General features: G+C 36.0%; 1 protein-coding gene across 1 annotated transcript; it reads left to right on the forward strand.

Annotated features, from left to right (window-relative positions):
• Positions 1 to 24,185: 24,185 nt before the first annotated feature.
• SLC16A7 (solute carrier family 16 member 7) lies at positions 24,186 to 53,437 on the forward strand (the record flags this gene model as incomplete). Its single annotated transcript, XM_082014406.1, has 4 exons — positions 24,186 to 24,399; positions 47,892 to 48,035; positions 49,682 to 50,494; positions 53,166 to 53,437. The coding sequence occupies 4 exons, from the start codon at positions 24,186 to 24,188 to the stop codon at positions 53,435 to 53,437; spliced, it is 1,443 nt and encodes a 480-aa protein (XP_081870532.1).
• Positions 53,438 to 72,089: the final 18,652 nt, after the last annotated feature.

The following is a 72,089-nucleotide window of genomic DNA, read 5'->3' on the forward strand; positions in this document are numbered from 1 at the left end:
TCATACCGTAAGGCTGATGATTTGCTGGGTACTGTAGAGTTGAAATAGAAGTCTTGAAGAGAAATTACAGAAGGAAATCCTTCACAAATAGAAGTATTATACATATTGCAATGAAATATATCAGTGACAGAAATGCAGCGTTATTAGTTATTGCAACTGTTCTATCAGCTGAGCCACCAAATTGCTTCTAAAGACTGGTAACTGTTGATATCTATTCTCAAGAAGCATTTAATTTCTAACAGAAGGGTATCTGAAAGGTAATTTAACCTTAAGTTCATAGGAAAGTAGGTATGCATTAGTTTCCTTATGTAAGCAGGGAAATGTAGGTCTTTAGTTAAATATAAATACCTCATCTCTCCTTTGCTGCTAACCATAATAGTGAAGAAGGTGAAACTGTTTTTCCTTGTCTGCTGATACTCAATGAAGAAAAATTAATTTTCTTCTCTCTCAGGTATCACTATGCATCTTTCTCTCCCTCGCTCTTTCTTGCACATTTTGTTTCTCTCTCACCTTTCTTTCTCTTCCTTTGTCTAAATACACACATTCACGTTGTCCTTATCCGACCAAGATACTACTAAAGCTGTTTTTCCAGATGCCACACAGCCCAGTGTGTGGGTACCTGGTAGTAGAAGTCAGTGTCATGAAGAGATAGGTGTATTGGCTTTTTAGATGAGACATGAAATGTCCACATAAACTACAGACTATCCTGATGTCTGCATACTGATGGCCACATATACAGGGCATCAGACAAAAAAATCATTGCTGATGAGTCTGGGGGTAATTTTAACTGGTGAGCTAGATCTTAGCCTCTGAGGTATCTCAATGTGGTATCTCAAAACGGCAGGTAAGAGATGTACTTTCACGCGAAGGCTTATTTCCACTGTTTCCTCATTTCTTACATGGACATTGTCTGAACTTGCTTTCAGAGCATTGCTTGTTTATTTATTCATAGTGAGTACTACAATTTCTGAAATATGTTGGATCTGTAATGAACCGGAAGGAGGATTTTTCTGAACCTGTAACATGAGTCAGAAGTGCCTAGCTCCTGACATTCAGCCACTTCTTGATCTTCTCTTTTGTTGCACAGTGTGAACAGTACAAACATGATTCCGCCTACTCAGAACTGAAAAGGTTTATCCAACATTAGAAGTGCCAGATTTCCAGATAGACAGTATTTCTGGGAGGGAAAAATCTGACACCATTACAAGTTATAAAAATTACTTTGCATTACTTTAATGTTGCCTCAAAGTTAGAGACTATATCAGCACATTTCCTCTACATTTTTTATGCTGAATTTCATCTTTTAAACTCCTGTTTTTTTTTTTTTTTATTTTCACCTTGAGTTCTCTTTCTTCCATCAAATTCACAGATCTATGTATTAATAACCGGATGATATAACAATCAAATATCAATACGTTCTTCTAGCCTAATGTCTGCTTTACAAAATTCTCATTTCAGTATCTAATATCATGTGCATACCTGTAATACTAATAAAAAATATTTCATTGCAGAATTAGTGTAATGTACAGACTAAAAAACAGTCATGGAAATACTTGAAAGAATAGCAGTAGGCCTAGCTTCAGGGAAGCAAGTATTTACTGTGACTTTCCTTTCAACTTTTGTCACGTGTGATTTTCACAAGGTTTCTTTTATTCCTCTGTGCAGTTGCCATAATAACAGCATGTCTGTTGTTGGAAACCTCGGGCTGTATTTGTCACAAGCATACCACGCAAGTAGGAAAATTGTACTTAAGCCTTGACATAGTATGGCATGACTTGGTTCATTTATCTGGATTCAGCCAGCTGAGGGTGGTTCAGTATGTTATTCTATTAGTATAAAATTTACTTCCTTGTCATTTTTGATGGATCATTAATTATCTCTGTCGGGTAGTAGCAAAAGGTTTGTAGTTTAAGTCCTGCAACGAGTTTTGTAAAATGTAGGGTTATTTCTGAAGTGCAGTTTGTGGAATAAAGCTAAAATAAGACTGGTTTAGGTTTGCTTTTATTCCTTTTGACATAATTTCTAATGTTTGTTACTGTGCTTTATTTGCCTTGTAGCTCACATTTCATAAAATACTACATATCATATGTGAAATGCTTAAATTGGTTTTGCTACATATAAATCAGTGTCTTGGGTATGAAATACTCTGATTCTATTCTTCATCTGCATTATCAAGGTGAAATGTCATATATTTCCATAGAAAGATAGTTTTAGTTTTGAAATTGGAAAGTGAAGTGGACAGCACTGCTGCTTGATGAATTCTCAATTAACAGGTAATTTCTAAATAAACTTATTTTGTCTTTTCATAAAAAGAAACCATAAGGAATTTAAACAGGTATAAGTGCAAAAATAATTATTTCTAAATGCTATTTATTTTTTTTATGACAAAGTGATGAAGAAAAGATTAATGATGGAAAATGGGATTGCCAAAAGCAAGTTAAAACACAGATGATATGAAATGCACAAATATTATCCAAACTATTGTAATAGACAGAAGAAGGGCTCATCTATATATTTCGTTGCAATTGGGTTGTGGCTTAGTTCATTCAGATTATCCAGAAATCTCAGCTATGTCTGTTGTGGATGCACAGTGGTCTCCTGCACCTCAGTACCTGAGACTCACTGCTGCTTTGTCCTATAAAACAGATCCTCATATTTCTACCTGGAAAATCTCAGGCAGAAATATGCTATGCATTAATCTGAAATCTGGATATTCAATCCGTAAACACTCAAAAGTCTTCTTTAGTCTAAAGCTCCTGTAATGTTTGGGATCAGATGATGGTGGGAGCTATACAGATGCAGATGTGTTTGCTTTCAAAATACATTGAATTTTGTTAGTTTCTGTGTAAGAAACTTGGTCAGTGCCTTGCATACACGGAACCAGGTTCTTATTGCCTTATACCCTAGCTGTACTGTGTTACTTCACACAGTGTAAATTTCCTACGGGTTCTGAAAATGAGTCTTTTTTTTTTTTTTTGGTCATGACATAAGCTGATTACTCAGAAATTGAGATTCATTAAATAAGTGGTCAATTTTAAAAATCATCATTTCTGAGTCCTCCTTTAAAGCTTAACTGTTGAGAGCAATTCTTTTTTCTAGAGCAGCTTTTTTTATTTGCATGTACAGGTGAAACAGACGTTCTTCAAATAGAACATGAGTGTGGAGAATTGATTCCTAGGGTTTTAGAATCATACTGATTTTGTTTGTTTACCTGTTTCAATCAATACATTTTTCTTCAACTACTTCGGCTTCAACATTAACATTCCATATGACTTTTGTCTCAGAGACATGTTGGGGGAAAACCAAACCTGAAGCCCCAGTTTCATATAGATTTAATTGTTGGAAACTGCTGTTAAAGGAATATGAAAAGTTTCACATAATTTTGTTCCCCCTCCTATGTATAAGACCTCTGAAATTGATGATCTTGAAGGTCCTTTCCAACCTAGAGATTCTGTGATTCTGTGATTCTGTGATTCCTATCCTGTGAGCCTAGTTATAAACTAGTCTGTCCTTTCCCTCTAATTTGACTCTAATTTGATTCAGGATCTGATCGTTCTAAGATAGAAAACAATTCTGCTGCTGTGTTTTCTTCATTGTAGCTGATCTTTGCTGCGCTCAAACTACTCTGTTGGCCAGCAGTATTTTGGAAAAGGGGATCAAGCCCATGCAACTCCGTGTATGCTGGATGCCAGGAAACAAGATAAAGAGTAAGAAAATGGTTACAGAGAATAGAATTTATTTTATATTTGCTCTTAAAACTAGAGTTTAATCAGACCACTTGATGAAGAAGGTATAAACTGTTAAATTTCTGTGAAATTCTGTGTTGATGAATTCTATCAAATAAAACCCAGCAGTTTGGCCCAGATCTACATTGTTTCCTAAATCTGTTGAATGATTTCACAGTTGAAAGCTGTCTGGCATGGCAGTTCTTCTCCAGAAATGCTGTGGCATTCTGCGCTGGTCAGCTGAGGTGAGAATGGCTATCGGAAAAAGTGCTGTAGGGTAACAGCAAGCTACAAATAGTTTTTTAAAATACCTGTGACTGATCTATACTGTACAAAAGAAAGTTACTTTAATTATGTGTGTGAAAGCACAGAAATTTTCTCTGCCTTGACTAGAAAAGAACAGAAGGGAAGAGGCAACTGAAGACCACGAAGAGAAGCAAACCCTGAGAGCACAGAGCCGGGTGCCTCTTAGGAAAGAGGTGCATATGGCTATACACGTTACTGAGCCAGCCCACATTTTCTTGCGTAATCCTTCCCACCTCCTTACATGACTTAACTCAGAACATAGTACAGGCAGGGTCAACGAGGGTGAATCAAAACCTCTAGTCATGAGTCTAAAAGGTGACCTTGTTCTGCTGTGATGCCAAACATTTCATCTGAAATCTCAGCTGAGTACTCCTCCGATACCCTGAGTGTGAGCACAGATATTAAAATATTGGAAAAATAAAAGATAAAAAAAATAAAAACAGTATAAATAAGAGAAATATGATGATACAGAAGGCAGAACAAATGACAAATACAACCGAGGCATCAAAAAATATTATGCATGCCATGCTAATCCCCCAGAATGCTTTCCTGTTTTGTTTACCGCAACTTTTTCTTTTTTATGAGTTAATTCTACTTTGGCACAGAAACTGTACTAATCTGCTCCTTTTTCTGTGTCTTTTAACAAGCACTTGCTCATGCTGCAAAATACAGACAATTGCTGGCTAGTGCTGAATGTGTGGACATTGCATATATGATTTCAGCTAAGTGATGTGTAACACCAAAGCCAGCATTGATTTTAATTTTTCCAGTAAATCCTTGTATTTCAGGATGAATACTGGGTCTTTTATAGATTGATTCTTTCATTTGCAACAAGTAAAAGGAAGAGGTTATTGCTACATCATGATTTCAGATTTTCTAAATCAAGTTGTCATTTTTTTCCAGTAAAAGAAGTTGGACATTGTGGCCAACTGAAGATGGAATCTGTTTAATTCAGAATAATCAAAAGGATAAATTTATTTTCCTAGACAGTAATAATGTGAGATGAACTGCAGAGAGACTGTTGCTATCATATAATCAACAAATTAGCACTGTTACTAGGCTCCATTCACTCTCAGTTAAAAATGTGATTGACATTGAAATTGCCAAGTTTATACTGAAGACAAAGGGGAATATTTCTGCAAAGTCTGAAACATTGAATTTAATGTTTTATGGTTTCTCATATAACTAAAAATTCTCCTCATCTGAAATACGGGCTTTTTCTCTTTTAAATTTTTGTTATTGTTTGCTCTGCAAAATATATGCATCTGTAAGTCTTGAATGAGTGTGCTAGACCAAATAAGAAATTTGCATTTAAAAATCTGTTTTTTGTGTTTGGTTTTTTTTTTCTTTTTGAGAGAGTGAGAAAGAATGTTTCAGAAATAACACTTTTTTCCTTTGAGTTCAGGATATTTGTATAAATAAATCTTTGATGCTTTTTTGAATATGGGAAAATAAGTCAATACATAAATTAAAAAACAAGAAGAAAATTATTTTGAAATTTGGGATTCCCCACTACCACTCTCATTTTGGAAAGCTTTGTGCAGAGACTAATTTTTTTCTGTCTCCCTCGATTGTTCCAGAAAAACTTCATGGTATCACAGCACTCACAACACATAGATTCCACTGTCTACCTGCAGGTAGCCTGCCTGTTGTTTTTTAATCTTTGTACACCACGGTGAGGGCAGTGCCACAGCGAAAAACACTTAAAAATGCAGATAGATTAAATACGTTTTGACATTGGCTTGTGCAAAAGTCAGTTTTAAAGGGCAACAACAATACAGTGGTAAAGACCTTGCCATTGAGAAGCATGCATACTCTCTCACACTGAAGACTGAAAGAGGAAAGAGACCGACGACAGATAGTATATTCTGCAACAGTTCCATTCATCACTGAATTCCCTTAACAGACAATATAAACATAACAAAACTGATCATATAGAGGCACTTAAATGGAGAGCTTTTCATGGCTGGAGAAAACGGCCTTGATTGCTGTTTGCATCAGAGACATGTATTTTGCCAGTTCTCATCATCCCTCAATTCACTACAGTAAAGTTTGGTACTGAAAGGAGTGTAAGCTTCATGTGTATTCTTGATATATAAGCTTTATACATACATGATAATAACTATAAGCTTATATATAAATGTCAGTAATAAAAACCTCAAAGAGCTGCTGCATGATAGTGAAGGCCCTTAAATTTCTTTTCCTAATTGAGTCAGAGTGCTAACGTTCTGTTTCTTAGCGTGGTCAGAAATGCCCCCGTCTTCATTGTGCTGGATATCTTGCTCTCGTTAGGGTCTATTGAGTAAACAACATGAGGTCAATTGATAGGTCTGGACTGTTCTACATTTTTAGAGGTTACCTGGTCGATAGGGTGTCACACTGTTGGTTGTGTTCGGTGACACCGGCACTTCCTTTTTAGGCACTTGCTCAATGATCAGAACATTACCTAACATTCAGGTCTGGTTTCCATTCAAGAAAATTCTAGCTAACATCTTTTCCATTTCAGGAGAGTACTTCAGTTGTGAGACTATTCTGGAGGATGTTGTCAGTCCATCTTGATAAAATTGTTTTATTTTGGAGGCAATAGTCTCATATTCCTTGGCCGCTGAAAATGGAAGTACTAACAAAATTTAGCCTCAGCATGAGAAATTGCTGCTTTGGAGGTGGATCTCGAATGCTATGTTCAGTTTTGGGCCCCACACTACAAAAAGGACATTGAGTTGCTGGAGCGTGTCCAGAGAAGGGCAACGAAGCTGGTGAGGAGTCTGGAGCACAAGTCTTATGAGGAGCGGCTGAGGGAACTGGGGTTGTTTAGTCTGGAGAAGAGGAGGCTGAGGGGAGACCTTATCGCTCTCTACAACTACCTGAAAGGGGGTTGTGGTGAGGTGAGTGTTGGTCTCTTCTCCCAACTAACTAGTGATAGAAGGAGAGCAAATGGCCTCAAGTTGCACCAGGGAGGTTTAGACCAGATATTAGGAAAAAATTCTTTACTGAGAGAGTGGTCAAGCATTGGAACAGGCTGCCCAGGGAGGTGATGGAGTCACCATCACTAAAGTGTTCAGAAAATGTGTGGACGTGGCACTTGGGGACAGGGTTTAGTGGGCATGGTGGTGTTGGGCTGATGGTTGGACCTGATGATCTTAAAGGTCTTTTCCAACCTTAATGATTCTGTCATTCTGTGATATGTAGACTGTAGGTTTTCCTGTAGTGACTGTCTGTCTGCTACAGGCGTGTTAGACACCTGTAACCAACAACCAATTTGCAAAGCTCTTGAGCCTAAAAGTTTTGTTTGAAATAAAAATGAATGTATGTGCGTTCTTAAGCTCTTTGTTGAACAGAGACATGAAAGGCTTGCCTAAAATTACAAGAAAAGTTTGATGCAGTATGAGAGAATGGGTCCAGGTCACCTGAAGCCTAAGTCATTGCCTTCACTGGAAGACTTATGCTTCCGTGTCAGTCATGGAGTTAAAAGTAGTCAGGTGTATACTTAATATTATTGGTACACTCATATGATAAATATAGATCATGAAAAATTCATCATTAGGATGAAAGAGTAAGTACAGTGGAATCTACTAAAACCAAGAAACTGCAAAAATGGAGGGATTAAATGTGTCAATCAACTTGACACATACCAATCAACTCATACTGGAGTGGAAGTATGCTCCAGGATGAAAGAGCTAATGTACACCTTGAAAGACTTAATACATCTCTCTGCTTCATGTTTCCTGTCCTGGGTACATCAACCTATTTGTAAAATAAACACCATACTTCCGAAATGGTGCATATTTTTCACATTCAGCTACTCAGCATTGATATCCAGAAGAAACAAAGGTCTATAACCAGGTATTATATTTAAATTTAACTGTATGTTGCATTCTTCTGTGAATTGTAATATCCTAGAATGCACATAATAATACTATTTTAGGTAGTGGTTTATTAATAAAATATATCTTTCTTTGTAGTTTATAAGGATAAAGACTCTGTCTTGGATTGTATAGTAGCCATTTTATGTCAGTCCCATGATGCAAACATGCCTTAGAGCCATCTTTGCTTTGCTTAAATAAGCACTTTATTTCAAGTGCTTTATTGGCAATTAACAATGGTTTTGTAGTTACTTGGCAGCAAATGGTGGAGTAATATTACATTATTTCACATCAGAGCAGGTATGTATGGTATATTAGAGCAAATAAATGAGCACTTTGCTCTGTTAACATATAAAGGAAATCATTTTCCTAAAGTATGGTATAGCTATGCATATCTTCTTCATAAAGACTTGTAGATATATGGTGTATGTAAAATATGTAGCTGTAAGTTATTTTTTCCTTATGTAATTATGGAAGAGGCATAAGTACAACTTATTGTCTAGCTCATGTCAACATCATTACTATTTCTAAGTAATTTTCACAATTTTGAATTATTTTTTGGCATTATATAATCATTGTTCACAAAGGATATTGTCCTCTTTCACTTCCTTAGGTTTTTAGAGATAGATACTGTCTGTAAAGTTTTTCTTTCAAAACGTGTTAACTTGTAAATAATTATGCTTTTGTTATAATTTTTTTAAAAAAACCTAAATAATTCTAGAGTAGTTGTATTAAAGTATTTGTCTAATGAACCTTGGAGATGTTCTTCATGCAGAAGCCAAAATACAGAGAATTTCAGTGAGTGACATAAAAGCTTTGAAGAGGGTGAACATGGGTGGTTCAAGGCTCAGGTAACGGTCAGAGTGGCCTTGTACAACACTTAACTTAGGAGCAACCCATAGCCATAAAATATGCAGATAGATACAATATAGTCTTCACGAGGGTTTTTTCTTGATCATTTAAGAAATCAGGATAAACAGGAGCATTTATAAATGTACAATTAATATTAGGGAATCCAGCCACTGGTCTGAGATACATGTGCTCTGCATTAAGTAACGAGTAATCACTCAGTCTTATCCTTGAGTCTAACAAAGTATTGCTTTAGTATCTGTTTTACATGTAATTCTATCCTACATACCACAAAGGAGTTGAGTGCTTTGGTTTGTATATTTTTTTGTGGATCATAGAACACCTGCAACTTTATATGATAAGAGTGCTGCTTTATTTGTTGATTTATTTATGTTTTCTTTTCTAACAGTGCTTCTGGTCACAATTTTGGTCAAATTCTCTTATTAAGAACTATATTGTATCTTTATGTTTGGCTGCTCTAATAGTACAAATTCGGTATAACCGAACAAGTATTCTGAGTGCAGAGCTTCAATTTGTTTATTTTATACCTAAGAACAATTGAAGAATTACAGTACCTGTTCTCTTTAAAAGAGGTTTAATGTTTTATTTTTGTGGGCCTGATCTTTTGTGCCAGCCTTCTAGCTCAGAATTAATTGTCAAATCCAAATGAAATTTGAGGGAGCTTTTTTTTTTTTTTTTTTACTTCAGTGAGCACCCATTCTTAAATTTGCAGGAGATAGATGCATAAAGATCCACGTGTTAAAAACCACCACTTGCACGTTCAAATGTGTGGTGTAAGAAGTGTCAAAAGTACATAAAAGTTGCTATCATTCAAAATAAGACTTTCGCATTCTATTCTATTGCTTTTCTGCTTTTTTACTGAATTGGCAGACTGTAATGTACAGAGTCCCCTCTCTGTCTCTTCCAGAAATATGACTGAAGGAGTGTACATTAGAAAATATTTTATTCATTTATGTACAGAATTTGTACATTATCTTTGAATTACTATGTTGTTTTCATATAAATAATTGTAAAAAACCTATGAACCAGCATGTGAAAAACTCCTATAATATTCTTATTTAGGGATGGTGCTAGAGAAGATCAAGATTTTCCTTTGATTGATGGAAAATTAAACAGTACATTGTGTTAATTTACCGTTTAAAATATGCACAGCTATCTTAAGTAAAAATAATAGCTGTTTTATAATATATGTGTACTGCAAAGGTAGGCATGGCTTTATAGAATGCATCTTACCCTACAAGGCAGGTTTAGGTCTTATGCATAACAGACAGAAGCTATAACCGATTGAAAAACTCATAAATAGCCAGAGCTAGACAACATCTCATGCACTCCTCCTCAAAGTCTTATTTTGTTTTGCAAAGAAGATGAGTCATAGCTTTACTCACATTTTAGACATGAAAACAACACTGTTTGCTTCATCCTTTTGCGTTCTGTTATTTGCTCAGAAAACCTGCACAGGTACGTTCTGTTATTGTCCTTTTTCATGTCCTAAAAATCCAAGATTTATCAGTGCTGCATCTCTTAACATAAGACAGCTTTATTCTTCAGGGGCCAATCACGCATTTGTCCACAAAGGGCAAACAAAAAATTCTATGCATTCAAATTTCATTTCGTTGGTACTACCACCTACATAGGTTGTATTATTTTATGGGGTGCACAGGCACAAAAATGCAACTTACATAAGTTTTTCCATCATATGCTTCTTTTATCATGTAAATGGTGCAATAAATGTATGCGGCATTTTACAGACATAGTTTCTGAATCAGTAAATTACACTAAGGAAAAGAGAAAGAAACTACCCGTGCTCCTTCTACACATGAAATCCGTACAGATTTATTTGGAGTTAAGGCAGAGTTCATTTTACCCTTTTGTCTCTTAGTATAAACATTTTGTTGACTGAAGAGATGAATCTCACCCTACATAACTTACAGAGGGAAGAAACAAAAGAACAAACCTCAAATTCCATGTTTCATATACAAAATGCAAAATATCATGTAAAGGGAATAATAATACTAAGGTTGAACAGCACACAGATTTTGTGCTTCAATCAGATTAAAACAAGTACAACCTCCCCTCGGGAACACCTGGCAGTACATCCAGCAATATTTTGAGAGATAAGTGAAATATTGAAAAGCGTGTTTGAAGAAGAATCTGTAAAGAAAAGAAATTGCTTACTTAAGTCCAGTCATCCCAGAAGGTGGTTGTTTTCTCATCTGCAGCTATTGACTGAGAAAGGATCTAGCTAAATGACAATTAGAAATACGGATTTGTAGTTCAAATCCATTTAAGCCCTTTTGAAGACAGTTGGGCTGTATGTGGAAGTAAAAGTCTATGTATGAGAAGTCTATGCATAGTCCACGCATACCCAGACATAGCTAAGATAATAGTTTAAGACTTCATTAGAAATGAGTAAAAGAGATGTCTTTAAAGGTTTTAGAAAAACATATAGACTCCAGAATTGGGTGTTTTGTACACAAAGAAAAGTAGTATTGTCTTGAAGACTGAGTAATCTTCAGTGGACTGTAACGCTCTTAGGCCGTGAATCCTATTGTATTGCTGTCTCAAGGAAAAACCTTGAGATTTAGAAAATTCAACTGTCACTTCCTTGTCTTGTCATCAAGACAAAATGAATAGATACGTGGAGTGTGCTGTACATGTGTTTACACATTACAAATAATTTTACATGTAGAAAGTTTGGCTACACTCCTGGGTTTATGTGTAAGTTGGCTTTATCATATGATAACAACCAAATGTGTGTACGCATCTGCTTTTCATGAGGAAAAGCACTACTCAGGACTACTCAGTTCAGCTTCTGAACTGTTGAAACTTCTGTCCTGAAAGGGACAACAGAGTCGTTGCTTAGATTAATGCGCTCATTGCCCTACATTCGACATTTGATATGGCTTGTGCTTGATTTATTAAGCTTCCAGGTAAATACGATTTAACTAGTTTCTTCTGTGAATATTTTTACTGTGCCCTTTTTCTAATTGGAAGCATGCAAATACCACAGAGATCTTTATATTTCTTGTCTCATTTGATATATATTTATGCAGACTGTACTGCTGGTTCTATTGCAGCTATTAATGTGAAATTGTGAGGATTTTAATTATTTTGATCTAAATTCTCAATAATGGGTATAATGAATGTTATGTTATCTCATTTCACAGAAGAACAATCTGAAGCTTTACTTGTGGTGATACAGAAATGTAGAAGCTAATGCTTGTGAATCTGTTTACTTTGGTGTGGTTACGTAGAGCAAAGCACTTTAGTACATGGGAGAAGTTTTATGGTTAGAGTCCAGCATATATCAACAAAAGTGCATCTTGTTGTGGATTTATCAAGTTGGTTTTGAGTAATGAAGCAATGCTACCCCACATTCTCGGTCAAAAATGTGTAATTTACCAGCTAAACCAGAACTATTACAATAGAAAATTCGTATCTCCTAATTAGCAGGCTGTTACACTTCAGGACTTCAGTTTTCAGGTCTGCAACTCAGACAGTGGCCTGTTTGGAACATCCATTTGTAGTAAGAAAAGGAGTTCCTCTTGTCTTGATGTTTGAAAGGAGCACTTTTGTAACAGGCTAAGGTAGCTGGTAAGTTCTGGTCAAAAGGCTTATGTTCCAGAAGGCTTATGTTCCCAACTGTAAGCTAGGGAAATGATTGTTATATAAGATAAATGCATAGTGCTGTATTAAATGGAAACTCTATGATGGGAGAACTAAATATGGAAAACATGAAAACATATGGAAAAAAATACGGATTTCTAGATTTCTTCAGAAATTCCTGATGTCAGCATGAGAGGGGAGGGGTTTCACAACTGTATCACTTCCCTTGCATCCTTCAGTGGCTGGTCATCCCTTCATCTTTTTGAGTGTATTGACAAGCACTAAAAAAATTTTCAGTGCCGCTGTGCCAGAGTAGAACCAACAGGCTTCATGCATATATTCTGTACATTCTATGAAGATTTAATAAATGGCAGAATAAAAAAGTTGCAAATGATATATGAATGAATGTTCACAAAAATGAACAATATGAATTATATTAAACTCTTGATGAATTCTAGAGCTTGTTGCAAATTAGTCGATGATTTTTTTATCTGTAGCATTGTAAAACTACCCTCTGAGATGTACAGTAGCATGTTGTACTTCTTGGGTGTTGGGTACTGTGTTAGAAAAAAGTGTCCTCCATAACAGACAAGAGAGGTTTTTTGATCTCCCCATGTCCAATTTCTCACAATGGGTGGAGGAGTACAGAATTTGATTCAACCGTCTTGGTCTTTAAAGTTGTTTTGTATACATACCAGCAGGTCAGCTCATTAACACTTGGACAAAGTACATAGTAAGTTTGTAATTAAACATCCTCTTCCTTCCCATGGAAATCAAATACAATCATAACTTCTTCCTTCCCTGTATTTGTTTATGTTAAAACATTGCCATTGCCTTAATTATATTAGTTTTGGTACATACTTCAAATGAATTTTTTATCGTCATGTTCCAGACTGGACAAATAATCATCATACATGTACTTATTTTATGTAGCACGACACCCGAGTAGAGCTAAGTTGCCGGGGTAGTGAGCTAACATAGCTAGTCTCTTCCTACTAGCCTTGTTTAGCCCTCAAGAGATAGCATGAGTATCTGAGTAGTACTACACTGTTCCATGTAAATATATATCTCTCCATTTGTTTAGCTGTCTGCTTAAAGCTATGCGCTATCAAATACAAACAGAACTCCATTTACAACCTTTTAGCAGCATAAATATCAGCATAAGAAAGGCTGAAAGTTGAGTGCGCTCAACATAGCTGTCAACTTTAATGCTAGGTGGTTAGAGATGTTACCTTCCCCTGCACAGTCCTCAAGGTGCTATTAAAATCTGATTTCTGTACTCAAGAAATCACAAGTGCATCTTCAAGGATGGCCCCTGCGTGGCCTCAACATGAACACTGTGTTAACATATCTGCATGATTATCTGTCTGCTTGGAACTGGAGGCAGTTGGAGTGAGGAGCGTACCTTGCTGTCATGTTTTGCTTTTTCAGAGCCGTGGGTATCATGACCAGTGGTCATGAGATTACTAAAGTGAAAATTAATGTCTCCAGCTTGAGAAAACTCTCAGGTAGACTATGTCTGTGAGAAAAATGTTGACCTTTTTAGAATTATTTCACTTTGTTTTGTGAAGCCACACTGATTCAGTTCTAAAAATGTTTTTTATGATTCTATAAAAAGTTTTCATCTCTGCTAAATTCTGTTAAGGTAGATGAAGTTGGTTCCTTAATCTATTTCTCTTTCTCTCTTTCTCTCTTTCTCTCTTTCTCGCTCTCTTTCTCTCTCTCTCTCTTTCTTTCTCTCTCTCTCTTTGTCTCTCTCCTTCTCCTTCCTTCCTTCCTTCCTTCCTTCCTTCCTTCCTTCCTTCCTTCCTTCCTTCTTTCCTTCTTTCCTTCTTTCCTTCTTTCTTTCCTTCCTTCTTTCCTTCCTTCTTTCCTTCCTTCTTTCCTTCTTTCCTTCCTTCTTTCCTTCCTTCTTTCCTTCCTTCTTTCCTTCCTTCTTTCTTTCCTTCCTTCTTTCTTTCCTTCCTTCTTTCTTTCTTTCTTTCCTTCTTTCCTTCTTTCCTTCTTTCCTTCTTTCCTTCTTTCCTTCTTTCCTTCTTTCCTTCTTTCTTTCCTTCTTTCCTTCTTTTCTTCTTTCTTTCCTTCCTTCTTTCTTTTCTTCCTTCTTTCCTTCTTTCTTTCTTTCTTTCCTTCTTTCTTTCTTTCCTTCTTTCCTTCTTTCTTTCCTTCCTTCTTTCCTTCCTTCTTTCCTTCCTTCTTTCCTTCTTTCCTTCCTTCTTTCCTTCCTTCTTTCCTTCCTTCTTTCCTTCCTTCTTTCTTTCCTTCCTTCTTTCTTTCCTTCCTTCTTTCTTTCTTTCTTTCCTTCTTTCTTTCTTTCCTTCTTTCCTTCTTTCCTTCTTTCCTTCTTTCCTTCTTTCTTTCCTTCTTTCCTTCTTTTCTTCTTTCTTTCCTTCCTTCTTTCTTTTCTTCCTTCTTTCCTTCTTTCTTTCTTTCTTTCCTTCTTTCTTTCTTTCCTTCTTTCCTTCTTTCTTTCCTTCTTTCTTTCCTTCTTTCTTTCCTTCTTTCTTTCCTTCTTCTTTCCTTCTTTCCCTCTTTCTTTCCCTTTCTTTCCCTCTTTCCCTTTCTTTCCTTCTTTCTTTCCTTCTTTCCTTCTTTCCTTCCTTCTTTCCTTCTTTCTTTCCTTCTTTCTTTCATTCTTTCCTTCCTTCTTTCCTTCCTTCCTTCTTTCCTTCCTTCCTTCCTTCCTTCTTTCTTTCCTCTTTCTTTCCCTCTTTCTTTCTCTCTCTCTTTCTTCCTCCCTCCCTCTCTCCCCCCCCTTCCTCCCTCCCTTCCTCTCTTTCTCTCTCTCTTTCTCTGTTTATCTCTTGCACGCTCTCTCCCCCCCTTCTCTCTCTCTCCCCCCTTCCTCTCTTCCTTTCTCTCTTTCTTTCTCTCTTTCTCTCTGTCTTTCGACGTAATATATTTTAGTAATTCTGTAAGGACCCGTGGCTTAATTTGTTTTTTGTCTATGCTGTGCTTAGGATCAGTGGCTCACATTTTTACTTTCGCTGGCAGAAGGAGCTCACACATCAAGCCTTTACGGGCACAGCTGTATCTATTGTATTTTTCAGTTTGAATTATCTGTATGTTTTTAATTTTTTTTTCATATAAACAGATGGCTTGCTTTCTCTACTCTTACACAGCTTTTAAAATCTACATTAACCGAATACCTTCTTACTTATGACTTAAATCCTGGGGATTTTTTTAGACTGGATACCTACAACTGCAGAAACTATTCTGAGTTTTCCAAGATACAACGGTTCCCGAGTAATTTCTTTTAAAAGCTATTTTCCTCATTGTAAGTTTTGATGGTTCTGCCCATTTTCTTTTTGCCTTATTTATATATTTTTTTATATAGTACATAAGTTAACTGTAGCTTTGCTAACAGATAATTCATAATACATGAGATTTCCCAGTTCACATTCCTGAAAGTCTCTATGTCATCAGAAGTCTTCCTAACTTTTTCCATTTTATTAATAATATCAAAAATATTTCTTAAACTAGTCACAAGTTCCAAACTGGCAGGAATAAATGAAATGTGAACCCTGTATAAGCTTTTGCAGTCTGGAATTATTTTCCAGCCTTGGCCAGTTGTGTGTTTCCAGTCATATGCTCTTAGGAACAGAATCCAGATCATTTTACTTCCTATTACATAATCTAAGTAGTTGTCACTGAGACTTAAGCATTAGTAACTATTTCCACCCACGAGAATTATGTCCTGCACGAGAATGTAAGAAAAATATTTTCCCAATATGCGTGAGATGATGCTTCCAGGACAGGATTTAGGCGAATGGTAGGACATATACAAAAAGTACAGCGGGCCATAATTTTGGAGTAGAGAAGACAGCCAGGGGCTAGATTTTAATCTCAAGAGCACAGAGTAACTTTGATAAAGTTTACAGAAATGAATGTCAACAGAATTTGAATTGGAGTCTATTGCATCTTCATAACATCGAATATTAATCTGAAAGATGGATCTGAATGTTATCTTCAGCAATAAATGAATTAAATATTGCCACTTCCAAATCATACGTTTATGTAAAAAGAGACGAATTTTGATTTTGAAAACCTTAACTAATAGCACAGCCTAAGTATAGACTAGCTTTTCCCATCATTGATTTTTTTTTTCTGCAGCTTAGTATTGAATGATACTAAAATGAATATCTGTTATTATTGATAATGAAAAATCTGCTGCTTTAGAAAGATTGTGCTATTTATTTTTCAAGCAATGTGCAGCAGCTGTGCAGACAACTCTATTAACACTGACTTGAAACCTTAGTTCTTCCATTTATAAAATATTACAAATAAGTGAAAATAGAACTCTCCATCTTCCAAACATCAGAACTCTTAAAAATACGTATCAAACATACAGCTCCAGATTACATGACTTCCGTTATTCTGGGTATTCTTTTTTATAACGTTCACTGAAAGAGAATTTTAAAGAAGATGAGTGTGCTCATGTACTGAAAAGGCTTATATTACAAAAAATCATTCAAAATTGGTCTATACAGAGTTAAAATAGTAAGTTTATACAGCAGGATGTAAAGCTGCTAAGTACTATAGTTAAATATGAGGGAGTAGGACTAGAATTTAAAAGATGGTACGAGTGGTTAGAAACAAATTAATAAGTGAATCAATATTCTTGCAGTGCAGGGAGCCAACACTCTGAGTTATAAAGGACCAGTTTAGCTGGTCTGTTAGTTCTTTAATGGCACAACGAAGCTTTGGTTTGGGTTTTTTGAAAGGTTGATTAGTTTGATGGTTTTTTTTTTCCCCAGGTATGCAGAATTTTTCATCAACCTCAATCAACTTATTGTTAAAACTGATCAATTCTTCAGACTGGATCACTGGCATTTTCAATTTAGCCATCAACATTTCATTTCAGTGCACTTCAATTTGGATGGAGTGCCAACCTCTTCAGGCTAGATATTCTATTGACTGCTTTTCTGAAGTAATTAAAACAAAATTGCAATCACTTTGGTTAGAATTCATTTCACTTAACTGTAGTCATCTAGGCATTTAGTCATCCAGAGTAAGCCAGTCATTTAGGCTTCCCTTAAAGTCAATGAAAAAAGGTAATAACAAAGGATGTGATGAATGGAAGTCCAAGCCATGACTGTGATTGTGAATACAGATTATGGTTTCGCAGGAGAATGTGGCAGCACAACATACGAGGTTAAAAAAAACCAAAAAAAACCCAACAGACCCCCAGCAAAACTCCAATGGATTGTTACTGCTGCACTAATATTAGTTTTGACAAACTATATTAGTCATCTCACTACTGATTCAGCTGTGCTCAAAATCAGTAGTGTAACAATCATGTAACAATTCCAATATAGTTTCAATATATATGATTTTTTCAGATGGGGGTTCCAGTAAAATCCTGACTTTAGTGACTAACTTAGTAATAGCTTTTGGCCTCAGCCTCTGTTTAAACTGTGATGAAATAGGGCCTTAGTGCAAATGGGATCTTAATTACACTCTCACAGCGTAATTTATACGTTTTTGCTTTTTATAGGGCAATATCTTACAGGGCGCACTTCTGTCTCAGTAATCCTATTTTGAGTCCTCAAACAGGAAGAAGGAATTACAAGACGTGCCTTTATTCCAGTCTTCTTGGTAAAACTGAATTAGATCTTTCATTATTCCCACAGCAATTGGGAACTCACGTCTGTAATCATCCTTGTTTAACGCGGCAAACTGTTTTTGCTTTTACATCCAATTATCTGCTCAGCTGATGCTGTTACTAAGAGTCAACCCATTACAATGCCAGACCCTAAGAAGAAAAAAAGTTACTGGGATTGTTCATTTATTTTTATCTTACAACATGTGCCCTTCCCTCCCTTCTGCTTCCCTCCACAGAGCCTGCCTTTGCCAACGTCCTAGGCATTTGGAAGAATGTTATTAATATGCCTGCTTTGGATGTGTGAGAGGCTATTACTTTCCCACACTGTCTTCAAGCACATACTTGTCTTGTTACTGCTTCAGTGGGATGACAAGTATAATACAACATTGATTCTTAGCTGTAAATTATGGATGGGCTGAGTAACTCCCTGTTTGTTTCATAGATATGAATATTTAGAACTAGTTCCTTCATCTCCTCTTCAAGAAAAAAAAAATGTTCTCAATAAGATATAGCTTTATACTTAAAATACCTCTAGTAATATATTTTAATATTGTTGGATATTGTGCTATTAAAGACTGAAGTTAAATAGGCTTTAAAATTAAGTAAGTCTGGTGATTTTTGTGGGTTTTTTCAAGGATTTGCTTAGACCTTTAGGAGAAACAGCAAATCCTAACATAAGCCTCATAAATACAATTTAATATAATAAACTACATATATAATTTATTTTATTGTCACATAAAAGTCTGGAAAACATTCACAGACATGGCCCTTTGATTCAAGCCTGTTGGAAAAACTTTACAAAAACAAGCAGCTTTTGAAAATGCTAGATAGCCTGGGCATATTTTAGCAGTTTTGGTCTCACACAGGGTATATTTGTTCTGCAGGTTAGACCCTCATGGGAAAAAGGCAGTAAGGTCAGATTCTGAGTGTATCTTTCATCTACATGGGTTTAATTTATTGCATACCCCTCAGTCTCTGAATACAAACATTCAGACAAAATGGAGACTTATTTTCCTCTTTCAGGATGATTAGCCAGTTCTTTAAGGCTGTGTACCAGAGCTCATTAGGAGCTATGTTGCCTCCAGAACCGAGTAGTTAGAACTAAGAGCAGAGAACAAGTTCTCTTGATACCTTCAGTCAGAGTCTTTCCACATCCTCCCTTTCTCCACAAAAAAATCCCAAGTCAGAGCAAAACCCTCTCTGGGGTTTGCAAAACCCAAAACTAACAAGATTTTTTTTTTTTCTTCAAATACTGAATATTGCTGACAGGATAATGATAATAGCTTGTAAAAGTTGGTGAGGCAATGCCATTTGATGAGATGATACATGCTATCCTGCCATCCTGCTTGGAACTCGTTAAAGAGCTGTTAATAAAAATAAGAAAATTGAAAGTTTTGCAGCTTTTAAGCAAGGATCTTTTATAAGAGTATAATTCCTGTATAGCTCATTATTTTCCTAATGCTACCACTAAGTCATTTATTTCAAATAAGGCAATGTAATTAACATTCGCTAGGGGTAAGTTAGACCAGCAGATTATTCAAACCTATAAAGCAAACATTGTACCCCACCTGTGCTCCTAATTCAAGTATTAAGCAGAACAATTAATCTGCATCTGCTACTTAATGAGCTTCTAAAACACACATGTACTTAAAAATCTCAGTCATAACTCACAGCTTACTTGGACATTAGTCCACATCCCAGCTCTGCCACCGATTTGGCACAAGACTTAGGTTATTTAGCCTGTTATTATATTTGTTTCCCATGTCTGAAAGTGGATGATACTTCTCAGCCACCCCACAGGGATGTTGTAAGACTGAATTTTCTCAAGTTTGCAAAGTTTTTTGTGGTCCTTGGCTTACTGTGTGGAACTGGAATGCAGTACACATGTGCCAAATATTCCTACTATCCTATAGCAACTGGGGACAGATTTTTCACATACCAGCTCCTTTATTCTGGGACAAATGGCTGCTGAGTCAAGTGGTGATGGGGCACATTGAGGACAAGGCAGACAAAATGCAAACAGAAAAGCAAACAGGTACTCTAATGTTGCAGAAAAACAAAACTAAAACTCCCAGTAAAATCAGAGTCTCTGTAAACAAGAGAACTACATAACCCCTTCTCAGAAGAGGCTTTGACAAGCTGTAGTACTGATAGCTGATTCTGGCAAGCTGGCAACTGCAGAATATTAATGAAGCATTGGTACAAGAGCAGTCTGAACAGGCTGCTCATGACTGAAGTCTACGGTGCATGGTATCAGGATACATTATTTGTCTGTAGCATTTGCTCTTAGTTTGACCTTGTTTGCTTGCTGCTTTCTCTCTTTCTTTTTTCCCCTTTTTTCCTTCCTTTCCCTTCCTTCCTCCCTCCTTTCCTCCTCCCCTCCCTTTCTTTCTTTCTTCTCTCTTTCATTCACTGGTGTCCATTTGCCTAATTAAGTTCAAATGTGCTGAGACCTATATAATAAAAAATGTTGCATGTCAGATGTTTTAAGTGTCCTCTCGCCCTGTTTCTCTCCTGTTACTGTTAGTAGATACATGCAGCTCTTACTACAATAAGCCATGTGCTTGTTCAATGCTTACACAAATGGGATTTATACTGGCGAGCTAGAAGGAGCTTAAGAGAAAATCCTTGTGCACAATCTGACCCAGGGTATGGAAAGGCTGAGCAACGTCTCTGTATCTGACGGAGGGAAGGGAGATTGGTGGCTTCACGTAGGACACGCTTCAGTCACTCTTCCCCTGCTGCTTCCCCGGGCAGAGGGCAGGCAGCATTCCTCACCCACTGCTTGCCTATAAAAGCATAGGTACACGCAGTGCTCGCTTGCTGGCTTTAAGCACATGATGGAATTCATATGACTGACGAAAACCACTGGTGGTGACCTTTATTTACTCAAGTGCTGCTTTTTTTTTTTTTTTGTCTAGTATCCTGTCCTTCACGTGAACATCATCACGCATGCCGATTTTTATGCTTTCTACCATCTTTCTTTTTATTCTTCACAGCCCATAATAAGCTCTGAGAGCTCTGAAAAGGCATTTTGCTTGTCACTGCTTCATTCCTCCCTCTTCTGCCTCTTCCCTTGTCAGCATATATATACACACTCATCTAAAATGCTGTTTTGTTTTGGTTGATAATGGATTTTGCACTTGTCTGTGTACTACCTATATTACCCAAATCTTACTAGTTAGGCTTAGATTAGAGCTCAGTATATTAATGTGCTAGACTGCTTTAGGAGGAGTTCAGTTTCAGGAATATCAAGTGCAGATTTTACAGGACAAAGTTGCTTTAGCTCCTGAGCAGGTATGGGAAGTTTGAGATGTTGGATTTAATGTTTCTGACTAAACGAATTCTTTCTTCCTCCTGGTGCAAACGTATTTATATTTTTTTTTTCCTTTCCACCTTTTATTAACTGGAGCTGAAGTTGCCTATCATGATCATAAAGGAACATCAGGGAAGCTATTATTAACTCTACTCTGCGGGATAAACAGGAGGTGTGAGATACAACGATCCAGGCTCTTCTTTGTGGCAGTGTCATGTCTAGATGTCTAGCGTAGGTTAGCAGACAGCCTTGTCCTGCAGCAGGGCCACAAGCTGGCCGTGCACTGGGCTCTGCAGCAGTTTGCCTCTAGGCTGAGGCATAGGAGCAGCCGATGCCCCTTTGCTCGTCTCCTTAATGCCCCCTTAGTTTACTGTGAAGCTTTTGAAGGGAGGAAGGTGCTGAACTGTGAGTGCCCGTTCTGCTGCTGTAAAGCAGTGGATATAATGGGATCTTTCCAAAGCACCAAAGCCTTAGTGACATTCAGGAACCTTCAGCATTCTTCTGACTAATGTGGTGGCAGTAATTTTTCAAAGTGGTTGTGTATTGTATTTAGGAAAAGGAGTGCTTCCTCAATAAATTGATAACCCCTTTCCATTTTATGGAGAGCAATGCCTTGATGTTGTGTGGCATTTCTAAAATTTATAATAGAGATAGAAGTGTTGTCATATGAATATGAAATATGAAAACAAATATGCTCAAACCTTTGAAGTATAAGAAAACAATAGTAGCCTTTCTTTAGGCAATAACGAAAAGTTTTCTCAGATGAGCAGAACAACAGCTTTCTGGGGCAGATAGCAAACTGTTGTTTACTGTGACTCAGTTCAGAGAAATGAGGTTCTGCTTTTCGTGCCAATTTGAGTTTTCGTGCTTTTGAAGGCAATCGGTCATCACTATGTGTGTTTGAAGTTACACTGGGCTTTCTGAGATACTCTTACTTCTAATGGGTCCTGATTCAGCAAAACCTGGTGTTTAACTGCTTTGCCAAAGTTAAGTCTCAGCAACTAGAATTGTCTCTACTTGTCCAACTTCTAGTGGCAGGCCCAGGTTTCCCTCACTGATGTATGTCAGCAGACTAATATTAAGCTGAGAATAGGATAAGCAGAAACCAGGTACATGCCAGGGGTTCTTTCTGGACACAGGTCCACACACAAAAAAGATTAATATCCACTGTGTACAGAGCAATAGGTATCTATTGCTGCCAGCAGCACATCTGTATGATATGATGCAGAAGCCAACCTACCTGGGCTCTTGCAACCTTGCGGAGAAGCCAGATGTTTTAGTGGTTGATTTCGTTTCCCCTTGGAGGTCTGCCAGTATCAGGGTGATGTCTGCTATCAGCCTCAGTCAAGTAGAGGATCAAAAGTACAGTGGGTTTCTATCACAGGACTCGGCCAGTGATAGGTAACCTTAAAAACAACACTTTGCTATTTTTGTGGTGTATATTGCTCACAGTGCTACATGGCGTTTACCCTGAAAGTACTCCAGGTACTACCCAGAGAGATTAATATAAGCTGACACAGTTCATTTCTTTAGTTTTTGTTAAGGTAATCATATCACTCCCACTGCTAATGCAGTTTGCTACGAGAAATTGGAATATGCCATAAGTGGCACCAAAGTAATCACATCGAGACTTGCTGGTAATCCGAAGCATAAGAGCAACCTACACACTGTTATCATCCACAGCTTTTGACACCGGTATGGCAGGAGACCAATCAAGAGTAATAAGTTGCCTAAATGCCCAAGAAAGAAATGGGGAGGAAAGAGGAATTTTCAGTTCATGCTGTCTGTGTAGGCTGGATTACACAGAATAGAACACAGCGGACTCCAGCTCTGTGTTTAATAATGAGGGGATTTTATAGTGGAAAAATCTCAGAATTGCAAAATGGATTCTTGCTACTACATGTTTTCTAAAAAGGTTATGCAGAATGTAGAAAGCTTAAGTTTTTAGGTATCAAGATGATTATAACAGTATAAAATTTATTTCGGGCCTTATGAGTTTTATATGCATTACATATGATTTCTTGAGCTGCCTGGTGTTGGTTGCACCGCTCAGAACCTCTATAAGATATCACTCCGGTGGCATCTATTATGATAATTTCTAAATTAGAGAATAGCTGTGGCAAGTTTGTGAGATTATTAGTGAAAGGCTTCCTGATGTCTTTTGACATGTGGAAACAGCAAAAATAGTACCATCAAAAAACCATCTTGTTCCTGCAAGTAATATCAACATCAACTAATACGAAGATGAAAATTAAAAAAAAATAAGAGTACAATATAGAATTGTAATATTTTGTATTTATTGTATAGTTACACAGGGAATTTTAATTTAATGGTCAAAAATTGGATAATGACAACATATGATAAAAAGCTGTGTAATGAATTTATTCCTTGCTGTTGTTACTGGTAATTTTGCTAAGGTACCAGTAAATCTTGCTAACAAAATGGCATTTTGTGATAATTTACTATAACTTTTTTCCATTGTTTCCTGTAAGACCAATTTCCATTTTTTTTTTCCATTTCATTCCTGTGCTAAATCCACACTGTAGATAGTAGAGCCACACAAACACATCACTTTCCAATAAGTGACTAATCGCAGATACAACTTCAGTGACTGAGATCAGTGATTTGTAATAGTTGCCACATACTGAATAGGATATTGCAAATATTCTTGTCACGTAAGTTTTTTTGCAGAACAGATTTTGCTTCTAAAAACAGGTACTTGCACTCTGTGGTCTCATGAAAGCTGGAAATCGGTCTCTGCTCTGAGGATTCTTTATAATCCCTGCAGATGATGATTGAATACTGTAGTTTGTTAAAGAAAAAAGGAAAACTGTTTGAAACTTTGTTTCTTCTCTTCTTTTTCAGCATAATTGGAAAAGTGACAGAGACCAAAAATGCCACCAGCAACAGCAGCACCACAGTACCCACCTCCAGATGGAGGTTGGGGATGGGTTGTGGTCTTCGGGGCTTTTATCTCCATTGGATTTTCCTATGCATTCCCCAAAGCCATCACGGTATTCTTCAAAGAAATACAAGAAATCTTCGACACATCATATAGTGAGATAGCTTGGATATCATCGATAATGTTGGCTGTCATGTATGCAGGAGGTAAGACATTTGTGAAATTTGCAAAAAAATATATATTTTTTTTTTTCCCTATGGTCTTGAAGCATTTAAAGTTAATTACTACCAGATTATATTATTACCTAAATATTTACCAAATTACATTTTTTCTTTTTAATCATACTTTATCACAGAATATTGGTAACCACATCATCATTAAAGTAATGCTCACTTTCCCTTTTAAAACATTTTATATTATCTTCCTTTTTGTTTTCCCCTTAGGGCCTTTTTTTTCTCTACCTAATTCTATTTTGCAATTTTGCCCTAAATTCAGTTTCTGAGAACTGCATTTTCCAACAGTGCAATGCCCAAGTAACTTCTCCTGGGGCTGGAAGTGCATTTGCTCGGTTTCCACTGCCTTGGTGAGATCTGTCAGTAGATCAGATGATGGAGCTTAAACACAGAATATTATTATGGAAATGAGAGTTCGTTAGTCAGGAACAGGTATTCCTTTGTAGACAGGGGTTTTATATTTTGTCCTTATTTGTCCTAAAATAAAATCTTACTTTCCATTTAGGTGAAGAGCCATGTTTCATACATGCCATCTGTATGACAGCTAAGATACAGACAATCTTATTCTTGGGACTGAAATGAACAGTGAACATAAATTCTCTGATAGCTTTTTTCTTTTGAGCAAGCAAGTAAAGAACAAGACAGATGAAGAAGTATTTTAAAGTATACAGCCCTGTTTAGGTACTAAGTGTCAAACCTGCTTTGGCAGGTTTTGTTTCTATCAACCTCAAAGACTAACTGTTAAGTTCTGCTTGACTTCTTCATTTCTTCAGAATAATTTTTTTAAAGTATTGGTGGGAGCTAGCTGCTACTTAGGCAAAACACTTTTTCAGGCAGTCCAGAGGTCTGAATAAGTTATTTCACGCAGTAGATCTGGCATTGCCCTTTCTTTGTATGTTGTGCGGTAACAGCTTGGAACATCTCAGACTGTTTGCAATGATGGAGAAACTAAATGCATACATTTATATATAAGTGTGTGTACGTCTATGTACATATGTATAAATGTATATACACAGAAATGGAAAACATTGTGCCAATAGCACACTGAGATTCAATATCATTAATCACTGAAGAGCATCACTCCAATATTTTTCAGAAGTGGTATCTGCATAACAGTAAAGTACAGTATTATCAGGTCCAGTAAACAATCTATCGAAGGAAGGTCTCGTTTTCAGCATGGTAATTTTTTATCTCTTATTTCAACTACCTACATTCTGACACCTGAATGACCCTAGCTCCTTTAGCAGCCAGGGAAGAGAGGTAGGTGCCTACAGAGAGGGATTCAGGCTACCTGAGCTGCTCTCTCTGAGTACCTGTTTTTCCCCCTCTGACTATAAAAATGAACCTGCAGCCAGCATAGCATTAACTTAAGCACCTCAGGTAAATATTATTCGGTTAATGGGATGGAAAATGGATCCTTTTTTCAAATGTGAGCAGAGACAGAGACCTTATAAAGACATCTTGACAAGTGGTGTCAATATCAACAAAAGCTTGCAGTTCAGATATTTTGCTCCCTTTTTTATTCATATACTAGTAGAGAAACATAAATTATTCATATACTAGTAGAGAATCATATAGGATTTTATGGGACCAGCAACAATAACCAAGTGATTCACCGAAATTCACCAGGTGAAGAAGTAACTTGAACTAATGCAGTCAAGAGTGGAGTAAAAGAGCAGGTGTGTCCTCTGTCACATTCAGGTCCCCTCTAATGTAGTTGCTTCTTTAGGATGCATCAGCATTCGCACTTACGTGTGTAACTGTGGAGTGTACGTGTGTAACTGTGGAGGCCCCTGAACAAGTGCTGGACCCATCTGGAACAAGGGAAGAGCACAGGTGTTGAAAAGCTGGAGTTTGCTTCTGTTTTCCTTATGCTCTGGCTTTTCACCTGGACTCTTTTTCACCACTTTTTCTAATCGGAGCTAGATTTTCTAAGGGCAGGTTTGCTTTATAGTGCAGGTGCTGTTCTTTATGCCGTCTCTGTCACCTCAGAGTTCCCCCGAGTTTCATTAACAGTGCAGATGCAAATCACGGGACGTTTAGCTGTGGTCGTTTTTATCTGCAAGGTTCAATGTGCACAACTTTTAATGTAAAATACAAAGCATTCAGTACCAGCATACTAACTTCACCTGTACATTGACATTAAAAATTACAAAATGGTTTACTATTCATTGTGCTAACACCTACCCCAGTCACTATGAAGATTATCAGCACAGGAACAGTAGGCAAAGTTGTTTGGTTATCTTGTTATAGACTAGTGGCTTTAAAATGCTGAGAATGACGACCCTGCCTGATATAAACACTCTTTGAAGCCATAGCTTTTCTAGAACCACTTCCTAAAAAATAGGCCATTTAGACAATCACTGGCAGAATATGAAATAGCAATCAGGAAAAACATTTCAGAAGGAAATCACTCCATTGTTTTTACTGTCTGAAGGTGGTTTGATTCCTTAGCATTTGATGTGCTGTAATGTGAAATACACGTTCAGACCATGAGAACAAGGTGTATTGTTTACTATGAAGTGTGATACGTACGTCTGTGATGAACTCTCTGTTCATCATACTGCTAATTAAGGTAACCTGAAAACATCTAAGATCTGTCATCCTCATTAGAGCTTAGCATTCAACCTATTAATCATCACAGTAGGGTCAGTGGACAAGTTAGAGTCTGTGCAGATGCTCCTTGCTTTGGAGGCTGCAGCCTCTTGCAGTAATTAGCTGGCATCTGTGTTTCGGTAACAAGGTATTAACTTACCTTTCAATGACTGAGGGGAAAAAAAAAAAGAGAAACTAATAAAAGGCATCCAGTAAGGAGCTAAAAGAATGTTAATTATGTTTATCACTTACTTCATACTTAGAATAAATGGCATTAAATTATAGCACACCATCTGGCAATCCATATGGTCTCCTGCAGTCCTGGTTAATTCCAGCAAATAGGTCAAGCACAGCACTCACCCCGTTAGGAGGGCACTAAGCAGAGGTGACAAATCTGATAAATCTAATCAATATGAAACTCTTTCCCCCTCTCAATCTGGCATAATATCCACTTCCATACTGGTTGTTGCTGGTTTTTATTTTTGTTTGTTTATTTGTCTTCTTAAGCTCACGCTCTCTCCCCCTCCACCCACCTCCTGGATGTTTGTTAGAGTTTACTAAAAAGCCATCTCAAAAAGCAAGTTCCTGTGATGTGATCAAGGTTACAGGTATTGCACAGCCTCTCCTGTCCAGCTCATGCTTGAAAAAAGCATCCTCCAGAGAAGAACAATAGTTCAGTCTCCATGGCAACTCCTTCTTCTGCCTCTCTTGAGCAGACTGTCAATTGTATTAAATTAAGGGTGATGTTTTGTGATGGACTCCTGCACCCGAGGGACTGTGACTGAGACCACCAAACTTTTGTTTCTGGAGGACAGGAGCTGGGATAACATGGAAGTGGCTGAGTTGTCCTGACAGGGCAACCTCTGTTGCTGTTATGTGTATGAACACGTATATATTAAAAGTGTGTGCATGTATGTATTCATGTACTTGTAGAGCCATACGTACGCTCTAACACACACAAGCATCAAAGAATTGAAGAAAAAGATCAAATACATTTGAACTCAAGTTTTCTCAGTTCATTCTTCTCTTTTTCAAAACTTCGCCTCTCACTTTGTGCAGCGTTAACAGCCGAAGGTGATCAGAGAGCTCCTTGTCGGAGCTCGATCTGTTTCCAGTAAAAATGTTTTCATTGCTTTCAGTGTAGGTTTGATAGGAGCCTTAGTGGCAGCTATGAAAGCCATGTGACAGGTCCAGTGATTTCAGACACAGCTGACCTTGAGGCTTAGATTTCCTTAGGGGAAAAGCAGTTGGTTTACTCACTTGTCCTTAACTCTTTCCCTGACATTTTTCCAAGGACAATTTCACTTTGGGGTTTTTTTTCTTTGTTTTGTTTGGGTTTTTTGTTCCAAAATATGTTTCTGGGTGTAACATTGGGTTATAGAGGCTGAGGGCTGATAAATCCTTCAAGCCATACCCAGCTGTGAAATGTGGGATAGTCTTGCTGGTCTGAAGTTCAAAAAAGAAAGGTCCATTTAAATTCCAGATGGTATTTCTAAGTAAATAATTTAAAAAGAATCTTTGTAGCTCTTTTGAAGAAAGATGCTATGTAAGTGTCAGTAGTGGCCATTACCATTTTTCAAAACACGCTTATAATTAAAAAATTCAGCATTTAGTAGCTTCCTCTCTCTTCTGTATTTCTTAAGTTATTCAAGTTTGAGGTGAAGTATTTCCAAACAGCAGCAAGCCCTTAAAGGATTTTTCAGGTGACAACATGGAAGTAATCTATAGACAGGTTCTCATTTTGACTCTGTCAAATATTAATTTTGGAAAATAACATATCATATGGTATGTTCAAAATATTTGTGATTTTTTCCCAGTGGGTGTTTTGGTGATATTGCTGTGAAGATGAAATGGCATGCACAGTGGAGATGACAGTTGTGAGCTCCATGTTACACAAACAACAGATGGTTATGGATTTTTGCTTTTGGACAGGACCTGGGCTCCTACGCTTTTCTTCCTTCCTGGAACATGTTCTTATTTTGGTTTTACAAATACTGGCACAAGGAATTCCGTGGCCATGGATAAGGAGATTGAGAAGCTTTCTTAAATTGACCTATGTCCTTTGTTGTCAGGGACAAGGGTTTTTCTCCATCAGAATATGCAAAGAAGTGTTGAATTTTAATAACCTCATTTAGAGTGTCCTTGAAAGCAGAACTTATCAACTTTCTGAATGCCTCATGGGCATGAGGGAATACTTCACATTTAGCCTAAAACATATATAAAACATCTATGTCAAGTTAATTTGAGACTTGCAGATAAAGGAAAAGAAGTCATAATGAGGTGACACAAGAACAGAGCATTTTGAATCTTACTAATAAATGGAGATAAGTACAAAAAAGAGGTATCAAGAGTAAGAAAAATAGTATAAATTTACAGTAGTTCAGTTTTTAAAAGAATACCTGAATGCTAAGGAAGCCTGATAAAGCCTCTGAATGGTAATACAGCCACTTCTGGCACTTCTTGGAAGGCTTTGAGTTTTAGTAAAACTGTACCGTGTATGGCAGTGTTCTGAGGTAGCAATGGCTGTTTTACACAGAGGCCTTCCCTAACATTTAGAAGACACTCTTTAAAATGGTCATGGGAAGAAAGATGAAAAAAGGAGATGTTGTAGATAATTTAACACAATTTTTCAAAAAGGTTTGTCGTCCTATCTACAGGAGCAAGCTGATTTTTTACTCTGCAACTTGTTACGTTTAGCTGAACAGATAAGAACTAACTGTTAAATATTCAGTGCCGTGTGGGGATCCAATTTTGCCAAGTTTTCATGAAACACAGTTTTTACTGGGATCTATTGAGCCACACTCAGGAAGCCAGTGTCAAAGTTAAGGACATGCTACCACTGAGAGAAATAAGCTTTTTTTGTCTTTTATTGTATGTTTATGTTAATTTTGAATAATTGTCAAGAAGAGATTATGTGACAAAGAATTCCCACTGTGCTTCTACCAAGCTCTTTCAGTATCCAAACCATAGGTTATTAGTAATGATTTGATGCATATCATAGAAATATTGATGGTAACTCTAATTTAATTATCTCAAGCCCTGTATTAAAACACTTCTCATTTCCATAAAAGTAGGCAACATGGATTGCATGATGAACATTAGTTAAGCACTCCCCCTATTTAAGGCTTTGTATTTGTCTTGATCTTCATTTGGTTTTATAGCCAGGGATTTCTATAAGTAAATTAATCAATATTGACAACTTTTTTATCTGCAAAGAAGATTCTTTTTTGTTTCCTACTTAGTTTCAAGTAATGGGTCAAAGTCAAACAATAATAAATACCATGCATTATAAAATACATTTTCTAAGGGACTAAAACTTCGGGTTTGTTTAGGACAGATATCAAGAGACAAACTTAAGCCTTTGATATGTTCATTGAGCCCTGTAAAACTTTGACCAAGGAATGCTTATTTTGTGTGTACTAATAATGTTGGAGAAGTTCCCATATAGTTTTTCATATCACTGGATCATACAATGGTTGAATTTGTGATGTGTGTCGCGTAATTCAAAGGTAATGAAACAATGGCCTAGCACAACTGGGAATCATGAGATATTTAAGCAGATACCAGAGAAGTACTGTGGGGAAGGAAAAGTCTATCTACTCACGCTGTGTATACCATTGTAGTCACACCAGCACTTCAAATGAAATAATAAACCCAGCACTTTACAAAGAACTTATTATAGAATTTTACTGGTCCATTGTTTTGGAATGTCTAAGAACTATTCCCTTGTTTATTTTGAAGGGTATATTCAAGGGAAACAGAGTTGTGCTGATATGTTTAGAAGATATTCTAAGCCAGTATCAAATGGCAACAGCTGAGATTTTTACTGTGATTCGTAGATAGGTAGACACATAGATAGATAGACACATAGATCCATAGTTGTTAACAGAGGTAAGTGGACCAGGGACTTAATGACAGGTTCATACTGATGCCAGGAGAACTACAGAAATCAAAAAATGAAGTGGCTTTAAATTGTCTTTTATGATTCCTTTAAACACTCTTTTAATTGACTAACCATTTTCAAAGATTTTTGCAGAGATATATGACACATGTAGATAAACATGTGTACCATACGAAGAGTTTTTGATCTGTCAGAGCCTTTTCATCTAACAGGATATCATCTAATAGGATATCATCCTATTAAGACCACGTATGACAAAGAGCACAAACAACTCCAGCTTTAGTAGGTAATACATGTTTCGTTGGTGCATACAAGCAAAAGAAAAACTTACCTTTCTTTTCCACAAATTTTGGCAAATGAAAGAACGTGATCAAAATAAGAGACTGTATTGTGAAAGAAGATATTGATTTCTTCATCTAGTTCAAACACTTCTTGCAACACTTTCCCACTGGTTTTTTTTCTATGTCCTGCTTTGAAACACTTATCATTAAGCACTTTGACTGTTAGAAAACTTTGAACGAAGTAGTGCTACCCTTACAGCTTTTTAACAATAGTAACTAGAGATTATATGGATAGGATTCATGTGTTTAGCCTTCCTCAGCATAGGCTGAACCAGTTGTCTAGTCATCTTCTGTTGACAGTCAATAAAAATAGGAATTTCTGATTCATCCCCTCCTAAGTTGAATGCCTGAAGCATATCAAATGAATCATGTTTTTGAAAGACTTCTCTGTCTTTTCGGTGCTAAAGGAATCTAAAGGTAGAGTTGAGATGTCTTGCACAAATCTGAAGTGATGACACCCTACATGATTGTTGCCCTATACTAATACATTATACTTCTCTCCCTAGAGATCTTGAAATCTAAGAATGTTCCTGTTTGTTACAGATATGCACCCATGCATAGTGATTTTGAGCTTGTTCTGGTTAAGGTTTGATTTTCTTCTTGAATATTCCTCTTATATGTTGCATGGGTTGTAATTCTCCCATGGTTCAGTGACGCTGACTCAGTTTTACTAGTTTTGATACTATTAAAAATACCTGGTAATTTTAAGATTACCTATTAGCTTGTAAATCTTCTCCAATCTTGCAGTGACTTTCCTCATACCCGTAATTCTCATATATCCATCACCACCTAAGAAAAAACCACAACTGGGAGAATGGCTGGTTTGTCTAATAATTGACCAAGTTTACCTTCTTCTGTAGCTGATTATAAGCTGATAGAAATCTATGGATTTGTTATCTTTTCTTCTATTCTGTGAATGATTTGAAAGTTGAATACACTTCAGCCTCTTTGTAACAAGATCCCCAAACAGTTCCCTATCAGTATCAGCTGGCAATACCAATTTTGTCGTGGTACAAACCTTACCCATACTGGCCTCCTATGGAGGACTCCTTTGCTTTTCCAGGAACAGAACTTGCTTGACTGAAATTTTTTCTTCTTTTACAAGAATAAGCTTCCCTGTCCCCTGCATGCTGCTTCCAAATTTGCAGATGAATCTTAGCTTTTATCTTCTTGCTATTTTCTACATCATAGAATATAACTTAATGTCAAGACTTCCCAAAGTCTCTGCAATGGCTTTCAAGGTAGGACTGGCACAAGAGAAGGCGGCGGGTGTCCTGTTTGGCCATCCCTAGAAGGGGGAGTAATCCCGTGGCCTTGGAAATAAAATTTCACTCAGAAAAGCTTCAAGAGCAGTTCTCTTCTAAATTATTTGAATTATTGACAAATACCCAAATGGCAAAATTAATCCCTCCTTATTGTGACATTGCCAAACTTTGAGTGTGTGTAACTAAGTAGCTGAATCTGTTATTTGCCTAATCAGAATAGTTGTAATTTTCAGAGCAACAAGTAAATAAACAAGGTGCAATAGATTTTCCTTCTGGATATTTTAATTAAAGACTGTCTTTGCAGGAACTATTCAATCCATAAGAAACCAAGACTCTATAACTGCTACCATGAAACATTGAATTAAGGAACATAAGGTTTTAAACTGGTGAGAAGCAGCATGACATTACTTATGGTGAAATAAGATTTTTAATTTCTCTAGTGAGTTAGTTAGTAAGTTAGTTTATCTGGACATCTGCCCAGCAAAATGCAATAATACAAAAGAATTAAAGTAAAATAGCTACATAATTGATAAGGAACTTTAGGACATGTGCTACATATGGTGAATTTGCAGGTCATCTTTGAATTTACAGCCAAATGTTCTAAAGTCATAGTTTGGCTAGTGACACTGGAAAAAAAAAAAGAAGATGACAGTAGAAGAACTTACAGCAGTTCCATTGATATACATAGTGATGAATGACAGTTTTCACTGATGATGTTATGCTCTTATCAGAGACATGTAAAATAACTGCCTGGGACTCCACTCCAAGTATGGGCACCATGGTGCTAATACTGCACCATCTGCTTAATTTTAATTACTTTACTGATCTCATCAACTTCAAAGTTAAAATACATTTTTCACCTGCTTAAAGTCAACATATAAACATGTTTATATAGTTATGCAAATATGTTTATGTATAGGTGTTTCTAACATCAAGATCTCTTGAGAGTATACCTTCAATGACTTAAGTGCTCCCAGAGGCACTCATTAAGATCTAATTTTTATTTACATCAACTTTAAAAATATATTATCTATAAACAATTCATGTCTTTTCCCCAAAAGAAAATAAAATTTAGAAGATTAGCTTTAAGGATTTACAGTATTTGAGCAAAACTTTATTTACTTTATTAAAGTAATCATTTGATTAAACTTTTTAATATGACTTACTTGTACGTAAGCTTATCTCTGTTTCATAAATAAAAAATAAAAATCTAAGGACGCAGTACAATTTGACCTTAAGTATGAGTCTCCTAACTTTAATTCAAATTTATTGCATTCCATAGAGTTCCAGTGCTCCAAAGTGCACTGAGTAGTGGAGAATCAGGCACCGTGACTGTAATTGTTCTGATTATTCATTGAAGGAACAAACTATGTAACAAAACACTTTCAGGTAGTGACCTGAAAGTGTATGATCCTCACGTGAGAAGAGAATGTAGTCAACATTACAGGTGGTTGTGTGGGGCTGAGGCCTGGATAATCATTTTTGATTAACAGATTTTTATTGTAGAAAGTTACAGAAAATCTCAAAATTCAACAAAAAAACCCACAAACACCTCTCCTATGGACTGGACTTGCAGATGGACTACACCTTCCGGAACATGATGGGGCAATTCATCTCAGAGTGAGGTCCAGTGTGTGTTATGTGACATTGCATATACAATAATGAGCAACACAGTCCAGCAACTTGGCTTATACTAAATGAACAAACTGTAGAGCTGCAATTTTTTTAGAGATAGTTTGGTAACATTTAGAAATGCAATACAGTACCGAATGATGTGAAACAAAATGTTTGCAATTACTTAAGCTAAGTAAAGCTAAGAGGAAGAATTAGATCATAGGACTGCTGCATAGTTATATTTCGAATTTGTTTATTTGTGGGAAAGAAGACATTTGAGATACTTTAGAGTGATTTATTTGAAGAGTTAATTCAACTGAAAATTATGAGACTTGAAATTTTTATTTCACCATAGAATAAAATGGATGTTAAAGCATACGAGTGTTTCATACAATGCTAGTTCTTAATTTATGTATCGTTGCTTAAAAATCGAATAGCATGACACAAAGATAGTACATGTGGGATTGATTCTCTTGGCTTTTACACAGCATCTTACGTTATACCTGTGTAAAGAGTGTGCAAGGCTATAGAAACCATTGCCATTGTGATTTAGAAGCTTTTCATATTTACTTACTCAAACGTAAACAGTAATCTGAGTGCAAAGCACTTGACCCTATAGTCAGAGAAACAGGGCTGAAGTGGCATATGGGACTAAAACAAGAACAAATTTATATGATAGAATTTCTTCTGGATCATTGCTCCTGATGTTATAAAAAATTTACCTGAGAAGGTGTTCAGATATACATATTGCCTAGATCAGTCATCTTTCTAACCAGTTGCTTTTCAGTAAGATGTATTAAAACTTACTAAAGAAACATAGTTCCCCCTGTGGGAAGAAAAGAATTCTTTCATTAGGAAACCTAAGCAATATTCTCCTCACAGGCACATGTTAAATCCTTGCAGAAGCAGGTGTATTTCACTGGATTATTTTAATATGTTCTGGCTGAAGAATATCAACATAACTCAGTGGATGAAAGGTGGCTCCGGGAATGCATGATGTCTAAGCAGCATCAGTAATACAAATCATGGGAAGCCTATATTTTAATGGGCACTAATTTATTTTGAATTTATGATGCATCACAATCATTAGAAGGAAGCTGCTTTATATTACATGGTGGAGAATAAGGTTTCTGACAGTGGTGGCTTGTTTCATTTCTTTACGCCAGGTAAGAAAATATGCCTGGTTCAAAAGCCACACAAATATTGTCTTCAAGTGCAATAAGATGGCAGTAGCTCAAAGCCACTTCATGTTGCTTTTTGCAGCAGAGTTCAAATATTCCCTATTCACGTAAGCAAACCTGATCTAGACTGTCCCTACCCCTGCACCCCCCATTTTCAGAAGACCTTGTCTGTAGAGGTGTATCCTCTACAGGGGAAAGGACAGCGTATAAACATTATATATGTTCTTTCCTCTCTAGTCCAGGCAAAACACAAATGCCATAAAGACCTTTGCCCAGCTCCCTCATAACATATTCCTTTTCTGCTGCTTAAGTCCCAGGCTTCCTCTACTAATTTTTCATGATTCTTTCAGTCCTTATTTGGTCATATGTTATGAAATATTGTTTCCTTAGGGGAAGGCATACTTTCCCCCTCATTAAAGGAAGCCATCACGTTTTGGTCAGTTACAGTCCATGGAAAGTGTATTTGTTGATCCAGTCCACAAAAGAAATGGCATGTGACTATACATAGGACACATCTAAAAATTTGAAAGACCCATCAGGTAAAGTTCTTTCCATTGTAGCTGGAAATCTAAAAGTGCCAACTTGATGACAAATTCAACGCTGATGACAAAAAGTATGTGAGGTGGGTATGGGAATATGCAAAGATAAACTGAAATCCACTCAGATAATGTATAGATTAAAAAAAAGTATCTGATTTCTCTTTCAATTCTACCGGGTAGAGTGTTACTCTCAGGCATGTGTATATTGCTGTAAAAGGCTAGGGAGAAGCAAAGAAAAAAGAACGAGGAGGGAAGAGATTAGAACTAATTCTTAAATTATTGATTAATCAGTAAATATTTTTCTGAAGGTGATTATTTCTAAAAAGCAGTTAAATGTGGGTTGTCTAAAGTTTAAGTAAATTGGAAAATGTTCTGATCTGAACCTGTGGGACACTTTCAGAGTTTTGTACCTGTTCACTAAGTTGTCTCCAAAGGTTCTGCTTCCTCTAGAGTGTAATAATGGCTATTGATTCAGGCACAGCTGAAATAAAGAAATGCATTGAAAGATAGAAAACATGACATAAATCTTGTTACTATTGTTGATCAGGAGGATAATCTTTTGATAAGTTTTTGCTTTTTGTTATTCTAGTTTTGATTTTTTATTTGTGTTTCTAGCCATTTAACAATTTATGCTGCTTTTAGTCTTTTTGACCTGGAACACAAGATCTTCAGTGTTACCTTTACATATCATTATATAATTAAACAGATTTTCTCAATATATATACATCTTATTTTTTCACTTGTCTGAAAACAGTGAAAAAACCCATGAACGAACCCCCCAAGTATTCTCACTTTTAATTGACAACTGAATGTAGTTGTGTCTCCTCCTGCCCTCCATCCCAGATTCTCATTCTCCCTTTTTGCAAAATACTGGGGAAAATGCGAATTCTGTACCTGGTATGATCCCATTAATATACTACCATTGTCTGCACTTACACTCTAAATACCTTACGTGCCAAAAGCTAATGAGGATGCTCAGTTCCCCTTTTGTATGATATCCTTGAAGCACAAATAAATCCCCTCCCCTCCTCTTTCCTTTTCCCTTCCCCTCCCTCTTCCCTCTTCCCACTTCCTTCCCTCTCTGTATTTTTCAGTAAAGTACATTTTAAGCTTAATGATACATATGTGTTAAATAGCATTTGTGTATGATCTTGAAATGTTATTGACAATGACCTAAATATAATGACTTCTCAGGACACTTTCAAGTTATAAATACATCCAGATTTATACTTCTCATTACATATATTCTGAATATGTAGATGAGATTTAATGATCCACTCATGATCCATAATTCACAGTAAGTGGTCCACGGAAACATCATAGGTAGTAGATTGAGTATTTTCAATCTGAAGTTTAATTATACAGTGCAAAATTGAGGCCAGAAAGGAGTATGATAAAGAAGCAACTAGTAAGAAGCATGTATCTTGTGCTTTCTCTGAAATTAAATATTATTGCCTGTAACAATATATAAGGAGTCATTTCCAAGTTGAGTTACTTATAATATTCTTCTGGAAGAAAACAAATAAACTGCAGGGTAAAAATGGGATATTGTATGAACATTAATATGATGGGCAATTTATAGAAGACAGAGAAATCCAAATGACAATATTAATCTTAACTGCAGTTGGCTGAATTTTTCACAGTGAATGCATTATCTGAAAAATGTAATGATTGGAGTTGCAGACAATATACCCTGCATTCATAAGCACAACTAAATAGCCTGTGCAAGGTCTTCCGAAAGTGTTTCTATGACTTTTTGCACACTGTGATGTCTGCGAGTCTTCCAAATGACAAAGTATTGTTCTGCTTCCAGGGAAAGTAGCCAGAGATTTTTATGAAGGAGTATAAAAATCATGCATGATAATAGGGTATAATAAATAGGAAGTGGTGAGTAATGAACATTTGTGAATATTGTGTTCATATGTGCATACACTGATCTGTAGAAAAGACAGTCATTTCTCAAAGAGGAAGAAAGGGAAATATTTGTAACTAGCTAATAACAAGGTTTACGAAAACGTCTATGAAGAATTAAAATAAATATTTTCAAGCACTGTTTGTTTTGGTTGTTTTTTTTCTTTCCAACAATTAGCTCTGAGACTAACAACATATCTTTTATTTTCAAGTTGCTGTAATTCTATTTGTGATAATGGTATACTGTAACCTCTGTCTTTCTTTTCATTTTTATGATCTGCAACAATACAGAAAATGGTCCTCCTTTTGTAACAGCAGAACATACAGAACCTGTTTGGCCATCTGGTTCATGCAGCTAGCAGGCGTAAAGACAAGTTTTATAGCTAAAAATTGTAATCTGCTTTTGCAAGGCACAAAGTATTAAACACTAAGTCTTCTTCAGTTACAAGTTTTCAAATTCTTTGTACTTGAATGGAGCAGTTTGCAGATTTCCAGGTGAAAAATACTTATAAATGGGATGATTACAGGAAGAAACAACTCATTTATATCATTAGGAGTCAAACAATCAGATGAGGAAAAGTGGCGGGTTTTTTTTGTCTTTTTTGTGTTCATGTGTTTGTGTGAATATCTGGTTTCTATGTCTGGGCATAGCAGTTTTTTAGTAAGATTATTTTTGAGGTAGAAAAACTAGTAGAAATACTGGATCACTATAAATGAACCTCTAGTTTCAGATTAGTATTAAATCTCCTTTATTCCCTATAAGCAGTGATATTAGATAAAATTTACTTTAATCTTTTCAGAAATGTGATGCTTCTTTCAGTACAAGTGCTCAAACACAGACATTACCAAATTGAAATAAGTCTTTGATTTGCAACCATCCACAAAGAAAGAAGGAGCAGCCACTGAGGTGAATGGATAATACTTCAAGGATGAGACCTCTGGAAGAAAACCACTAAATATTTTCATTGGAGCATTTCTATACTTAGTTATGCCTCCTGAAATTCCTGGTGAAAACCTGAAAAGGATATAAATTAGTGAAGTTTATTATTTATACCTTCATATTAACTACTGCTGTAGAGAATGATATTTGCTACTATTTATATATTAGTATTATTACCCTTGCTGTATTTCCGGAGAGGAAAAATAGGTGAGTCCTTGTTTGGTTTTTCATTTGAGGAAGTAACCTTTAATGGCACGGGTTCATTGTGCATGTCAACACTAATATTATTTAGGTGAAATCCCCAATATATTTTTGGGGTCTTAAAAGCTGTTTTAAATTTAGATTCATGCAAGCCTATGAAGTCCTGAGGAGTTAATTGCAGTTAAATACTACACTTTAAATATTAATTGTCTGTCTTCTGCAGGAAACTTCTGTTAATTCTTCCAATTACCTCATATTTGCCACTGAATTTTCTGATGTTCATGTTGATACACTACAAGACATTTACTGCTTAACTTACAAGCTGGTTGCATTGGTTTTCTGAGAAAAAAAGGACATTTTCCTGAGAAGGCCGTTTGCATGCACATATCATGTGCTGATGCTATTTCCAGCTATTCCCGTTACAGAGGCATGCAGGCCACTTCGTGAAAAATATGTGCCTGGTGTTACAATGTCTCTATTTATATGCATCTCTCTTATAGGTGCTTTGATTCCATCTCATCATTAGCTTGTTCCCTCCTTTATTCTTTGTTGTTTCTTGCCTTTTTCCAAGTTGAAAGACTAGTTTTTGCAAATATCTATGCGTGGGCTTCACTTTACTCAGTGATACTGAAGGTTACTGGCATACAAATACAAGGAAAGTTTAAAAAAATGCTGAAATATTTTGCTGCATCTGATTTCATTTCACTATAAATTTGTCAGCGTGAACTTTGGGCAATTAATTTTGGGACAGAACTTTTTTTTGTAGTCGGCGACCATAAATGTTTCTGAAAGCTACTGAGTGTTCAGCAGCTCATAGAATTGCACTAATTTCCTATTAAATATTATGAAGTTTCATATTGCTAATTTCAAAAGAAATGTCATAAATCACCTTAAAGTCTTCTACTTTGTGATCAAGTGTTTTAGCCTTTCATGAAAAAAAATCTGTTGCAGAGCATGCAGAAGATAATTGATATAAAGCACCAATATGTATCCATGTAAATAGTCAGCATTGCTATGCCTTGATTAAAAACTGGGCAATATTCTAACTTTTTTAAATTCATAGATATAGAGTAATTTGCTAACTTGAAGATGTTTTCTAAATTATACAGTCCATTACTCCATACACATTCGCACTCTAGCAACCAAGAAAAAAACTTGTAAGACAAACAACAGCTTTAATCAAAATACATAATGCCCTTGTTCGTGTCTCTGATATATCGCTGGGAAAAAAACACCAAAATACCAAAACAGATCAAGGATCTGTATTTTCTACATAAGAGCAATACATTTAGAGCAAGCATCAGCACCACCGATCACGTATTTTGTTTCTTCTGAACATTTCAGGAAAAGGACAGCTCATATTTGCAGCCAGACATATGTGTTCCTGACTTGAGCACATCAGTTCAAAATTATCGTGTATAACCTTTTGGGAAGAGGAACCATGAAGAAGCAGCCAGTGTGTTGAGGTGCTCAACCACCAGCCAGGCTCTTGTAGGTTACCACAGACATCATTACTGTATTTCTTATAGAAGTCTTGAGGAATATCTGAAGGTCAAATTAATCCTCATTAGTAATGAAACGATGGAAACTTAATAGAATTCAAGGATCCTTCAGGACAGAAGTGAGAATGTGTGCATTCAGGGTAATGACACTGAGGAAATGTAATTAGAGGAGGGGAAGTGGTGAGCAAAGTGTGATGGATGGTTGAACGACTGACTGCTTACTGCCCGGCATGCTGTGCTTTCAGCTGCTGCCCTATCTTAACTCATAGTTCAGTGGCCCTAACTCAATGTTAGCTATTTCTTTTTGGTGATATTTATTGCAAGAGCAATTTTTCTCTTTGCTCTCTGTTAATTTACTGTATTACCTCGGTTTACAGAATCAGTGCAGCCAGTTGTAATTATTGTAAGAAGTGGAAGACAAATACTGCCAAGTGGAAACTACAGAGAAGGCTTTCCAATGACTGTTGAACTATGTTACCTTCATCGCTGTTACACAAACACATAGGATATGTCAGAAGCGCAGGTTACCATTCCCAGAAATGTAATAATGTGAATCTAACACAAAAATAGTCGCGTGACATTTTAATATTTTCAAATTCATAGATACTTTTTTGCTTTTTTTTCTGTCTGCCTTCTCTAAATGCCTATCCAAGAGTACTAAAAGTATTTAGACAAAGGTTTTTCAGCTAGAGATGACTGTCACAGAATGCTCACTATTTTGACTTAGTCCTGCTTGAGAAAAGCAGTATATTTATAAAGCATTTTCCAACTTAATAACATGATCATACTCAATTTTGAGTTGCTTTTCTCCTGGATGCCAGCTATGACATTCCAATAGCAGTACTAAGTACTTGCTTAAAGCATTTGTGTTTGAAGGAGTTGTTTTAAAGTGAAAGATAAGGTTCTACTTTAGCAAGATATCATGGATTCTTTGCCAAATGAAGCAAATTGGCCCTTGCAAGTGCATTTTATATCTTTAAAAAAAAAAAGAAAAAGTAGAAGAAAAAAGAAGAAGAAAAAGAAGAAGAAGAAGAAGAAGAAAAAGAAGAAGAAGAAGAAGAAGAAGAAAAAGAAGAAGAAGAGGAAGAAGAAAAAGAAAAAGAATAAAAAGAAAACGAAGAAAAAGAAAAAGAATAAAAAAAAGAAGAAGAAGAAGAAGAAGAAGGAAAAGGAAAATGAAAAGGACAAGGACAAGGAAAAGGAAAAGGAAAAGGGAAAGGGAAAAGGAGAAAGGAGAAAGGAAAAGGAAAAGGAAAAGGGAAAAAGAAAAGGAGAAAGGAGAAAGGAAAAAGGAAAAAGGAAAAGGAAAAAGGAAAAGGAAAAGGGAAAAAGAAAAAGGAGAAAGGAGAAAGGAAAAAGGAAAAGGAAAAAGGAAAAGGAAAAAAAGAAAGTCTGACTGATATTAGCCAGTAGTTTATCCTAATATTAATTTTTGGAGCTCCTCGGGCTTTTCCAGCCTTGTAGGAAACAGAAATAAAAAATAAAGCTGAACTGGAAAGAACGCCGCATTGACTCTGCAGAGCAGATGACTGAAAATGTACTCATGCTTAAATCACTTGACTTGACAGTATGTAATCTACAATATTGTATTAGTGCAACTTGAAACATTATTATTGCATTTATTTTCAACTTCTTTCAGCAATCCACTTTATTTTAATAAATGTTGTATTGTTCAGACAGTCATTTCAGGTTGCTTTGGATTAATGACACTATGAGCACTATATGACATTGTCAATATATGTCTAAAAAGTTATCTTTATATCAAGAAGTGTCATCTCTAGTTCCATACTAAAAATAATGCAGGTAGCAAAACAAAAAGCATAAATGCACTGGCTGTATGTGAACCAATTACAGATGTGAATGATCTTTACTTACATCACTGTATTATAGCAGTGAGAAATCAATCCAGGACTAATAACGTAAGTACTAAAACATAGATTACATAATTTTTAAAGAAACTTTAATTCCTACAGTGAATATATATAGAATAGACCCAAAGATGACCTCATTGTGGACATAAAAGGCAGTTATGTCAGTTTGATACTGCTACAAATCAATCCCTAGTATTGTAGACATTCTGACTAGTTCTTATACATTTAAGTTGTAGAACATTTCTTCATCCCTTACAGAAAGTGGTGTCTATTTATGGGAGAACTGTCTAAAGTAATTATTTTTTTTCATTTTGGTAAGAAAAAAATTGATGTAAAAAAGGCAGCAAGAATTCTAGCGTCCTATATTCTCTTCCTCTTATAAATTAATGGAGTGTACCTAATACATGTGGATTTATAAATGTTATTCTACCTGAGAGCTGAGCAAGATATAGATTTTATGCCAAATAAATTTTCCCTTATTCTATTTCATGTCCTTAAAACTGATCAGCCTGTACTATTACCTCAGGTATTATGAAATGGAAATATTATCTGGTTTGCATCCTTTAAGCTTTTACGCATACTAGATATAAAGTTGTTGCATTGTCTCCAGAGCCAGACCTATAGGGCTGAAAAAAGCAGATAAATGGATAGATGTGTGTTTGTGTGTGTGTGTATCTCTGAGAATGTAACTATACGAGAAAGAATATTATATGAATAGTGCATAGTTTGAGCCCTCTATTAATTTCCATAAAAATAGCAAGCAGTACATATCTTTAAAAAGAAACTTTAATGTTTGAGTTATGTTTAAAACGTATTAGCACAATAAGCGTCTTTAAGAGGAAAAAGGTGATTATCTCTTCAAACATCTGCTTTTTAAACCCACTTATTATTCAGTTATGTAGTCTTTTTTATTGCTTTTCATTTACAACAGTATGGCTTCACAGAAGAAGGAAGATCTAAATGGTGATTGAAAACTTAAACTCGGAAGTGAGAGGAAAGCATGGATTATTGCTACCATTGTTATTATAAAAAATAATCCCATTTGTAAGCAATATATTTCTTCTGAGAGGTCTTGGTATTCACTGAAGACCAGCAAAAGCAGCTTTGTCCTCACATTTTGCACAATACAGATGTACAAGTGAATGTTCTGCTGAGCCATCAAAACAGAATGTAGGTGTTGCATCATTATAGGTTTCGAATAAAACATCATAAGCAGCTCCCAAATGCATGAACCAGTGTCTGCTCACAATGACTTTTGCCATCTTTCCCTTGACATATGATGAAGAATGTGAAAAGCTGCTATTTTTTCTTGTCTTCTAAAGCATTTGTGTCCTGCTGCACAGCCCTTCCTGAAACTGTTCTTCAGTGGCACCAGCTACAGTTGCTCTTATTCCTTCTCACAGTCTGGTCATTTGCCTAAAACAGAAAGATATAAAACAAAAATACAGCCAGGAGACTGTTAGCATATTATGATAATGGTCTTAAATTTGGTTTAGGGAGTGTATAGTCTTTTGTGGCTGATGGTTTGTAGGTGCTAAGGGAGAGATCAGAGTAAATATTCTTGTGGGCTTCCTGACTTAACATCTGTTATGCAGTTAATTCAGGCTTCAGGAAAGTAGACACAGATCCAGCAGTCCTTTAGTGCATTAACGTGCATTAATGTATAGCATGATTTTGGCAGTGTTACAGTACTTAAACAGCTTAATCTTCCTTCTGCTAAAAAGAAAAAATGTTCCTAAAAAGGAACATAGATACATGCTGGCACATGAGCATTGCTTAAATAATTGTAGAAGCTGTTAGATGTGAAATTAAGATTGTGCATGGCTATAAAATGTATGATGGCAAGCAAACAGCTGGAATTGATGTACAGTCATATATGTTAAGGTATGAATATGCATCATTTTATGAGACTCCAAAACCATGTATATACACAGATGTCACAAGAAAATATTTAACCTACTCATCAGATTGGAAGGGTTCCTAGATAACTTAGGGAGTAAGCTTAAACTAACTTTATGGTTTATAGAACAATTAATGTTTCCCACATGCACTCATTTTAAATCAAAATACTGGAGTATTCTAAAAGAAAACCCCAAATTAAATGGAGCTGTGGTGGTAAATACACATCATTAACATAAGGAAAACATCTCAAAGAGAATATTCTGTTTAAATGAATTTAAAATTCATAATACATTCCAGATTTAGGTAATTTGAAAATACAGAGCTCAGACTCATCAGACAGCTTTGTCTTTCCTCTGATGTCTTCATCCACTGCCTACCTAAATTAATACGTTCGTATTTGACCTCCAGCTAACAGGTCTTGTAGGTGAGGCTAACATCATGTGCTTTGATCTGAAAAGCTGTAATTTACAGTCCTGGCCTGAATGCCACAGTTAAGATCCCCAGAGGTTCAGTTTTCTTGTTCCTAATAAGGAACTGTTTGCAAAATTATCTCCCTCAAGGGACTGTACTACAAAACTTGCCATTTCTGGACACTCCCCCAAAAAACCAACCAAACACTAAAACTCCTAAAACTCCTAAACAAACAGGAATCTATCTCGTTTTCCTGTTCTAGAGGAGAAGGAAGGAAGGATGGAAGGAACAGTATTAAAGAATATGATTATTATAGTGAGTACTCTTCTGGGGTGAATATCAGAGCAGAGCTCATCTTTGTCGTTGATTATGGTTGGAAAACTTTGTCAGTGCTGTACAATGCTGTCTTTTTGATCCATAATTTTATTTAAAATCCTAACAATAGAGCAGTATTGCACAACAATCTTTTTTAATGCCATTCCTTTCTTTCCAACACTTGATATTCTGCTATGTGTGGATTTACCTCATCTTTTTCATTTGGTCTCACACCCATCCTTCTGGCTTTTCACGCTGTCTTTGTTTAATGAGAAAAAAACCTGATTTCTAACAGGTCTATCTACATCATAACGGAAGGATTTATGTAAAGGTGCAATTCACGGTGCTGCCTCTAGAGAATAAATCTGTAATTTAATCTGTAAACTGAATAAATAGTATGGTCAATATTTACCTGCTATGATGCCTCATTCCTACATTATTTCCTGGAGATCAACAAAGGAACATTTTACGTAAGACTACAGCAAGGCAACATTTATTACAGCGTAATTTGGGGGGAGGTCAGAATGTTAGCAAATACTACACAAACTTTTCATTTACAATTTTGTAAATACTTCCGTCTCATCACAGGAAAAAGAACTTGAAAAGTATTTTTAAAAACATTATTTTGGTATGTTTGAACTGAAATACTGTTATTGTGTTTAGCAATGATAACAACTAAAACTTCATTTTTTTCAGAAAATTGCCTTTATTTTCAAAAATGTAAATATTAATTGCCAGAAGGATAAAGCTTTTTGCTTTGAGTTAAACAAAGATTTCAAGTTAAAAAGGGGCTTTTTGGACCCAGAGACATTTGTATTTTTCACATATTTCAAAAGGGCTTTCTTTCTAATTTAAACATGAGCCAAACTACTGATTGTCCAAACATAGCTCTATAAATAAAAAAAATCGTGATTGAAGTTATGATTCAGCATAGTTATGAGAGCACAAGTTTATTAAGACAGGATAAGTAAGCATCATCTATTTGGGAAGCGTTTGGAGCGTAATTTGCCCGTCCTTCATGTTTCAGTGCTCTCTCCATATGGCCTCAAAGGAGAAACCCCACCTCATCACTGTTCTGCTCAGTAGCTCCCCCCCAATGGAAATAAAGAAGTGTTAAATATCTCATAATACAATCTGTCAGTGAAATGTTTTAGTGCTTCATATGTGATTTAAAGTCTTCTAATAAATCTCTGGGTTATTGTATATGTGGAGAGCCATTCCATGCTGTGGATTTTCAAGGCTGTTGGTTTCAATATACGGTTATGCTTAAGCTGCAGTTCAGCGAGCGGCAGAGCCTGGTCTACTATGTTCATCTGTCTGTAAGATGAACCCTAATGCCTTCAGTCTGGGCATCCTTTATCTTCCCACTGAAATAGCCACCCTGTTTATCCTCTATGCCCCCACCTACCTTGAACAGTACAGCTGCCTGGGCAAGAAGCTAGATTGCTTTTAATGGTGGAAAGCTCAGTCTATCGGCCAGTGCCTGTGCTGCCTGTACAGGGACCTCCTTTTTTAAACAGGCGCTGCCCTAGACTCCTTGTAACCCTTGTAACTTGTATTTAATGAATGCATAAACCATAAGATCTAAACATCACTCAAATCTTTGCTTTTCAGTCAAGTTAATTTCAAACTGACCTCCGGATTCACAAGCTACTAGAGAGGACCTGCAGGCACAGGGTAACACTGTTGTAGAAGCTTATTTCTGTAAGGACGTAAGCTGAAAGTTGATCATTTGACATATGCTTAAGACTCTTGTTGTTGATATGCAAGTAGTAATTCACATTTACAGTACATCCATAATAAAACTTAAATACATTTAAGGTAATTCCAACATTGGAGTCTAAACTAAGACTGTACTTATGAAAATAATTTGGTTGGATTTGTCTTTTTCACATCATGGAGTTTCTGTTTATTCCTTTAGATATTTATAGAGAGAGAGGCTTAAAAATGTTACCAGTAGAGTGAATGATTTGCGGTGAAATCAGATGCAGAGCTTGGCATTCCACTTCATGCTGGGTGAAGTGCTAGTTTATCCTGAGTTTGAAATTTATTGCTGTTTATTATGGTCTTTTTTTTTTTTAATCAGATAAGTTTAGTTATTGAAAAAACAAGACTATTCATAATGGTTTGGGCCAAATACAGTACAGTCAGAGGGTACACAGGGTTGCCTAAAGAGCTTTGACAACCTCTTAATCTTGATATGCAGCACACCGTCTATTCTAGTCACGGTCGTTTAAAAAACATATAATGCATGTCATACTAAATTGCACACTAGCTGCCTGTTTAGTATGGATGTAATTGCACCATAAACTGAATTGCAGTTGAAACTGAAAAACGGACCTGTAGCAATATTTTCAAAGTTTATAGGTCTTTATGCTAAACCACATCTTAGATTTTCCCAGACAACCTATAGTGATCTTACTGCCCGTTAACACTCTTTTCTGGATGAGGTAAGGGAAAATGAGCCTCAGGGGCAAGAGATTTACGTTCTCATTTGAAAATATTTTTAAGTCTATGAGTAATTTTAAGTAGGGATCCAGGTCTTGCTACAGTATTAAGATCAGTTATTAGTTTGCTTGCCTGGAGATTTCTCCTGCTCTGGTGAAGTGGAGTTTTGATATCTATCTGTCTCATACTTGAAATTCTTCAGTCCTTGCACTTTCAAAACTTCCTTTGACCGATCTCAGTATTGATTGCTTGTGAACTGTAAGAATCCCTCTTGCTTGTCTGATGTCCTTAATCTTTTGATCCATCTCCATGACTAATCAATATTTATATTGTCATGGAGGCAATATATCCACATCTAGGCTCATGTGTCTGCAAACTCACAGTGTGTGTTTGTAAGACAAATCGGTATAGAAACAGCTAAACGTTTTCCAAGATGGAAAAGTAAGACATTCCAATATATCCTAAACACAAAGACATATATGATGGAGTTACCTGTTAACTGTTAATATATTTTCTTTCTATCAACAGGTCCCATAAGCAGCATTTTGGTGAATAAGTATGGTAGCCGGCCTGTGATGATAGCAGGAGGTATCCTGTGTTCATTTGGTATGATTGCTTCATCTTTCTGCAACAGCGTCCTGGAACTTTATTTATGTATTGGTGTCGTTGGGGGTAAGAGTCTTGTTTAAAAGGGATTATTACATTGTATTATACTATATTACATTACATTATATTATATTATGTTATGTTATGTTATGTTATGTTATGTTATGTTATGTTACATATTATTTCTAATACTGTTCTACCAATGAGCCTTACCGATCAAGAACCCACTGTGCAAGGCATGGTACAAATGCAATCCAAGAAGGTAGCAAGGTCAGTTCACTTCAGCTAGCTGAACTATCTAATCCTTTAAATTAGCTGGTATGATGTTATTTCTTAGGGTATTTCAGGAACAACTGATGGTTTTATTCAATAAATGCTGTATGTATGTACTGTTCTAGACGGCACTGTAATTATGGTATAAAAATTGATTGGCTTGTGACAGCACTTATTACAGTTATTTGTGCAGAATTTCACATGCATTCTTTCAGCTTTCAATCATGTTGCACTTCAGATGAGGTGGCAGAGGTTAGCAGAATTCTAGTAAAAATGTGAGAGCTAGTACCGGTTTTCTGTAGGTTTGTGCATACATATACTCTCACAGATAAGTATAACAACTTTCAGCTCAATAGCTTTCTATTTAAAATCCCCCAGGTCAATGCCCAAATAAAATTATTCATATATCATCAAAGGCCTGGATATTGCCTAAGGTGATAAACTAAAGTGATCATAAAGCCAACAAATTAAATAACCTTCTTACAAAAAGTTGTGGGTTTTTTTAAAACTACCTTCTGAGAATAAGGAAGGCAAGTGAGGTGAAGTATTGACAGGTAATAAATGAATAAGATAGTATTTGTTCCTATATTCAAGCTCATCTTTCTTTATGTTGGGACTAAAGGAGTCCTTCTTGTTCAGTGATCATTTCTTAAAGCTCTGGTTTTTTACATCCTAGACCTGGGACTTACTGAAAGAATAAAGTCAGGGTCCAGGAATGAGCCTATCGGAGAAGAAAACTTCTCTTCTGTGCCATCCAGCAGATGCATAGCTACTTAGACCTTATTGCCTAGATGTCTTAATACAGAGAGAAGGCCTAGAGGTTCAGCTTATACACTCAGCTGGAGTGGATGGCTGGTCTGCTCCTATGCATGTCCTCTACAACTCCTCCATCTTTCGTAGTGACTTGCATACCTGGGGAAGTGGAGCTGAATGTACTCCAGAATAATTAGCTATTTTAAGCTCCACTTTTGTATACAAGTTTGATCTTAAATAGGGCTGGAAATAAGAGATGAGAAGATTTATGCATTTAAATACACCCTACACTCATTGTAGTTGAAGTGACATTTAATAACTTTTGTGAAATGAGCCAAGAGAGAATTGCATTATAGCTTAGGAAGTATAAAAATGGTGAGTCAAGGCGCTGATACCATCATTCCTCTGTGATTCCCTTCTCTATCATTGCTGAATCACAACAAGGAGTTTTGGCTTTTATTGCAGTGCTACAGGGGGAAATGGCAGAATGCCACCGTGACCTAAACTTGGCATTAACACACACGGATAGCAGTGAAGCAGTATTTCATTCTCTGATGCTAGCTGGTTTCTGTCTTCACTGGGAATCACTAGATTAGATACTGGTCATTTTAAAAATGACTTGAAGGAGTTGTGATATGTTTTTAGTGCACGACCTTCTCTAATACTGTCTTTTATGTGTTCTTTAGGTCTGGGTTTAGCATTCAACTTACAGCCTGCCTTGACCATGATTGGCAAGTATTTCTATAAGAAGCGTCCCATTGCTAATGGATTGGCCATGGCTGGAAGTCCAGTGTTTCTGAGCACATTGGCACCTCTCAATCAATTTCTTTTTAATGCGTTTGGCTGGAAAGGAAGCTTTCTCATTCTGGGAGGACTTCTTTTGAACTGCTGTGTGGCTGGGTCACTTATGAGACCTGTTGGACCGAAAACAGTCCCTTCTGTGAAAAAAGATGTTGAAAAAGGCGCAGGAGATTCTACCTTGCACAAAAACAACAAGAAGTCTTTTTGGCAAACTATGAATAAATATCTAGATTTGTCCCTCTTCAAACACAGAGGGTTTCTGATCTATTTGTCAGGAAATGTCATTATGTTTATCGGTTTCTTCGCTCCAATAGTATTCTTGGCTCCTTATGCCAAGCACAAGGGAATTGATGAATATTCTGCTGCTTTTTTGCTATCGATCTTAGCATTTGTAGACATGTTTGCTAGGCCTTCAATGGGACTCGTAGCAAACTCCAAGTTTATCCGGCCAAAGATTCAGTACTTTTTTAGTTTTGCTGTCTTATACAATGGCGTCTGTCATATCTTGTGCCCTCTGGCAACAAATTACACTGGCTTGGTCATATATGCTGTATTTTTTGGGTTTGCATTTGGAATGGTTAGCAGTGTTCTTTTTGAGACATTGATGGATCTTGTTGGGGCTGCCAGATTTTCCAGTGCAGTTGGACTTGTCACCATTGTGGAATGTTGCCCTGTGCTCATAGGCCCTCCTCTAGGCGGTAAGAATCTCTTTTATTCCATTTTTTCAGACATTACAGCATAATCTTGCAATTTAGTATTGAATTACTATAAACATTATTCTTAATGTTATTTAAAGTTTTCTATGTGACTAGGAATGTACTGTAGCAGCAGTGCACTGCATCAATTATCTTTGCACTTTACAGCTGCAGATCCACAGGACAATCTGAAGGCGTACATTGAATGCATGTGCAATAGATAGTTTAAGAGCATATCTCTATTGGTCCATAAATCCATGTGATAAATGTATGTTTTCCTGATAGTACGTAGTGCTAACTTTGCAGCCTTGATTTACGTGTATTCAGCTCCAATTTGCTCTTTGCCAATACAGTTCTTACTCATTTGAATTGGTCAAGTCCACTGGTCAGTTTTTGTGAAGATCTCACATTGGATTATAGTTTCTCTAACGTAATGGCAGCTAGAGGAGCATCCGCTTAAATTTAAAATAACAATGTTAGTTTGCCTAAAGAGAGAGGATTGGCATTTCTAGAGAGAAGAAACCAGTAGGGAGCTGCTAGAAAGGCCAGGGGCATGCTCAGCAACCTAGAAGAGGTGTGTGCTTGGTGGGATCCCACTGCAGTGCCATGGAGCGTTGCGTACTGGTATGATTTCACACCACAGCCTCACTCCCATCCAGTCCTTTAGCCTGTTTCTATAGTCAACAGATATGTGTAAGGCAATGTAGAGTGTGAACCATCCTACATTGACTTAAAGATGGTAATGTTGCCAACTTCTGTCTTTTGAGTGTAAGGGGAGCTTAAAGGCAGCCTAGCTTGGACTATATTCATAGTCCAAGATAAGACACCAGATACAGTCCAAGCTATAGGCTTGGACTATATTTGTAACTTTTGGCCTTCTAGCACCAAACATGATGAATAGTCTTATCTAAAGTGTTTTCTGTTTGCTAGCTTTTTAGCCAGTATTTAGAAATGCTGTTAGTAAGTTTTATAATCTTAAGGTTTCTGATGATGCAAGAGACTAAAGAAACAGATACTCAAATCTTACTGAAAAGTATCCATTAAATGTGTGTGTAGCAGTGTAAGGCCAACAATGTGAAAATATAAAGATACTGAGATAATCAGCCTTGTGAACATACACTATACCCACATAAGCAGAGTCACAAATGTCAGCAAGATTATATATGCCTAAAACCATTCATGATTATCAAAGTATTTTAAGGATTCCTCTCACTATTTGTATGAAAAACAAAAGCATTGTGGAGTGAAATTTTAAATATGCCAAAACAATTCCACTCGTTTCAGTACAATAATGTTTCTACAAGTAAATGTTTAATAGTCCTCAGGATATTCCATATTTCCCTCATCTTTTAACATACAAATTCTTTTTGGTAATGGTAGAACAAAATATATTCTCACACAGACTCTTCCTATGCCACCTAGTGGGGGACTGAGCCTGTGACTGCTGGAGTCCAGCCTTTTTAGTCAGGTTCTGAAATCAATATTAATATGAACTCTAAAGATATTAAATATAATATTTATGGAGCAATAGCATATGCAACTACTTATTTTTCAGTATATTAGCCTTGCAGAAGTTTTGAAAAGCATGTGTTCGTGCTATAACTATGAATAATTGATCTATGTGGTTAAATAAAGACAACAAAGGGGATGACCACATGTTTTGACTCATTCATATCCTTTAAAATATTATGGTGAAGTAATGTTAATGCATAATTTCATTTTTAATCATCAGTTTTATGAGACTGCTCATCAATAATGACCAGTAAATTGTACTATTTACACTAGTAGGTGAACTATACAGTTGCAGACCTATTTGAGTTCTTCCTAATACTAGGCTTGTGAAATAAAGAAAAGACTAAAATAATGTAAGTGCATATCAGGTGAATAGGCTGGAATTATGGCTTCAGCCCAGTAAAAGCATCTACATACATACGAAATTGAAGTGCACAGGTTCTCCTGTGAGTTTCAATGATAGTGTAGCAGAGTTCAGAGCTAAATAGTTGGATACATACAAATGTTGATTTGGTAGTTGTGAAAATTTAGAAAGAATGTCTCACAAAGTGGAAGAACAGTTATATTGTTTTTTTCCTTGTCATGACCAAATTAATCTCAGAGGTGTGGTAATTTTTAGTTGCAGGCTTCAGAGGTCAAAACTCAGCTGTTGAGCATGATAGCTGAAGGGACAAGCCTTTCGATCTCTTTCACCAGTCACAGGAAAGAAAAAACAAAAAGCAAGCAGTTGATGCACAGTGACAACAGCCTAAAAAGGCACATACCTCTTCATCCTATTGTCTGTTTGCAGCCTCCGTGAGTGTCAGGCAGTCACTCCAAAACAATAGGAAAGAAAATTAGGAGGTGAATAAAATAAGATGACAATGAAAGAATGAATATGAAAGAACTAAAAAACTGTCATCATTTGTTAAGCTTTACTTACTTTGTTCTTCAATATTTTATCATTGTCAGTGATTCCAATGACAATTGCTAGCTTGACTAATAGAAGTTTTGTTAGAGTTCCACTACATATGTTAGACCATTTAAACATGTTGAAAATGCTTTTCTGCTCCAACTTCAAAACCAGGAAATATATATGTATCTCTCCTAGGGAAAGTTCTGGATTGCATTGGGTATTCTATTCTAAAGACTATTTTTCTCTCTCGTTGTCATTTTATTTCAGGTTGGTTAGTGGATCTTACTGGTGAATATCAGTACATGTATTTTGTCTGCGGAGTGATTGTGATTGTGGCCAGTATCTGGTTGTTCATTGGCAATACCATTAACTACAGGCTTTTGGCAAAAGAAAAGAAGCTAGAAGATGAGAAGCAGAAAGCACAGAAGAACGCTGACTCAAAGGAAGCAGAACCATTAACAAACAATGAGAATGAAGATGCTCCCAGCAGAGCTGATAAAGCTCTTGAAGATCCTTCAGAAAGAGAAACCAATATTTAATCTGCAGTGTAGCTCAGAAGGCAACATTTATGACTTCTAATAAAAATATGTCTTCAAGACACAGGCCAGGTTTTGTGGTAATAATGATCAGTCACAATATTGGATGGGAACAGATTTTTGCCCCGTGGCAAGACTCTCAGTTAAATTACTATCTACAGTTTATTTATTTCAGTGATACAAAGTTGAGATTACAGAGGTAGTGACTTCATGCAAATGAGTCCATCAAACTATGACTGGACAATCATGAGTCAGGTAAACTGGACTATATATAAAGCCTTCCAATGAAAAACACTTTTATTTTCAAAGTATATCTAATGCAAATGTATCTCTTACTCTTATTTGGGAAAATACTTTGTGTTCATCTTTAGAGTATTGTTAAAGTCTGTTGAAATAATCTGCCCAAACTGTACTTACCATTAATATTGAAAAGAATATAAGCTCAAAGATTTGTTTCAAAAGAGGCAGAGTACCTGAGTGAAGCACGCTGAAACTTTTTTCTCCTTTTTATGCCCACTAGATCAAAAAGATATATTATGTCTGTATAAACAATTATAATATGGATGTAAAAGTTGAGGCTAGATGATGAACAATTGGTGGGCACCATCTCTAAAATACAATAAACAGCTGAATTACAATATATTCCAGAAGTTGTTTCCTCCTGTGATAGCTGACTACATTGTATTTCAACATACACATTTGAACACAAAGTACGCTAAGACCTCACTAATTCAAACTAAGCTAAATTCTGCCTGTACATAAAAGGATTTAAAACCAAGATTTATATTGCTAACAAGAGTCGCAATTAGTTTCTTTGGTTATGTACTCCTGCATGGCTGAAGAAACTGGGTTGGACCGTGAAGCCTTCTTCCTAAAGGGACTAGATTCACAACCTGCTGATGTCAAAGAGATACGTACCCTTGGCTTTTGTGGCCTGAATCAGTATCATGGCAATGACTTCAAAGTAGATGCTTGGGTTTACTGGCAAGTCATTAGTTGTTTGATGGTCTGCTGAGAGGAGATTTAAGGTCTAGCTTCAGGTCCTTGCAGACAGGTAACTTTATACCAGTTCTCACCTCCCTTTACCATGTACTTAGTGGCAAGCTACTTCTTTTTTGTACTGCCAGTTGAAGCAAAAATACTGCAAGGCACATTGACAGTGCCAGTCTGGAAGCTTTGTTATTGACGTATGATTTTTGTGCAGGGTATTTGGTCTTGTGTCTCCAATTTCACCGAGATACTCCTAGAAAACAAAATGTACACAATTTTTCCTCTTCCTTTAGACAAAAGAAAACTTAAGTCTACAATTTTACTTTACAGAAATTAGCACTGCACTTGAAAGCTAAGTGCAAGCTTCTGAAGGTATTACGTGAAAAATTTCTATTCTATTTGTTGGTGAGGAAAGGTGCCATTCGTTTTGGAGAGATGCATATAAATGCCTCAGAAATTGTGAAAATTAAGGGTCTGATTCATAATACATTTATGCACTGTTTATGCAGAATACACATACATTCAATTCAGGGAAAAGAATAACATTCATTTTAGCCCTCTTAAATGTCAAAAGTTGCAAATATACTGGACAGACGGCTAGCTGTGTTAAACATACTTTGAAGTGCCAATAATAAAAGAAAAAAAATTAACAGTAAAATCTAGCACGTATATGAGTGCTTTTAAGAAGGAGTAGTGTTCAATATTATTATTTTCATTCTTCTAAAAATTTTGGTAGTGCTTGCTTCTGTTTTGCTGGGTTATCTTACATGCTATGAACTTCCACAGTAATGCTGAACTTTTTCATTATCTCAGCACCATTGTGGGGAAGAAGCATTATGATCTACTTGCAGCATGATACAGAAATTAATACCTACTTTTTACCTAATTATATGCAGGAAAACCAAACACCTTCTGCAAGTCCTGTGATTTTATAGGCACATCACCAACAAAATATGTGCATTTCAGAGTTTTGGAAGAAAACATGGGTTACATGCTTAGATTTGAGCAGTGAACTGTGTAAAGGAGAATGATTTAGTCCCAGTAAAATTACAGTTCTTCTCCCAGCCCCCAGCTTCAGAGGAGAAATAAATACATTGCACCTCCTCCAAACCTACCAGCACCCCATGAGGTAAAAGCGTTGCTCTGTTTTTGGCTATACAAAAAATATACAGGGTGAATTCCAGGATCTGTGAAGGCCCTCTGTGCCCAGAGCCAGAAAGTGATGAGTTTCATAGACACTAAGCTTTCATACAGTGAGTAATATCAGTTATAAATACTGGATTGTGAAAAATGAACTGAAATTTTAGCTAAAGAGTAGTCATCAGGAACATCACTCTGCTCTTGACAGTAAATGGTAGAAAGGCAGAGATTATTTGAAAAGAGATTAATATAGAGGCTGAACTAAAACAACTGAGGCAAAATTCTAGGTGCTTATTATCTCTTTGCAAAGAACAGCATGATTAAGAATATAGGGTAGAAGACAAGTGTCAAATTTTGACTTAAGTCTGTTAAAAGTTGCTGTTAAGTAAATAAAGGACTCAGAAGAAAGATCATAAAAAAGGCTCTCAGCAAATGTGCAGGGAACTTAGCTGTTCTGTGAAGGATCACAGAATATGATGCAACGTGACGTAGGAAATAAGGGAAAAACAAGGTTCCTCAAGCCATAGATGCACCTGAGGACAAGTAGCAGAAATTATGTTACTATCTCAGAGGAAATAAAAAATTATAGAAACACAACCCTCTGCAGAGCTACTACTCTCTCATCTTTGGTCAATTATGTTAAAAAAACAATAGAAATGAAAGAGCTGCCACCACCACTCACCAATGTGTAATTTTTAAACCCATAGGGTAAAATGATGTAGCAAGCAACTGGAGCAAAATAAAGTATGAACTGAGACAAGTGAAGCATTTCCTTACACCTCTTTTATTACTTTTCCTAATAATACTAGCAACAAAATAAAAAACATCAGAATACTCTTGATATTACTGAATATTAATGAAGTTAAAATCCAGAGATGAATGCAGAAAATTGGAACCGTATCTATGCAAAAACTGCCTGGAATTAAAAAACTGTGTCTTCCAAATAACAGGTCCTAAGAGGACAATTGCCTTGTATATGTAGCTCTTATTTCTAAAAGTAATAATAATAATAAATTGCCTTGAATCATTTCTACACTGAGCAGCAAAGTAGTAAACTTAGTATAATTTGCCTTCAGACCCCTAAATATCACTCTTGCTCGCACTGAGATGTAATTTGTACTGCAAATCATTTCATCATTACATTTTTGCTTTCAGGATAAGACCTGGGTATATACCATCCCTCTAAATCCCCCTGGTTTCTTTTAATTACCTTGCCCCCAGTATGGACCACTGAGGGTCGGGACTAAGAGATGCCCCAGACCTACAATCGGGAAATGTACTCTCAAACTTCAAGACATACCAGATGCATCTGTTATGCACTATAGAGTCTGTAGTCTATGTCAACCTGTGCAAGCAAATCCTTAATTGCTCTTAATCTCATTTATACTCATGTATACTCCTTCCTTTTCATTTCTGTGCCGCAATATCACTGTGCCTAATTATCATCTCGCTCTTATTTGATCAGTCAAGAAAAATAATGCCAAAAATTTAAAATTAGATAACATCAATAATATTTTTCCTATTTATATTTGATAATATTTGATATCAAACACCAAGGTTAAATTTCAAGTAGTTTCAGAGTAGACACCCAGATACTTTTAACTCTTTAGGGTTTTTGACATTGTACTCTGTAGTACTCTGGAGGTTCTTCTGTATCGCCCTTTCCAACTCCAGTGAAAGCCTTCTCATCAATAATTCTCAGTAATTTTTCAGGAACATATCAAAAGTTCACTCCTCCCACCTCTCACCATTGAACTGTGGTCGCAAATCTTACCGGTTCTGTGTTTCCATTAATTTAACAAAAAGCATCTTTTTATATGAAATTCTGTAGCATAAGTAGTCAGACTACAGTCCTTTTATTTCAAGAGTGTGATTGTGAACTGTTTTGACAGTTCAGTTAACACAGAGTTAGGGAAAGCCTTATTTTATCTTCAAATAGATTTTTTTTAATGATGCTGTCCTTAAGAGAGGAAGGTCAACTTTACTTACTGCTGAAGTGAATGGCAGCAATTTCACTGACATCATCATTCAAAATTCACATGAATTTTAATGGTCTTTTTGCATATCAGCATCCAGTGAGCTTAAAAAACATTTGGCAGTGTGTACATAATTGTTCCTGCCAGAGAACTCTTGTTCTTCTTGAAGGTTCCCCACACACCACCCATTCTCCATTTTTATGTAACACAAAGAATTTGGGCCTGACGTGTAGCGACTTTTCTTAAATGCTTTCTTGTCGTTCTCGTTCCTCAAATGCCCAAGCAACATTTTCACTTGCTGCTTACAGGTCCGGATGCTTGTAAGTGTTAGTGGGAAGGTGTTATTCAGATACATAGTAAGCTACAGATACCACATACAGCCAGATTTGGGGCAGCCATCAGGATTTCACTAAACAAAGACAGTGACCACTTTTATAGACGAACATGCTGTAACTGGTACTGACAATTTTGGCTATAACAAAATTGAATCGAGGCAACTTTTGTTAGTTTCTCTATAGATGCCTATTTTTCTACTCACAGAGAATAATATAAAGGGAATTTTTAAATAATTATTTTCTGAGATGACATATCAATTTTAACAAGGCTCTCCAGATTTTTTTGGGAGTGGGTGCTTTTCTGATATTTGTGCATAGATATATATATAGAGAGAAAGTGTTTGCATGTAATATCACCTTTTTATCACAAATTGCATAAGCATTGCTATGTAATTTCAACATAATTTGCCTGTTGTTGTTTTGCGGTTCAAATATTTGTCGTCATCTACCTCTCAATTGAAGTTTGGAGCCTTGCATGACCTTGGAAGAATACAATTAACAAAAAAATATAATGATAAAACCTGTACAGATTATTAGAAAATTTCCCAAATATTTGAAGCTACTTACAGTTACATTTTTAAGGCAGTGCATATTTATGACCAAATTCTTGTATCAATTGGCATAGCTGTATTAAATCTAAAGATTTAACCCATACTGGTGTAGTTTTCACATCACTGAACTGGTATAAAAACTCAATGTGTCATTTAGATATCCAAAGTCTACTGCCCTTTCTGTGAGATGTTGGCCATCCTTTTTTCTTGCTTTTCTTTCCACTTGTGAGTTAGTGGAAGTAATTAAAAGGAAACACTACATAGTTAATACACTCAAACAATTTTAAAATATATTATGGAATACTTTGCATTTTGCATACCTGAAAGAAAAAAAAGTTTATTTGGTTTAGAAATAGTACAGAATTTTAGCTTGCTCCACCTTTTCTGGGGTAGTTGAGCAAGGTGATCACAAAATGTTGGACTGGGGCCAAGGAATAATGACTGCTCTTTACAAGCCCAGAGACGATAGTTTCTTCAAAGATATTATTCTTATTAGTCTGCAAACCATTCTTGCCTTCTATGACCTAGTATAAAGTCCACTGAAGCCAACGCAAAAAACCCTTTCAAAGTCGAAGAGCTTTATCAGACATTGGAGGTGATGTGGCTTCAGTGGAGGTTTCAGCCTTATTTTCTCCATATGAAATCTCAGGAGTATCAGATATAACACAACAAATGCAGGATTTGTTATAACTGGCAAATTAACTATGCCTGCATAATATTCCTAACGAATCAGTCCCTAAATTAACGCACAATATGTATTATTTTAATTGCCTATGTAAATAAAAAAGTCAAACATTATCTCTGAATGTAGATTATAAAATAGAGAGGATATATTTAAAAAAATAGCCGAACAAATCTGTTTAACCCCAAGGAAATTATCTATTTCCTTTTAAGCCTTCCTTCACCAGTTTATAATCTTCATTTTTGTTATTTCCAAAGAAAATGGTTTATGTCTTTTGGGAATGTATATATAGATTTATATGTAAGGGAATATATATGCATATGTGTGTAGGTGTGTATATTTGTATTCCCCTATATATAAAACTCTAATTTATATATATTATATATATTTATGTATATATAAAATATATATAATGTCTTAGAGTAAGTTACATACTGTGCCTGATAAATGAAGCATATTTGTAAGCACATAAAAGACTTCAGCAAATGACAGAAAAATTTAAAGGTTTTCTACAAGAGTGTGTTTTATTATTTTTCAGTTTCTGCTGGTTTTATTTCTATTAGAAATTCATTCAGAAAACAGCAATATTACATAACACTGGTATTTCAACCATGACAGTTCAAAGTGGTCTAAGATCACTGAGAATTTTCATTGTTATTAGACTGTAAAACCTACATTGCTGGTGGAGGGGTTGGTTGGTTGTTTTTGCTGTGGAAGTATTAACTAGATGATCTCTGCAACACGTAGACGGAGTTTTCATCTATTGTAGTATGTTTGACAAGATCACATGAGGTATGGAGGGACGTGATATTCTTGCAAAAAGTATGGAGAAAGGATACTCAAGGCCCTGCAAACAATATTCCTGTTAAATTATTATGGGAAACTCTCCAGAACACTAGGCTCCAAAAACACTGACAATTTTTCATACCTTTTCCAGGTTTCATTTTTTTAATTTTGTCTGCAAGTAGGCAAGCCAGTGAAAAGTCTACATTTGTCTCTCACTCTTAATAAGTTCTACCTTAAAGATATTGAGATATTTTTTGAGAGTGGTACATAAAGCACTTACTTAAATATACTTCCTGAAGTGTGACAAAGGTGCATTTTCCACTTACAGCCTATTTAGAAAGTTCACCACATCTGCAGTCTACCAACAGAACTTTGGTATTGCTATGCAATAATTAAACATGCAGTAGCCATTGTTGTTGACTTAAAAATTTCTTCTTCCTTTTTGTATTTTGCAATACTGTACGGTTTTTACTTGAATATATTGGCTGGATTTATTTTTTTTTGGCAATCACTTATTAGCTAGAGGTGCTATTTGTGTTCCAAAGAGATCTGGGTGAATGACAACATTCTCTTTCTAGATGCCAAATCCTTTTTTTGACCTGACAAAATTCATTGTTCATAATGTATATTAACCATGTAACGTGCTTATGGACTTCATTACATTGTATTTAAATGCATACTTGCTCATTAACTTCTCTTCTAGGCTTGTAGTAGTGTCTATTATGTCAAGTTTGTCCATATATATTTATGGAAAATTACAATGAAAAATGTTTATGATAAACAATTGAAAAAAGAAAGAAAACCAAAAATAAAATTTCCATGTAAAATTTCTGAAAGGATATAAATACTGGTGTTTTAGACTCTTTAATAGTAAGTTATTTACATTTTTAAAGTGTGCAAATATTCATAGATATATTAATTGATTCACTATTCAAATGTAGCTAAGATCTCAAAATCACTTCTCCTTGCATACAGAAGCAGAACAGGAAGATTTCCTGTTTAGGAAAGATACTACCTTGCTATTCTTAATTCTACCATAGTTACGATTTAATCATCTCATACATTACTCAAATACCATCTGGACACCCAGGATTTTTCCCCATTATTCTGATTGGGATGTTTTACTATATTCCGTGTACATGCAGTATCATTAATTTTTCTCTAATATTCACTTTCATACAGAAGAGGAATTTATCCATATGGCTTGAAATAGTGGATGTAGATAACTCTATTTCTTCTAATCATAGCATTCCCAGATGCTATGTGTTTGTCAACTGACTTAAGGTTATGATTGTTTGCCCCAGTTAAATTGGTGTTTATTTACAAAATGTGATTAGATATTTACGATTTGAGATATTAAGGAGATATTAGAGGTAGTATTAATATTAGAGATACTGACATCCTTTGCATCTACCTTTTACACAGCAACACAGTAAGCTACTAGGAAACAAAGGTGTAAAAGATGAACAATTTAATAAGAAAGAAATAACTTTGTCGTTGAAAGCAAATGGTCTTTATTTTTAGGTTTCTAATAACAGTAAAATCTATTTTCAAAGAACGTTATCTACAGTCTTCTTGATATGGAAGTGTTGATAAGGCTACCAGAGCATATTTAGATTTTGTTTAGATTCTAACCCCTTGCAATATTTGCATATTTGAATATTTGTAATATTCATAAATAATCCTTTTTCAGGCATTGACCAAGCAAAAAATAAAAATAAAGTTAAAAATACATAGTGGTAAAATTGTCCCTTTGGCACAATCAACCAGGTATGATATTTAACCCTACTCAAAGACATTGCTGATATCACTTCCATGCCTAAAGATATGTTGACTCACTGAATCTGGTTGCATGACTAAAATACATTACTCATTAATAGACAAAGAATTCAGAAAAATCATACCTGTTCCTGAGGGTTTGTATTTTGATACTTCAGTGGCAAGATAGATTGGTATATATAGTGCATTAACAAAAGACACGTAACTGGTGATTGACATTCACTGGTTGAATAAGTAGTTCAATTTTCATTAAGTGATTTCTAATTTCCAGTGCCTGGTGACATCAAACTGTAAATATGTCCCATGAGGTAATAAATATTTGGTTAGAATATATCCACCCCTTTAAACAACTGTTTTACTCGCAGAAACTTCCTACAGGATCCTATTGTATAATGTAATGATGTTTTCATTTCAAGACTGAGACGTAAAGACATGATTTTGCTGTTTCTTTGACTACCATGAGACCTCAGTCTTACAGTCTTTTCTGTACAAAGGAACTCTTGAGCTAATCCACAGTTCCACTGTTTTTCTGGCAGGATATTAAAAAAAAGATGTTTTGCCTGGAGAAAATCCAGAAACACTCAGGCAGAATGATATTTTAAGACACTTTACCCACTTTTTGTCCATTAGCGCAGATGGATCTTGAAACATCTGCAACCGTACTTTCTTCAATTCAGTTTAAAATTTTAGAGTTGCAGATTCCAAGTATTATTTGCAAATTACCTCAAATCAATATTTCCAATTAGTATATATGAAAGAAAACCAAGCTGTAAGAACTAATATTCATCTTAATTTTTTTCTTTTTAGCATTTTGTCAAAATTTACAGTAAATGAACCTGGAAGGTAATTGAGTTACTTCCCCGTTTTCATATGGTCTTGTCCTCCTAACTTTTTCACTCACACTAGCCATGCTGAAAAAAAAATCTGTCAGGTAAAATAATATATTTTAGCTGCTAGACATGGATCTTCTTTTTAAAAAATTACACCTAAACAACAACAGTAAGTAAAAAAAAAAAAAAGAAAAAAAAGGTATTTTAGAGCTGCTTGGAAAAGCAAAAACTCTCAGATCTTATGTGATAAAAAGCATCTCTGAGAAATTTCTTGGAAATTACCAAGTCTCCATAAAGAAAAAACTGTATCAAAATGCATGACTGGAGGAGATATTGTTCAGCATTTGTAGATACCATCCTAAAATCTTGCACATATTATTTTGATTAAAGGTCGAATTAGATGCTAATGTCTGGAAATTGTCAATTTTAATTTGAGTGCTTTTCAGCAGTAGTATCTATGCAAGGATTTCTTTTGTTTTGGTTTTTTTTTACAAAAGCTATGAATTTTCTTTCTTTTGATATGTCTATTTTTTCTGAATTTAATTATATTTTTTTCCCCCTGGAAATTGTGTAACTGCAGTTAATCAATCAATATATATTTTCTCTATAAAACTGGTGCAGATTTATTCTGACAGCAGAAGAGTTTTGGTGCCTTCTATACCTACTATATACAGTCACAGTCAAGTTTTATGGCTGTTCCCCTTCCTACTTCCCCTTCATATCATTTTTCATAAGCTGGAAATATGCACAATCTATTTGAACCCTTTAATGTCTATGAAATTGGAATGGGAAATTTGCTAATGCCACTTTCCTTGTTTCTTAATTTAAGACAGGCAGAATTTCATCAGCACAATCTATTTTGGTTTTATTGTCCTCATCAAAGTTCATGGAGACCTACAAAAACCACACGCATTTAATAAAACTCTTTATAGGGTATTTGAACTCTGAGCACAAAAGCCATGTGAAATATTTAGGAAAATGTGTTATTTAGACGTCTTAAATCTCTCAAAAGTTTCTGTTAAAATAAGTTCAAACTGAATACAAACAGAAAAGGGTTGCCTTACATTATCTGGTTCAGATACCCATAGCTTTTTTTTTTTTTCCCAGAATATTTTAATATTTTCAGAACTGGTCCTGTAGAACCCTAAAGCTGTAGCTAGGTACCAATAGAAGTGGCAAAATTTTCTGAAGTGTCACACATGTATCTGTTTTCACTGACAAAGAGTTTATTTTGGAGGAACGGTGATTCATTTTGCCAAACATCATAATATACTCTGATTAATAACTGCAATTCCAGTTTGGCCTGAATGATAGATGAGTAGCAGTTAGGCAGTGTAATTATTCGGTTCAATCACTGAACTGAATAATTGGGGAAAAATGGTTGAGGTTGAACTGAAGGGATTTTTTTTTCCCTCATAGAAAAAATGTTTCTTTGCCTTACTTACAAAACAAACCTTTTCGATTCTATTTTGCACCTTCTGAATAGAAATAAGGGTAAAGTTGGATACCATTTATGAAATAACAAGATTCAGCAATGATCACATTATTCGTCAGACATACAGAGAGGCAGATTCAGTTCGTTCTTCTGCCTGACATGAATGAACCCATGATTCCCTTTTCTAAAGCTGCTGGGGATTCAGGAGTGAATTGCTGTCCTGCTGATAATTTTTACTGCTGCAGAGACTGGCAACCTTTTGTTCCATTTCACATGGCGGCACTTTAGCACCTGGACTATGTCTTCCAACAGCAAATACTTTATGCAAAGTGAAGGAGCACCAATATGAGAAATTGATAATACCTGCATGCCAGAAAAAGCCTATTGAATTTTGTTTGGGGAATAGCACAGGAAATGCACTGGTTTGAAAAGACACAGTATCCATAGCTTTTGAAAGACTGGAATAAAGTAGATTGGCATGGATAATCTCCTCTTTCTTTTTACTGAGTTGATGTCCACTGCAAATAAAAGGTTTTATTGTTGGGTATTAATAAAACCCACAGTCAGCTGTTTTGTGTTTACATGGATGCTGCATTTGTTCTATCAGAGGTACACTCTGAATTGATGTAAAATGACTGCATCACAGAACTACATATTTATCTTCCCATCCTCAAACCCAGAGGCGCAGAAGTTCACAAAAATTAACTGAAATTGGGAAATAATGTCCCAAAGTAGCAATTATTTTCCAAGAGAGTTAACCTTTTTAATGGTATTTTTCACACAAGTAACAGTGTCACTGAACAGTCTACATTCTGGGTTCCACTCAAGTTTACTAAAGCAAGATTTTGTCTTAAAATTAATCAAGCGAAAAGATATTAAAAACTCACAACTCTGCCTTAACAACAGTAGCAGCAGCAGCAACCTGGAGATTTAGTGCAGCTGGCAGAGGGTGGCGAGTGGGCTGTTAACAGAAATATATAGTCCCAGGGGCTCAAAGTATAATTGCCCTAAAGTATTTGAGATTAACAGAAGTTTGCGGCCAGGGGACTGCTTTAAGTTCTGCAGTTGGTGCAGGACATCAAAAAGAAGCATGAAACACCCTGGAACCATTTACAGCTTCATTTTGTGTATCAGTTAATAACTTATTTCCACACCTGTGTCATCAGACTGGGCAATGTGTTTTCTGTTTACCGAAGCAACACCCACGGAGAGGCCTCCACAATAACTTTTCTCTCACCTTCCTCCAAGTGCCAACCAGACAGCTGACTGTGGAGCCTGGGGTGGGAATTGCTTGCTTCACACTTTTTGCACATTCTCCACCTTACAGCTAAGCGGCCACAATGCACAACCACGAAGCGATGCCTTGCTTCAGCGCTGCAAGGTGCTCAGTTCAGGGCCTCATCTCACGGGGTTACATCAAGAAGTATTTGTTTTGAACACAATACAGCTTCTTCCTCACTCTGCCCCAAAACATATCAGGGGACGACCACAAAATGTTTAGGCTGAACAGTTTCTGTGGTTCTTACTGTGGTAGTTGTGTCAGTGTGCAAGAATATAATCCACAGGAAAAATATAAAATTGTTACTTTAAGCACTTCTCTTTCTGATGGATTTTGCCAAAAACCTTATGAACCTCACATGGAATCAGTCAAAAAGCTTTGTGAATACATTTTTCCACTTCAGGATGCCTGTCCTTAGGAGGGTTTCCCTGTTAAGAAATTTTAAGTCACTGTTTGGAAAAATACATTCTGGAATAATTCTTTTGACCAAACACATGTGATTGTGAAAATTATAAGCAATCCGATGCTGGAAGTGTCTTTAGGTGGGTGGAAGGAACACAAAAAAACCTTTAAATATAAGAAGATTCAGAAACACCACATTCAGGAGTCTTCCACTCCTGAAAAGCTTTTCTCTTTTGATACAGACTTTATGGGAAAGTTTTTATATTTAGGAAGTTTACCTTTTAAAATAGGGTCACAATATAAATAAAAAGAAATTAAAATGCAAGATAACTGGAATTTGTTTCATATCTGTCCTACAGATTATTTGAAGAAATTTCCAAGCAACTTTCTGGACAACTATTTTCCTGCTTCCTTCCTATTTCTAAGTATACAAGGAATTATGTCTAGAGACCTTTGCAAAGAAAGGTGAAAACTATGAATTCAAGGTGTAATATCACTGATTATTAATATTCTTTTGTTCTCAAAACACATAGTGTTTTCCTTGTCACCTTTGTAGCAGCTGAAGAACCACTTCCCCTGCTACAGAAGTGCAGACAATAAGTTCTCAGCATGAGGTTGCTAGCATCCCTGAAGAAAGACTACCACACAGCTACTCACTTTCTAACACCTCTGGCCTAGAAATAATTTCACATTTCAGCAAAACTCAAAGACACATATTACATTAAAGGCAACTGTTTCTCTGCTCAGCTGCTTATTTTTAAGTGGGTTTTATTACCATTGGAAATAATAGATCAGGACATTTGTGACAGTGCTAATGGATTAGATGCTAAAGAAAGTATGAAACTAAAAATATAAATCAAGCACCAGTGTTTCAGGAACAGCATATAACCTGTATGAAAAGTCATCTTGCTCACAGTCACTGTATCTCCTTTTCCACTATGAAAACAAGCATCTGTAAGTCCAGCTGGTTACACCTACATTGTATTAATTGGTTAACATCATACAGCTTTGTGGGCCTGCAGAGGATGTGGAGCAAAGGGAATGTCTGCATAGCCTCCTACTCCCTTGAGTATTCCTAGGTGCTGGGTTGAAACACAGACAGCACCCTCCTGTCACCCGTGGTTGAAGAGAAGGTCTTATGGTGCTAAACTGGTATAACGTGTTCTTTCTCCACTACATCTTTTCCTCCATTTCACAAATAAGGGGTGCTTTCTCATAGTTCCCAGTCTGGAGATGGGATGCAACAAAGGGGAAAGGCTCTGTTTTCCCGGTAACATGAGTAGCTCCTACCCTAAAAGCCAGGAAGTGGAGTCGAGGAGCTGGTCCTTATCTGGCTACCTCTTCTCTCACTTTTCCCTTTCACAGGGGCTTTCCAAATGCACTGTTGTGTCTCTCAAAATGTTCTCTAACTGAAAATATATATGACCTTTGCTGAGTAGCAATAATCTTACTGCAATATGGTTCTGCTACTGCATGACAGGTTGTGACATACTATGCTGTAGCGATTCAGTGAAACATCTACGTCACAGTAGCCACTTGCTTCAAGATGGAGAAGTAGATCACTTACATCTCTGCTAAATTATCATCCACATCATCTCTGTTGTATCTGCTATCCTTAATCCTGGCTGATCCACATCACCAAGGAAGTAGCTCTCTAAACCGCATCATATTTTGCTGTTTCCATCCACCTGAAAGCAACAACTCCCTGTACAAAGGTAAGCAAGTTCAAAGAGGGTGTGTGTGAGGAGTCCTCGCAGGCAGGATATGGATTGATGAGCAGCTCTGCAAACTAGCTTCAGACACTTCATCAGCAAAGTGAGAGGAAAGAAGGGGGAGATCTTCTAGCACCACATGCTGTGATTGCTTCAGCTTTACCAATCCACATATGTGTGCACATGTGGCCGTGAGAGAGTCATAAATGAGTTGCCTGTTGGGACTCTACAATAAACAAGACAAGGTATTCTCAGGATCAGGAAATAAGCTGTTCTCCAAAACCTTCTTTTCAGCAGTACAAAGACAATGAGAAGGGAGGAAGGAAACGACGAGTGCAATCCACAAAGGACATGGTCAACTCTACTCGTTTCTTAGTTATTGTCTGATTTATGAAGTTCAAAGTGTAGCAGTCTCTTCAGTTAACAACAGTGTTTCTGAAACTCTTTTAGAACTGATGAAAATCATAATCAGCCTCCTGCCTTCACTTGCATTACATGACAGTGACTCACAGGTGCAATGCAGGGTTTCTGCCTGCTGTGATGTAATTCTGAATGGTGCTTTTTATTTAAAACATCATTTCCATTATATTATAAAAGAATTGAAGCAAACAAACCTCTAAGAAGCTAATTTATGACCTTCTACAGTCAACTTTTTAATACAGAGCAAGAATGACAATGGCTATTCTGATGTGCATCCTAACCTAGCATTGGATTTCTGAATTTGTATGAAGACCAAGGGTCTTCATGGAACGCTGCAAACTTCAGTCTCCTCCAAAAGTTTTGCTCCTTGATTGCAACCTGTTTTAAATCAGTTGGTGATTCTCAGCTGGTGATGTCAGGAGCAGCTTTGAAAATACCAGCCATGTTTCATCAGGTAAATCCTACTGTTAAAATCTACCAGCTGGATAGGCAGGTAACAGTTCTAGAAACTGACTGTAAATGCAGTGAATTACAATTTTAAATTAATCCCCAGGAATTTATCTAGATATATATATACACATATCCTATCTATTTTTTTAATATATATATATATATTACTTACAAATAGGAAAATGGGTACATTTGTATAAGTCGTTTTATCACATTTGTATACACATTTTATTTAATGTTCAATATCTTGCAAATGTCTTTAAAAACAAATGAAAGAAATTAATCTGCTTCAGAAAGCAGATACTTCTCAGAACTATGTATTTGGTCCCTTTTACATTTAATGAAAATAGGGTTATAAAAAAGTTCAGACAAGTTTTCATTCAGCACTAAAAAAATTTTCTCATCCCAATCAAATAATTTAAAATCCCAGGACTGAATACAGTTTTTATATCTCTTCACTTTCATTTTCTCTATCATGTATGCATGAAGGTTCATAGGAAGCTGCTGTACTGAGTATACACTTCCTGTGGAGCTCTTCCAGTAATTTTCAGCTAAATTTCCATTTGATTAATTTAAATTTTAAAATGTTAATTATTAAAAAATGTTTCATATTTCAACTTTTAAAGCTTTCCTGCTCATAGGGAACAATCCTCATTTAATTCAGGCAGTTTCTCTATATTCATAATTAACTGTATATTTTATATTTCATCTCCTTAAGCTCTTCTGTTAGGAAGAGTATTAAAAAAAAAGAATATATGAAAGTGTCAGAAACTTAGTCTTCTTGCACTGATCAGTAATGAGATCTATCCTTATAATCTGAGTCATCAAGAGAATCTTCTCAGAAGATTAAAGGAATGGCCCTGAAATGTTCTGGTAATCGAAGTCGTGTAAAGTCAAAAAGCATACTTGCTGCTCTGTTCATTAAACCTATACTTTAACAAGAGAAATGAAAAGCATCCTTGGCCTTCTCAGACTTCAAGACTTCAGCTTAAAATTGAGCTGAAGAGAATAAAAATTTAGGTTTAAGCCTTTAAAGAGTGATTCAAGTCTTCCTGTAAGAAATCCAATTGAGGCTCTACATCTTTTAAAATAGTTTGAAAAGACACACTCAGATACAACAAATTGTACCCACTAGAAAAAAAATCATATTTGGAGGTCATCAAAGGCCAGGTTAATGTGCTGAAACAGCTCTTTATGCAATCATCTGAAAATTTTTAATTTTATGGTTGTCTACAACTTTCTGACCCTTTAGCATGTCTCTATTAACCTGATCTTCCAGTGTGCTGCCCATTGCATTGCAGTGAATACCTGTGCAAAGTCAGTAATCCTCCAGCTTTGATTCTTTTACTTCCATGGCACTATGGAAAATGTCTCTACCATGACTCTCATCTGGCAATAGCTTCCTTGCACCCCAGTGGCATATGCTTTTCCATGAAATTTCTTGGCTTATTTCTGCTAGATATTTGTATTCAACACTGTGAGGGAAAAATAAATTGTTGACAGAATCAAGAAACAGTTTAAAACATAAGATTACTCTCCCAGAATTAAATGAGATTTGACTGCTATATAAAAGAGATATGTCACCTGTTATTTAATCATTTGAGGAGTTCACCATGTAAGTCATATATCATCTAGAGCTTTCCAAACCTGGTGCTAAAAGCTGTGAATTTGTCACACATAATTTGGGGGAAAATGAGAGTATTTGATGTGTCACATGTCTAAACTGTGAAACTGATTAAATCTATACAGAAAAGTGAAAGCATGTGTTAAGCAAAAAAAGATCCAAGTAAAACTGTATCCATAACACTTGATCAAATAATGCTTTTTGAGAACCCAGATCCTCATATGACATAAATCAGCACTATTACTACAATTTTGTGTAGCACAAGCATAGTGTATTTCTTTTTTCAAATGAGTTTTTTCCTACATAATAATTGTACCCAACTAATAAGAAAAAGAGCGGAGATTATACCGCAGGTTTTATCTAGAACCAATGAAGTTTGATGAGGGAATATTTTTCAGTCATAGTAGAAAGCATTCCAAGAAAATAAATGGATTTCCTACTCTCCATGAGCTCAATAACGAAATATAACTTTTTCACTAGAAATGCATTAGCTACATGACAGGTCTGATTTTGTACCCTGACTCATAATAAACCTAATGGTTATTTATGCATGTATTGTGCTATTGAACTGTTTTTACACTATTTGAAAATAACTCTCTGGTAGTATATTGATAGTATTTGACACCTCAGACATTTGACACATCAAGTCACTTTTCTCATTCTTTTCATTAATTCTAGAGGGGGATTTCTGCTGTCCCCAAATTTCTGAGTATGGTGAAATTAGTTACTTTTTAGAGATGTCTGTCTCTTCCTGCACACTATGGCTGTGGAATAGCTCTCCCTTTCCCTCTCCCTCTTCCCACCCCACCTCCCTCCCTCACTCCTTTTCTCCCTGTAAAATTTAATTTTTCTTCACACTTCAGGTTGCACTGAAAAAATACAAAAAGGTGTTTTTATTATCAACAAAAAAAATCAACAAAAACCTTATCAAAGTGAAAAATGCTCTAAGAACTCTTTTTTTTAGCAAGCAGTAAAATCCAGTATTATCATAAACCTGGTTCACCCCTGGGATATGGATAGATCAGGCAGAGGTTCATAAATTTATTTTTCATAGAACCCTGATCCTGATGGTGTTTTGCTCAGATTAGTCTTCCTGAACTGTTTTTACTCTCATCAGGAATGGTCTAATGGATTTTGGAGCACAGTGATCACCAGCACCGATGTGACATTAGAGGTCTGGTCTAGGGGTCTTTTTTACTATAACGTTAGGGGCAAGCAGAGGAAATAGTGTAATAACGTTCACATTGCTTCTGTATCTTTTGAAGATCATCATGTTTCAACTCTTAGCTTTTTCTTGGCTTTAACTAGATTCAGTATAAATATCCAACAGGCTGAGACAAAGTTATGATATGCTGACTTATTCCTGTTGAAATATTAAACTGAAGCCCTACGATTTGTTTGCAAGTTTACTATTTCCTATAACTTTAGCAGAGAAAGGGTTGGCTGTAGATTACTTATTACAAACAATTCTCAAATTCAAGACAAGACATAAATAGGACTATTGAAGAGTAATGACTCCTGCATTTGTTTCTGTATTTTCACATTAATTAAAGTACATATCTTTATATATAACAAAGTATTGAAACTAAAAATGTAAAAATGAAAGCCTTTCTAAAAAATGAATCAAGCTAGAATTCATTCATGACTCCTATGTAGTAAGAGAAAAATACGTACATTTTCTGACAGTGTTGCTGGCTATATCTTGAATAAACAATACACTGTTTACAGAGAAAATTTCTGTTGATAAAGCCAATTAAAGCAATCACAGTTAGGAACATTTAGACCTAGACTTTCAGCTGACACTCCACTTTACTGGCTGTCTTTTACCTCTTCATGTTTTTTAAATTCAGCAGCAGAAGATACAGCTGGACAGTCAGCCCACATATTCCAGCTAGGCTGGGAACACTAATCAGGTTCCTAACATTTTTAAAAACTGAAGTAGCTGTAATTGAGCTAATACATTGATAATCTAGAGACAAAGACATTAGCACAGCTGTCCAAGGGTCAACAAACGAGAACTGCTGCATCCTGTGTGTTTTGAAACTAATCTGCCTAATTGGCTCATGGAGCCTCACTTCAAAGATGTACTTTTTTGTGATAAAAGACATGTAATTACTAAGTGTGAGACTGGGTCAGCCTTGGTGAGGAACAGAAAAAAAACCAAAGCTGCTTCGCACTACAACTAGTCTCTTTGTCACTAAAGAAATTATTGAAATCTGTGTGACTATTTCAATCTTTTCCTATTTGTAAATATTCTTCCTTCT

This window comes from Phaethon aethereus (genome assembly GCF_964289735.1).
Source record: "Phaethon aethereus genome assembly, chromosome: 1".
NCBI lineage: Eukaryota > Metazoa > Chordata > Aves > Phaethontiformes > Phaethontidae > Phaethon > Phaethon aethereus.